This window comes from Henckelia pumila, chromosome 2 (genome assembly GCF_033568475.1).
Source record: "Henckelia pumila isolate YLH828 chromosome 2, ASM3356847v2, whole genome shotgun sequence".
NCBI classification, from domain to species: Eukaryota; Viridiplantae; Streptophyta; class Magnoliopsida; order Lamiales; family Gesneriaceae; genus Henckelia; species Henckelia pumila.
In genome coordinates, this window is record NC_133121.1 from 11096037 (window position 1) to 11168125 (window position 72089).

General features: G+C 33.2%; 2 protein-coding genes and 1 long non-coding RNA gene across 4 annotated transcripts; all 3 read left to right on the plus strand.

Moving 5' to 3' along the window:
* Positions 1 to 11429: 11429 nt before the first annotated feature.
* LOC140880547 (uncharacterized) lies at positions 11430 to 21027 on the plus strand. Its single transcript, XR_012149675.1, has 3 exons — positions 11430 to 11535; positions 11741 to 12020; positions 20053 to 21027. It is a non-coding gene; the product is annotated as an uncharacterized lncRNA (long non-coding RNA).
* An 8904-nt stretch (positions 21028 to 29931) lies between these two features.
* Positions 29932 to 40578, plus strand: LOC140882216 (uncharacterized). The gene is made up of 4 exons (XM_073288063.1): positions 29932 to 30009; positions 30211 to 30494; positions 38332 to 40062; positions 40143 to 40578. The coding sequence occupies exons 3-4, from the start codon at positions 38373 to 38375 to the stop codon at positions 40433 to 40435; spliced, it is 1983 nt and encodes a 660-aa protein (XP_073144164.1). The 5' UTR covers positions 29932 to 30009; positions 30211 to 30494; positions 38332 to 38372; the 3' UTR covers positions 40436 to 40578.
* Positions 40579 to 46967: 6389 nt separating this feature from the next.
* Positions 46968 to 51093, plus strand: LOC140884157 (thymidylate kinase-like). 2 transcript variants are annotated; one of them, XR_012150569.1, is made up of 7 exons: positions 46968 to 47089; positions 47491 to 47826; positions 47998 to 48109; positions 48189 to 48248; positions 48616 to 48720; positions 48947 to 49153; positions 50716 to 51093. XR_012150569.1 is itself a non-coding variant. In XM_073290828.1 (6 exons), exons 2-6 carry the CDS (start codon positions 47573 to 47575, stop codon positions 49061 to 49063), a joined length of 648 nt encoding a protein of 215 aa, XP_073146929.1. In that variant the 5' UTR covers positions 46968 to 47089; positions 47491 to 47572; the 3' UTR covers positions 49064 to 49245. The 2 variants fall into 2 exon arrangements, 1 of the variants encoding a protein (XP_073146929.1); XM_073290828.1 differs by lacking the exon at positions 50716 to 51093 and having other exon boundaries at positions 48947 to 49245.
* The last annotated feature ends 20996 nt before the right edge of the window (positions 51094 to 72089 follow it).

Below are 72089 nucleotides of genomic sequence, written 5' to 3' on the forward strand. Positions count from 1 at the left end.
GCGAATTTAGCTTCATTAAAAATTGTTTATAGTGTTAACCATTAACTTTTTTCCCATAAGTCATTTATGAACCAAATTTAATTATATATATATAATAAAATAAAATTTATTTTTGTTTTTATTAGTAAAATTTTGTTGGGATTTTTTTTGAAAGGATTTTGACGAAATTTTACTGTAAATAACAACAACTTTAATTATATATATATATATATATATTATATACATATATACACACATATATGATAAAATATCAAAATATATTGTTATTATATTGAATTTATATATGTATCTATATCATTTACTTAACATTTATCATATATATTATATTATATAGTAAATGTATCAAAATAAATGAAATTTTACCGTGAATAATGCTCCACTGAAAATGTCTCACAATATTAATTATTATCCTTTTTTCATTTATAACATTAGTCTTTTTAAGCAAATTCAACAGCCTCGATTATGCAAATTTTCTAAATTTTGATTCTAAAATAGGTAAATTATATAATTTATCGAATATTTTATATGTAATAATAATAATAATTGGGAATCTTCAAAATTCATTTTTTTAGTATATATAATATACTATATATATATATATATATATAATTTATCGAAGATTATGGATATATATTTAATTTTTTTCAAAATTTGATTTGAAACAAATTTTTATACGAATTTAGCTCCATTAAAAATTGTTTATAGTGTTAATCATTAATTTTTTCCCTTCTTAGCATAAGTTATGAAACAAATTTAATTGTATATATATATATAATAAAATAAATTTTATTTTTTTTATCAATAAAATTTTGACAGGATTTTACTGTAAATGATATGAAACAAATTTAATTGTATATATATGTAATAAAATAAATTTTATTTTTGTTTTTAGCAATAAGATTTTGACCAGATTTTACTATAAATGATAAAAACTTCATTTTTATATATACAGATATTTATATTATTATAATATAATTAAATTATATTATATCAAAACTTTTGATGCATTGTGTTTATTGCACACAATGGTCAAAATGGTCAGGGAAGAAATCATGTGTTTCTCTTGTGCCAAAGAAGGGTAGTTAGGTAATTTTCTCGATTTGAGTACTTGAAACTATGAGGGGGGTTTGTGAGGGATTGAACCCAAATATTATTTAAATGGGGACTGATTTATAAGGAAACATGTGTTTTGGGTATTTTAGTGTAATTCACCCATATATAAATATAAACATATAAATATTATATGTATATATAATATATGTATAATTTTGATCTCCATATTTTACTAGTTTACACCATAGTTTATAGAAAATCCGTGGACGACTGATAACACAGTAGTTTAGCAATCTCTATAAAAAGGGTGAATCCAAGATTATATATTTGGCGGGTCGGCCTGTCCACACATACAATCAAAAAAATAATTATTATATGTTTGATATAAATTTCAATAAAAAGAATAAAATAATTTTAAAAATAAATGGAATACTTAAAGACAATATTTGTATATTACTAGAAAAGAGAAGCCAAAAGTTCCTTGAAATATATACTCAATTAAGTATCAATTAACATTTTCTAACTCAACGAAATTCGACGTTCTTTCAAATTTTCAAAATTTTCAATGATAGCTTAAATGCTCACATTTCTAGCAATTTCTTTCTCAATGTATACCATTAATGTGTTCGAGAGAAAATCATCATCCATTTTAGTTCTGAACCTTGTTTTCACAATATTCATCGCATAAAATGATCTTTCTATGGTAGCAATAGAAACTGAAAGAATAAGCACAAGTACGATCACTTTAAAAAACGAGGTCATATGTGATTGACTCATTAATCTTCACCAACCATTGTCATAACTCTGAATTGGTCAAAATACATGCGCATATATGGTAAAATTTTCAAAATTATATTGGTGAAATCGGTTATATTATATACATATATATAGGGGTGTGCAACGATCGGTCTGGTTCGGTTTTACATAATTACGGTTTAGTTTTTTTGGTCTACTGTTTTTTAAATGTCTAATCCGAAAACAAACCATTTAATTATGATCTGGTTCGATTTTATAGTACTACGGTCGGTTTTGCGGTTTTAGAAACAAATTCAATTGATCAATGATGTATCATTCTCCAAGTTATAAATTGGTAATTTAAATTCAGTTTATATAATTTTTCGGGGACAATTCCTAAATATATCCCTGTATATTTTCTATTTTCCGTATTATATCTCTTTCACTTTTCATGTTCCAAATATATCCCTGATTCATTAAATAGTTTCTTGAATTTGTCCTTAAAACTAAATAATGCTAATTCTACCCTTTATTTCCCTATTTAAAATTTAAAGGCTTAATCCCATCATGCTTCCGTCAGTAAATTAAAGCAGAATACCTCTTTGACCACACTGTTGTCGGGCTATGTCCACCGGGTTTTACAAGTTGTTCCTCACAACCAAACCACGCGATCGCAACCGATGGTTCCTGACACAGACTCCTTCAGCAGCAGCTAGCACAGCCCTATTTCGTTTCCTACCTTAGGGCGTATAGTAAAAGCTTAATATTTTAAATAAAATAAAATGATAGAGAAGAGCTTTGAAAATTTATTCAGACAACATATTATTACATAAATCAACCTCCTTTGAAGAGGAGGAGATAACTTGTTTAGCTACTCATAGTAGCCTTGTTCTTGAAATACATAAAAGTAAAACTTAATACAATAGAAAGAGAAATATTACAATGTTTTATTTGTAAGAAAACTGAAGGAAATGATCGATATCTTCAGCTTTCTTAAAATCCTGTATTTATAGCCGAAGTTCCACTCGTTTCACCGAGAAACTTCAGGGAATCTTACAGCTGTCTTGAATTCTTTATGCCATTATTGATGACATCTTTTGCCAGTGGGAGTCACATGCCCGATGGCATCTTTTACTAGTGGAGGAGTCACATGCTTGACTTTTTATTTTGGATTTATTCTCCTCACATGCCTTCTTTATTGTTGTCGGGGCATCTTTTGCTTTTGCAGTGGGCCCCTGGGAAAACGCGGTTTTGGTGGTCCCTATCCACCTTTGCTTGTCTCGAAAAAATCTTTTCGATCCGTTTGGGGTTTGAAGGTTTTTTCGAATTCTGGCTCCTTCTGTTTTGGACATTCTGGGCAGATATTCTCTGACCATCTTCCGATATGAGTCATGTTACAAAATTTTTGGCGAGTTTCTTTACTCCCCGGCAGCTTGTTGTTCCACAAAAAGTTCCTATTATTTTCGAAGAGTTCTTCCGCAAAAGCCGTAGTTTTTTCTGTCATTGTGTTTAACAGGAATGATCCGTTCACAGAATTTTGATAAAATTTGACCTTATCCATCTCGGTGAGACAAACCCAAATACCCCATGCCCTTCTGGTTGAAATTTCATTTTCTCCAAAGGTGGACACCAATGGTATTTCTTCACATATAGGATCCTTGATAAATCTTTGATTATTCATGTCAGGTCTCCTTAGCTTGATGAAATGAAAGGGCTCGTGTGATCCTTTCCCTGTTGGTTATGGAGCAGCACTAAAGAAGTATAACTCGAGCACATCTCCTCTGGACAAATGATCATTATTTGTCCATGTTTCTTGGACTGCTTCCTGAATCCATTTTGGTAGTTGTGATATTTCTTGGAAGCCTGGTGAAGTTGTATAAACTGAGGCTAGAGCCCCAAATTCATACCATAGTTTTACATCCTTAGGATTGACATTGTTTTTTAGCCAAACCCTTGGATATATTCCTGCAACATCAACCCTGCAAGTGATCGGGTTGATTTCACTTTTTGTACTTAATTTCTCCCATCTTTGTTGATAAACCTGAAATGGAGAAATTACAGCTGGGTTAGTATCAATCTTAGATTTGCCCTTGTCAGTGTGGGGCCTAAGATTGATCTCTTCCTCTTTTACCCCAGAGGCGGAGGGTTGACTTGATGAGTTATCCTCATCAATTGTTGCTTTATCTAGATCATCAAAAGCTGATGATAGATTAGCGCTTGTTTCTTGAGTATTAGAATCCTCAACATATTGTTTTACAACTGGTGGCTGTATTTCTTATTTTTGAGAGACCAGTGGTTTTTCTATGGCACGCATAATAGGCCCTTGAATAGTAGCCCATAGTTAAGTTTGAGCTTGCATACATCCTGTGATTCGATTGAATACTTTGATCCGATCAGCTTGTTGTAACATGCCCGCCATATCGGCACTTATGACAAGCTGGTTGAACTCGGTTTGAAGCAACCCAAGGTGTTCCCTGAGATGCCTCTGCATTTTCATGATGGAATCTACGTCACTGTCTTCCATCTCTTGTTAATAAATCTGCAAGAATATTTTCATGAGATTTAATAATAACAATATCAAAAATATAATTTTGACATAAAGCTTGCCATCTTAATAACCTAGCCTTCTCAGGTTTAGATTCAATCTTATTCCTTAGGAAAGCTTTTACCTGAGTGTTATCAACCTTCAAAGTGAATTTTTTAGCAAGTAAAAATAATGGTCATTTTTCGAAAGCCCTTTTAACTGCATAAAATTCCTTTTCGTTGATATGCCATCTGATAGCCTCAGATTCTGAAAAAAGACCGCTACAGTATCTGCATGGTATTTCTCCATCCGGAGTGATCTTAGTAAGAACTGATGTCCACCATTCGTCACTGGCATCTGTAAATAACACCAGATCATCTTCATCCACGGGTATAGCCATTTTTGGGAGATTCTTACATATCTCCTTTAATTGGTTCACCCCTTTAGTATGTTCATCAGTCCATATAAACTTTACATCATTTTTTAACAAAGGACTAAACACCTTTCTATACATTGCCAGATTGTTTATGAACATCCCTGCAAAATTAACTACTCCTAAAAAACTTTTGAGTTGTTTTACATCTTTGAGTTTATCTGGAAAATTCTTTACCTTTTCCACAATATGAGGTTGTAGAATTATTTCAGTCTCATCAATCTCAATTCCAAGGAATTCAATTTTCCTTGTTGCTATGACTGCTTTCTTTTCAGATAAAATCAGTCCTTCTTGTGTACAAATTTTAGAGAAAATCTCTAAATGTTTAATATGTTCATCTATGTTTTTTGATACTATAAGAATATCATCAATATAAACAAACATGAAGTTGAAATAATCTTTAAAATGATTATCCATCTTTCTTTGAAATATTTGGGGTGCATTAGCCAATTCCATAGGCATAACTTCCCAGATATAATGTCCTTGTGGTGTAGAGAAAGCTGTGAATTTCTTACTGCCTTCTTCCATTCGAATCTGGTAAAATCCAGACTTACAATAAAATTTTAAGAACACTCTAGCATTTCGTACATAGCTAATTAGATGTTCTCGACTGGGTATGAAGTACCCATCAAATTTCAGGATTTTATTAATACCTTGGTAGTTAATAACTAACATGGGTTTTCCTCTTTTTATTTCACCATGATTTCTGACCAGAAAACCTGGGCTGCTATATGGTGAAACTTCTTCTTTGATTAGACCAAGGTCCAAATGTTCCTTGATAATCATTCTCATATCCCTTTGATCTGTTATGTTCATTGGGATAGACTTATATCTGACGAATTCATACTTTTTGCCTTCCTTTAGAGTAAGACTGGCTTTGAGTTGATTTAGAGTTACTTTGAGAAGCTCCATATCCTCTGTTTGGAGTTCTTGTTCTGTTGTTATTTTCAACATGGTTTCTCCAAACCTTCTTGGATCTTTCATTTTTGGGTGAAAAAGTTGTCCTTTATCACCATGCTGGCTGCGAAATATTATCGGTATTTGTCGATAAAAAGCAACCTTGAGTCGTTGAACGATAATTTTATGATCACAAATTGTAGTGAACATAAGTCTTCTTGACTCATTGTCTTGTGTGTACTTCTTAAACATTTGTAAGAAGTTATTTCCTAACAAGATATCAGCTCCTGTATCATGAAAATAGATTGGTGGTGTCTTCACCTTGTACCAAGGTGTTTGACCTGCTCCTCCTATAAGGATCTCTGCTTGTTTTATTCCTTTGCAAAGAATTAAAATTCTTCGAGAAAAATCTCGTTCAGCAATTTTTGGCAATTCTTCTACACATTCTTCAGGGAAGACTCCTCTTTTTGCTGTACAAATTCCTGCTCCCGAGTCAATATAAGCTGCAAAATATTCAGCCTTATATTGTTCATACAACATCCCTATTGGAATGTATATGGAGAAATGACTTGTTGTCAATTTTTAAAGGGATTACTAAATGGCCCCGCCATTTTTAACAGACTGTGTTGTAACTCAGTAATCCGATTAAGACTATTTACCTTTAGTTTTCCTAAGGCCTCAGAAGGTAGAGTATGGTTACTCATTTCTACTTCTTCAATGCGTTCTAGTAAATCATGTTCATGACTTACTAATTTCAATAATTGCTTCTTCCTCTGTTTGTAAACAGAGTATTCGAATCTGATTAAGGGATTGTTCCTTATACAATTCTCTTGGTTTTTCATATCGTAGAATTCTTATTGAATCCTCCAAGTCTTTTCTTTTGCCATAAACTCTATTCCTTTTTCAAGGCGTTTTCATGGTTTATGGTCCTCCAGAAACTCTAGGCCAAGAATGAGCTGATCCACTTCTTTTCCTGGAATTCCACAGATTTGAACTTTCAATTCTCCAATATTTATTAATCCTTGGTAAGTTCCTGTTACCTGCTGCTCTAAATAGTAAATCGAGTTACAAGGAAATTGGTTCCTGTGATTTGTAATTTTGAATACTATTTTGACTTCTTTCCATCCTTCTGGAGATCTAAGTTTTCCTATTATTGAAAACTCCTTTTCTTCTGGTGGAATTTCCTGAATAGGAGATTTTTTCCACCTTCGAATTGTCATTTGGTCACCTTGGAAAGATAACCTTCGGGGTTCTATTTTTAGATCTCTGTATAGAACCGGTTTATCTTGTATTTGAATGTCTGTTTCTTGAATTAAAGGAAACTCGATTCTTTCCGGGTATATTGCTTGAGCAACTTTTCCAAAGATTTCTGGAATTTCAATAAACTCATTTCTAATAAATAATTCAGAATGGTGCGTATTAGAAAGAGCATATGAAATTTGATAAGTAATAGAATATGGTCTATTACCTTCCTTCATTAATCTTTTTTCCTTGAAGTTTTGATGCAACGTCAAGGCTCGACTAAAGTATCTGTCAGCTAAATTGTAGGCTATTCTTGGATAAATAACTCCTACAATTTTTTCTGCACATAGATTTCCTGAGATCGTACCCAGAACAGCATCTTGGATATTCCCTATTCTTTTATCACATACTACGATATCTATGGGTGAATCTATTCCTTCTTTAAAAGTTGCCTTGATCATTATTTGGATTGCTCCAATATGAATCCAAGACATCGTTCTTGCTACCTCACTTTTCAGCTTTTGCAATTCCTCTCTTACTTCTTCAAAAGGAATTAACTGCATCTCTATTTGATTACTTGTTAACTCCATCGGGATTGCCATTTCCCTTCTGGATACTTTGTAAATCAAATGATGTCTTCTTTTTCTTAGCCCTAGGTTGCCTAAGACCCTCTCTACTTATCCTGCCAAAAATCCTTGGTACTTATGTAATGTTGGATTTTCTCTCATAATCCTTTGGACCATATTATGAGATATCGTGGTTTGACTAAAAAATCCAGCCAAACTCTCTTGTGTTTCGTGTCGAAACACTTTTTCTTTATTCTGATTCTGATTCTGATTCATCTTCAGATTCATCTTGGCTAAACAATATCTCTTCTTCGTATATACTTTCATCTGAGGGGATATCTTCAAATTGATATACTTGGACTAGATCTTGAAAGAATACCGCATCATCCATATCTGGTGTTTCTTCAAAGAGTTTAACTCCTTTTTTCTTGTTTTTTGGACAGTTTGTAGATATATGTCCTCTTACTCCACATGTCCAGCAGTTGCAATCCTTGAAACTTTCACTTGCTCTCGTATGAGTTCTTCTAAAAGTTCTTCTAGATGGTGTTCTTCCCCTGCCTTGTGATGAGTTTGTTGCTGGGGATGTTCTTGTAGGTCCACTTCTTCTACCTGATCTGTAAGATCTGGCCTTTTGTTTGGACCAAAATATTTTTGGTTTCCAAGAACTTTTCATTCTTTTATTGTAGGGTTTATTTTTGAATTTCTTCCTTTTAAATCCTTGTGATTTATTCCCTATAACCGTAGGGAGATCATTTTCTCTACAACATAGAGGAGTATGCTTGTTAATACCCCTTATTTTCTTGTAGTTCTTCTGTAATGCTGTCATATGACACCATTCCGCCAATTTTTCTTTCAAAAAAGAGGCGCGTCTTGCCAAAGTATCAAGATTACCTGGAACATATTCTTTTATCAGCATTTCTCTCCAGGGGCTTGGCATTTTTGCGAAAAATAGCTGAATGGCTACATTTTCTTCAACTCCCGAATTCCATCTGTATTTGGTGAATAACATAATATATTCATCAACTAAATAGATATCATGTAATTCGAGGCTATACAGAGCTTGAGTATATCTTTTCTTTTTCTCTGTATCTTGATTATTGAAATAGTCTACTCCTATGAATTGTGCTTTAAAAAGGGTGGCCATTCTTCCTCCAATCTCGCTAAGTGATTCTCCTGCTAATATTGATTTTTTGGTTTCTGGCATGGTCATTTCCCAAGCTATCTTGACAGATCCCATTAGACTCATTTTCAGAAGTTTGATAAATCCTTCTTTATTGAGATCTAAAGTTCCTGCTGCTATTCTCATGGCTGATGTCCAATCATCTATGAGATCTTCTCTGTTTTTGAAGTCCAGAACATCCAGGTTTAACATAACCCCATAAGGATGTATCGGGTCTAAAATGGTTTTTCCATAAGGAGTTTGATGTATTGGTATATTACTCCTTCTTGATCTGGTTCCTGCTGGATGTGAATTTTCTCCAACATGGAACTCACTATGTGGTTCTTCTATTTTAACCACATATCTCGGGGGATTCCCTATGGGTTGTTCACCCTCAGGAGAATTCATTTTTAGATCTACTACTTTAAGATTCGAAAAAGAATCCGCAAGATCTTGTAGATCCTCGAAATATTTGTGTTTATTGTACACACAAATATAGATGGAGCTAATTTAATCCAAATTAAATTAAATTAAAAATTTAAAACGTATTATTAAATTTAAAAATATGAATAAAAATAAAATATTATTATTAAATTTAAAAATATGAATAAAAATTAAAAGAATTTTTTTTAATTCAACACGTGTCACAGTGTCAGCATGCTGCCTGCTCACACTCTATGACCACGGCTTCCGTGGCGGCGGAGGAGAAGTGATCTTTTCACATTCCTGTCTTGTTTCAAATTTTCAATGATAGCTTCTATGCTCACATTTCTAGCAATTTCTTTCCCAATGTATACCATTAATGTGTTCGAGAGAAAATCATTCTTCATTTTAGTTTTGAACCTTGTTTTCACAATATTCATTGCAGAAATGATCTTTCTATGGTAGCAATAGAAACCGGAAGAATAAGCACAAAGTACGATCACTTTAAAAACGAGGTCGTATGTGACTGACTTGTTAATCTTCACCAACCATTGTCATAACTCTGAAATGGTTGAAATACATGCGCATATATGGTAATTTTGTCAAAATTATATTGGTGAAATCGGTTATATTATATACATATATTATATATACATGCATATATGGTAAAATATCAAAATAGATTGTTATTATATTGAATTTTATATGTGTAACTATAATCTATATCATTTACTTAACATTTATCATATTTATATGTAGAGTTTCGATCACATGGGCAACCATCGTGGGCAACTACGTGAGCAACAGCTGACGTGGCTATCACTCATTGGATGTACAAGGTGCCACGTCAGTTGTTGCTCACGTAGTTGCCCATGGTGGTTGCCCATGTGATCGAAACTCTAACAGCTGACGTGGTAATAACTCATTGGATGTACAAAGTGTCACGTCAGCTGTTGCTCAAAATAAATCAAATTTTGCCGTGAATAATTCTCCACTGAAAATGTCTCACGATATTAATTATTATCTTTTTTTCCATTTATAACATTAGTTTTTTTAAGCAAATTCAACCGCCTCGATTATGCAAATTTTCTAAATTTTAATTCTAAAATAGGTAAATTATATAATTTATCGAACATAATTGGGAATCTTCAAAATTCGTTGTTTTAGTATATATAATATATATATATAATTTATCGAAGATTTTGTATATATATGTATATTTTTTCAAATTTTGATTTGAAGCAAGTTTTTAGGCGAATTTAGCTTCATTAAAATTTTTTTATAGTGTTAACCATTAACTTTTTTCCTTCTTAGCATAAGTCATTTATGAAGAAAATTTAATTATATAAATATAATAAAATAAATTTTATTGTTGTTTTTAGTAGTAAAAGTTTGACGGGAATTTTTTTGAAATGATTTTAACGGAATTTTACTGTAAATGATAACAACTTCAATTATATATATATATAGATATATTATATACATATATATACACACATATATAATAAAATATCAAAATAGATTGTTATTATATTGAATTTTATATATGTATCTATATCATTTACTAATTAACATTTATCATATATAATATATTATATAGTAAATATATCAAAATAAATCAAATTTTACCGTGAATAATGCTCCACTGAAAATGTCTCACAATATTAATTATTATCCTTTTTCCATTTATAACATTAGTCTTTTTAAGCAAATTCAACAGCCTCGATTATGCAAATTTTCTAAATTTTGATTCTAAAATAGGTAAATTATATAATTTATCGAATATTTTATATGTAATAATAATTGAAAATCTTTAAAATTCGTTATTTTAGTATATATACTATATATATATATATATATATATATATATATATCATTTTTCGAAGATTATGGATATATATTTAATTTTTTTCAAAAATTGATTTGAAACAAGTTTTTATATGAATTTAGCTCCATTAAAAATTGTTTATAGTGTTAATCATTAATTTTTTCCCTTCTTAGCATAAGTTATGAAACAAATATAATTGTATATATATAATAAAATAAATTTTATTTTTGTTTTTAGCAATAAGATTTTGACAGGATTTTATAATATGAAACAAATTTAATTGTATATATATAATAAAATAATTTTTTTTAGCAATAAAATTTTGATAGGATTTTACTGTAAATGACAAAAACTTCACTTTTATATATACAGGTATTATTATTATTATTATTATTATTATATCAAAACTTTTGATACATTGTGTTTATTGTACACACAGATATAGATGGAGCTAATTTAATCCAAATCCAAATTAAATTAAAAATTTAAAACGTATTATTATTAATTATTAAATTTAAAAATATGAATAAAAATTAAAAGAATCTTTTTTTAATTCAACACGTGTCACAGTGTCGGCATGCAAGCGTTCTTACAAAAGAGTAGCCCTAGGTGGCGTAAGATGGCAGTTGCTTCCTCACACTCTATGACCATGGCTTCCGCGGCGGCGGCGGAGAGGTTATCTTTTTACATTTCTTTCTTGTTTTTGCCTCTGTTGATTGCTAATAATAATAATTTTAAGAAAGCTCGTGATTTTGAGAAGATTATGTTTTTGTTTTAATAAAAAAATTATTGCTTCGAAATAGAGACAAGGATGAATGAAGTGGAATCAAATCTGAAAATTTTCGTGTATTTAATTAGTTTTGGTTTCTGGGCTTTGCAGCATATGATCCCAGCTATTGGTTTTGCCCTAATTTAGTTCTCGCGATGGGTACGATCGCCGATTTTCGACCGTCCGCCGTTCGCGCTCTTCGGAATTTAATGATGGGTGTGATTGAGAGATGGAAGTTAAAAGATGAGGTTGATTTTTTAGAAAAATTACACATAAAATTTCAAAATTTATATCCAAGGGTATGGCCCCTTCCCCCGTTTAGGTCGCTCTACTTGCAGAAAATAATAAAGAGGGCGCCTAGGCAAATCGCTGGTTGCTTTATTTTGAAGAGGTTGGTTTTCGCAGCTATTATTACTTCTTTAACCCTTCAATGTGTCTGATCATCAGAGCTTTTTTTCCCCTGATCAGTATATTTATGTTATGTGCCCATTTCAATTATCTTATTGTTTGTTTTAAATCTGCAAAGCTGTTTATGTTAAGACTCACCACATCGGCTTAACTACGATTTTATGTTGGGAGTGGCACGCCCACGCCCACGCCCACGCCCGACATACAATTCTCACGCCTTAGCTAGCTTTCCGGGTGATGATAAATCCAAGTCCATGATCTTAACAAGTTATTAGAGTTCAGATTCACCATTTCGCAAGGCTGAAAAAATTTTCCGAAATCCCGAATCCTTTTCATTTTTGTCCTGAAAAAATCTTGATCCAAAATTTTTCCAACCCAAATTTTCGAGATCATTTCCGTACATATGAGAGGGTTCCGGAATCAATCTTTTCTCGAAGGAATTCTGGACCCGAAATAATATTATAATATATTTTTATTAATAATTTTATTAGCATATTGGGCCAAATGTTATTGGGATTCAGCCTATATAACAATTAATTGTGGATTTATTTCAGATAACTGTATTATTTTTTAAATTATCGAATAGTAGAATTCCGAAATAATCCAAAATAACATTTTATTATTGGCTATCTTAAAAAATTAATTAATTAATAATTTATTTAATTCATATTTATAATTATTTAATTAATTAATTAGAATTAGAACAAAATATATAGAATAAGTTATGCAATTTGCTCACCTATTTAACAAATTTATCCATTAATTTGTATCCCAAACATTTTATTAATAATTATCCGATCTCTTGACAAAACTTTGAAGCATTGTTCAAAATATTTTAATATTATTATTATGCTTTTAGTCGGTGTTTTCAAAACCGGACCGGTCGGTTCGACCGAAAACCAGTCATTGGTCTGGTCCGGAACACTTCCAAAAACTGTTTTAACGATTGAATTGCTCAGAACCGTTCAAAACCGGTCGAACCAGTCGAGAACCGGTTCCCCGATATTTTGAATTTTTTTTTAATTTTAAAACCTTAATTTAATATTTTATTATATACATACATGATTATTTGTAATTTGTACATCGTTAAAAATATTATTTTAGTATTATTAGAGTTTTTTTAATTAATTAATTTATTAATTAATTTGCAAAAATATGTAACTATAATTAATATTTTGTATATATTTATATCGTTATTTATTTTTCAAACTAGGATGATAAATTTTTTTGTCTATTTATATACATCTTTTAGGTTTTTAAAATTAAAATTTAAAATATATTATTAATTATATTATATTATATAAACGTTTTTTCGGTTCGACTGTTCGGTTAAAACGGTCCGAGCGGTTGAACAGTTTTTTCAAGATAGATCAGTTCGATCACCTGTCCGGTTATGAAAACATTGCTTTTAGTTGAAGAATTTTTTAGGAATATAAGTTTCTAAATAGTAATTTTTTTAAAAAAAAATTGATTTTTTGAATAAAACCTTGAACATGAAAAAACATCGTGATATCCTCTACCTAGTTGACGGGATCCCAGAACATTCGGGGTCCGAAAGTATATCGGATACGGGAACGGGAGAAAAAAATCTCCCGATTCTTTTCGGGACGGGAAATGGGTAGGAGGGTCACGAGACAAGTTCCGATCCGATCTTATCCCTACCATTATGTGTTGGGTTGTCCATTAGGCCACCCAATAATTTCTTGTAAACTTGACGTTTGTTCAGTCCTGCGCTTGAGGTGGTTCGTTACATTAGTCTTATATGTAGATTGAGCTAACTTTGGGATGAAATTAGTCGAAAGTCCATAATCTTGATATTTATTATATGATAGACAAGATGATTGTCCTAAATTTCTAGTAGGCATTCGAAAGCAGAACAGTGATTTTTGTTTGTGCACGTACTACATTTGACGCAAATGCCTTCATAAACTTCAAAGAGTTACAAAATTTAGCTTGTGTTCGTTGAATGCCGAGAATAGAAATATAAAGGATTTCATTAAACTTGACTATGTGGGAATATTTCATGCTACCTGTTTGGGCATTGCCTTAATTATACATTTAAGGTTGAACATTCATCAATAAATGTGGGGTCCACTGAAAAAATAATCGACTCGACTTGTATTGATAAATATCCGCCCTTATATGTACATTAGGACAGTGCTCTTACAGGTGACATCAATTGTTGATTTGTTGTTGTGAATCTTTCATTGCCCAAGATAGCCTTGATGTACTCATCTTACTATATTATTAGCTTCTAACTCGTAATAGAGACAGATGTGTAATGGTCTGGTTTTTGTTTTGTCCCTGTTTTTTTTTGTTTTCCAAAAAAATCATCTTTTTAAATTACAGTTTAATCCATTTGTCTTTTTACTTATTTTTAATTAGATTATTTCAAATTGCAGTTTAGTCCCTTATTAATTTGACAACTTGGATTGATTTATTACTTCCAAACTTCCGCTGCCCATATTCCATGATGTAGGATGATTATTTAAGTCTGTTTCAAACTGCAACTAGCACTTCTTATCTACTCCTCATCATCATAAATATTGACAGCACTCTGACGAGTTGAAATCAGTAGGTGTTGATAAAAATGTACATTATTGAAATTCTTATTCATTCAGAGTTTCTTTTTTCAAATTTTATGATAACTGGAGTTATATATCCTTCTGGTATCCATCCATGCCTTTCAGTTCGATATCCCCGTGTTATCAATCTATTATTTCATCCGACGGGCCAAGCTGTGCCCAATACTTTATCCACAAACAAGAGTTTCTTTTTCAGTCCAAACCTAATCAAAACCGAGTTCCGTTCCCTCAAATTTTATATCCAATGACGTTCAATATTACTAAAGAAAAAGGTATGATTTCTCAATTCGTAGCAAGCTCTAAATGCACATACCCGTTAGGTCTTAGATCTTGTAATTTTTTTTTGGTTAGTTCTACGATGTTCGAATAAGTCAAGTCTGCGATTGTATTAGTTTCATGATTCTTTTCTTTCTATTTTGATTTCTCTTATTTCTCGTGGAATGGTTGAGCAAAAGAGAAGGACCCTAAGATCTCATGTTATTTAATATGTTTAAAACAAATGCCTTCATAAACTTTGAAGAGATACAAAAATTAACTTGGGATCATTGAAATACGGGAATAGAAAATGCCTTCATTAACTTGGGATCATTGTGGATCCTTCTTTGTTCGAAACTAGTCTTTTATAACTGGATCACCGGGTAACCTTGTCTTCATTTTATGCCTGATATTTCTTCCTTAATGCTCTACATGTGCGTTACGGTAATTTGTCAAGAAATATCCATTTTCCATCATAACGAGGCTTTTTTAACTCGTGGTCCTATCTTTCCAACTGAAGTAATTAATTGTGAATCAATAACGGGTTAATCAGATAATTTCTGGGTAATTTCTCCTTCAATGGACTTCTGTAAATAACTGTGTTTTCTCAAATTTTATGGAATTTTTTGGGAGACGTTGGAGAAGCCTATAATTTTAGAAGCAAACAAATTCATACCAAGTATTCTTTTTATTTAGTGGTTAAGTCCAATGAAATTATTCTCTAATGAGAAATCAATGTCTTCCATTTGAAAGGAAAGAGTTTATTCGTTGAAAAAAATTGTGATGTAGGAGAAATAGATATTTACGACAAATGGAGTGGATTTTCAAGAAGCCATACCCGTCTCTCCCCTGATACTTCATACAGTTTTGAGTGCTGTGATGAGTATTATAAACTCTATTTTTTCCTTATACAGAGTTCCTTTGAGTAACTGCTCCACGTTTAAAGATTCTTAAGACACATCAGCATTATCATTAAGTCTGGCAAACTTAGAAACATTTTTGGTCTGCATCAAAGAAAGGTGTTAGGACTTAGGAAACCGGCAAACACTGTCCCATCCCACACTCTATTTGCTACAATAGGAGTGTTTTCTTGAGCAGCCATACCCGTCTATCCTGTAATACTTCATACAGTTGAGAGTTCTCTAATGATGTAATACAAATTCTATTTCTTCCTTGTGCAAAGTACTGTTTGAGTAACCGCCTCTCCACCTTTGAACATTCTTAAATACTTCAGCATTATCGTTAACTCCAAGTGCTCTCGTGGATAGCAAATATGGTGAAATTTCCAACTCGTGAGATGTTGTAAAGAAGATGACCCGCAGGCTCTCTGTGTCTGAGTTCGTGTGTGTTATGCCGGCAAGAGGTGGAGACACATTTTTATTCATTGTCCTTTTACGAGCTATCTTTGGATCAAGGCACCGGAGGAGTTGGGCCTCGTTTGGGTGATTCCGAGAACGACGAAGGATTTATTTGGAGCGGACAAGGGGTAGAATTTTATGGACGGTTGTTGTTCATTGTATTGGTGCGTCCGTTTGGTTGGAGAGGAAAATGACGATTTTTGACAATTTAGAAGAGTCTTCAGAAGATTGCCGGGACAAGATATAATTTAGGGTCTCTAGCTGGATCAAGGAGCATATGGAGCTAACGATTTTTTCCTTTTGAAATTTATCTGGGAATTGATGTTTTCATACGTTGAGGGTTTTGCGTTAGTCGCACGGACCACTTGTCCATTTTTTGTAATTATTATTTTATTAGTATACTATAATATAATATATTTTCCTATCAAAAATAAAATAAAACACTGCTCCATACCACACGCCCACCCTCAAATGCATCCTCCTTAAATTTGTTTTTGTGTCTTTCCTAATTACTTGAGAAATTGGGTTTTAAAATACTGCTCTCTTTCTATACACAAGACTCCTAAGTCCTAACCTCCAAAGAATTCTTATTATGTCCTATTATCACCTTATGATCGTGAAATTTCTTAGTTTGTAAAAAATCGCATGATGTAAAATCATACGTAGTGATTACGTATGATTTTAAAATACTGCTTTCTATCTATACACAAGACTCCTAAGTCCTAACCTCCAAAGAATTTTTATTATGTCCTATTATCACCTTGTGATCTCGTGAAATTTCTTAGATTGTAAAAAATCGCATGATGTAAAATCATACGTAGTGATTACCACCTAGAACATACGTTGCTATTTTTCAAATTCTATAATCTTTTTTATTCTATTGTTATCGCAGAGTTGCTTTATTTTTAACCTCTGCATTCAGGTTTCACCATAAGCTCCATTTATATCACAACTTCAGTCATGCTAGTGACAGGCAACTCTTGAGAAATTTTCAGTGACTAGGGATACTTGAAAACTAGTTAAAGATGAACTGGGGGATTGGATTGAGTCTTTTAGAGTAACTGGCTCCTGATACATGAATTGAGGTTTTTATTCACATTTAAAATTATATATAAAATATTAGATAATAGATTAAGTTAATTGATGGTATTCATCATTGAGTTAAAATTCTCTAAGGCTGTTTAGATGAAGCCATGAAATAAAAAGGGCAGGAAATGCCTGAAGCTCAATGTAATTGTGTAACGTGTGCATTTGTTGTACGACCTCAAGTGTGTTACTTTGTTATTGATGACATTACTATATTTATAATATACAGTAAGCCTATAATGAATTATATGCAGTTTTTCAAATTTATATGTATTTTATTATATCTTTTATAGGAAGTTTCAACACTGTCAATGCACACTCGTGCTAATAAACATATGCTTGTGTAAGACATTTTTGTCCAATTGTTCAAGCAATGTTTTCCGAGACTTCTGATTTGACAAAATCTTACCTTAGTTGAGTGAGAGTGTGTTTTATCAAACTTGGTTATATTTTTTGTTGTGGTCTAAGACGTAAGAAATGTTTGCAAATTATGAATTGGAAATGATTAAATAATTTCCAATACAAAGATATTGGAAAAATTGTCATTTCCGTAGAAAATTATTGGTGCATTACTCGCTCCGAGTTGATTCCAATCATTTTCTGTCATAAAGATATGACCATTGGTATGGTGAAGCAAGATAGGTAATGAAATTGGAAAGTTAAATTCGGTCGTCAAACTTTTAATTGTTTATGTTTCTTTGCCTCTTCGATTGTCTAAAATTACTATATTTCCAATTTCTATTTTAAGTATATTTTTAGATTGAAAAAATGGCACTCTCCATTAAGGAATATAATCAAATTAATGATTTTTGTACATAATTTTATTTCTCGTCTTCAGTATTCCAAAGACATTGTGGTCCTTTTTATTAAAAAGTTTTTTTAATGATCGTTTCTTGTTTGGGGACAGGGAGGGGAGTGGACTGTTTAATGCCCAAAATCCAAATCCAAATCCTAATCTTGCCTGTAAATTAATGATGAAGTGGCAATGAATAGGAACAATTTTCTATGCAATGCTGACATGTATGATAATCAGTGGACGTCCAGATTTACGTTCTGTTGTAATCAGTGCACTATTCATTACCATATCACTTTCCCATTGTACTCTTATCTGGCTGAATTCTCTACCCCTTCATCTATGGCACATACGAAAAAATAAATTTTTAATCTTTAGATTTTGATCCACATTTGGAGCTCGTGATTGAACTTAAACTTTTTGCCAATAAATTCATCGTTTCTTATTTTTGATTCTCTATTTAAAATTTTTAATGAACTTGATTGCATTTTGTTCTTGTTTGTACTTGCGCCTATTTGTTTGTTTATGTTACTGAAACTGTTTTTTTCGGCATCAAATTGCATAGAGGTTATTGAAGGTTTTTGCTTTTATCCCTTTTCCCCTCTTCAAGAGATCAAGGGCAATCTATGAGAATTTATTATTACATAAGGTTATAGATCTGGAAGAAAGTTTATGGCTCTGACCGAAACTTGAAAGTCTTGATAAAAGGAATTTTTTTATAAAAAAATTTGTGATTTGAACAATCATGAGTTAGAGATACAGATTGCTGTTTGTATCTTATTGAAATCATGTAATCCTCACCATCAAAGTGAGCTGACAGTTTTCGCTTTTCTTTGTGTTACTTATTTATGCGGAATAACGACTGTGGATGCAACCACCCGATTGATTATTGGTTTTAAACAGTTATTAGGATACTAAATTTGGAAATCCATTGGTCACTTGATATAATCTGTTATTTTGATGGTATTTAAAGGTCTATGTTAGTAATTTTTTTATGTAAGAATTTATACAGTGACTTATTTTCTTGTCTGGCACGTAAAAGATACGATTAGACCAAGAAAAGGCAAAGTTAGGTTGAGAATTTTGATGGAGTTAGTGTTGATTTGTCTGAATTGTTTTTAGTTTATTACAGTTCTCGACAAGTTTTAGGTTCCCCACTTCTTAGACCATGTCCTTGAGAAATATTTGGATAAAATGCATTGTTTGCGAAACATCGTGAACCTTGTTGGTGGCAAACCAATAACATGTCTTTTTTGTTGTTAATGCTGTCGTAGGTGGTAAAGGTTTTGCGTATGTGGGTGACAATAATCTGTCAAAGTCTAATGTTCTACTTGTGGAAGTTCCCTGATTATGCATCCATTTTTCAAACAAGGGAAGAGTTGTGTGTTTGTATCGCATTTTCTGTCTTGCTTAGCCTAGGTGTCAAAAGTTGGTATCAAGAGTGTCGGTGGCCTTCCTGTCTGCTAGTAACTTTGCTTCTTTGATAGTTCTTTTTATCAATGTGTAACAGAAGCGCAAAAGCTGTTTTTTCTCTATCATCGTTTCATGTTCCTGCATATCTGCGTCGTTTGTAATTTTGTTTGCTGACAAGACTGCCATCTGCTTGGCAAGATCCTAAATTGCCATGGCCATCTGAAGTAAGAGGTTAGTGTGACTAACATGGTGTTCCTTCGATCTAGTCAACCGGTGATGTTTTTGAGTTTTGCAATTATCATATGCTAGAACTGCCATACTTTGTTGATGATCCTCACTGATGATTTACTCTGTTATTACGTTTCCTCTAATTACTGAAAAAGTTGGCTGGGATCAGCAAAGAAAATATTTACCATCTAACTTGTGCTTGATGATTTGCAGTGACGATTCATTTTTTGGTGCATGCTATTTTTTCCCTTTCTGAGAATACATTTTGACGGCATTATTTTATTTCTTGGCATGTAGGTGGGCGTTGCAGCTGCAAAAATTAGTGACATCTTCAAAGATGGCATCCAACGATATAATAAATGTTTGTGATCATGGCATTCAGATTGATCCACTAAAGAAGAATGTCAAATGTAACCACTGTGGCAAAATAGTAAGCGGTTTCCATCGCCTTAAATGCCATTTAGGAGCAGTTGGAAAAGATGTAAAGCCTTGCTTAAAGGTTCCAGTCGATGTGAAAGAAGTATTTGAGGCAGTCTTGCTTGAAAAGAAAATGAATAATTTGAAGAGAAATTTGAGCCCTCCAAAGGGTAATGTCAACATCAATATAGCAGACACTGAATCGGATAAATCTGAAGGGGACTGTCTATTAGAAAACTCGGTGGTTAAAAGTGGGCTTCTTTGTCCAATAAAAGAATGTGTTCCGAAGTTGGCACCAGTAGTCCTGAAGATTCATCGGAGAGGGAGGTAAAAAAAAGGTGTAGGTAGGTTCTTCTATGGATCAGGCCATCAAAATATGCAACTATGTGTCGAGGAAATGGGAAAAACATGAAAAACTACTGGTTGCAGCATCTTGTTAGATGGTTGGATTGATTCAGGTGGTCGAAATCTCTACAATCATAGGATATTTCATCTTTAGTGAACAATGTTGATGCCATGCAATTATTCCTTGATGAAGTTCTTTCGGAGTTTCCAAAAAAAAGCTGAGAAGTGCTTCCTAAAAACAATCACAAACACTACTTAGGTAGTGTTTGCAACCTCTAAAAATAAGTGATTATGTATTCAATTTTTGCTTATATGAAAATAGTTGACAAGCGACTCATGGAGATGTACAAGTTTATGTCTAAAATGTATTAGCTAAGGGAGGATTATCTTAGAATTTGTTAGGAATCATGTTTGTGCTTTGAAACATTTCAAATTTTCTGTTTCCTTCAGAATCCTTGTAAACCATCCAAATGTAAAGTTTTTTCGATTCTATAATTTATCTACATTTAACTGTTTGTATTGATTATATCATTTTATTTAATTTCCGCTATGATTTTGAATTTAAAATAAATTTAATGGTATGTTTTAAAAAAATTTAGAGAAAAATGTCATCAAGAATTTTTCGTACGTGTCCTATTAATCAAAACTTTAATATAAATATTTTTAATATGTTATATTTGCTTCTATGAAATTAGTTGGCAAACGACTAGTGGAGAAGTACAAACATGTGTTTTGGACTGTAAGTGCATCCGCTTGCATGAGTTGCAATGAAAATGCATTGGCTAAGGCTAGGATTATCATAGATTTTGTGCGGAATTTATTTATGTGCTTTAAAACATTTCAAAACTTGTGCTTGCATTTTAAAACATTTTGTATCAGATTTAACACTGGACAGTATGGTTTTAAAAAAGTAAATGTTAAAAACATTGTTTGATTTCTAGTGATCGAAAAACCTCGGGAATGTTAACTTTAACTGAAGACAAACAACTTGTTGGCTTGGTTAAAAGCTCTCTTCTGGAAAGAGGCGACGATGACTTTGAAGGAATCTATGATGCCTCTTGTCCGTGCATTAGACTTTCTGTATGAGAACAATAAACCGCAAACTAGTTTCGTCTCCAAAATAATATCTTAGGTCAAGGGAAAAATCAAAGAGGGATGTAACTATATGGAGTCTAATTACATGATTTTTTGAGAGTAATTGACGAGATTGGGAAGAACCACCTCCACATTTTCCTTCATTCTGCTGGCTGCTTTTTCAACCCGAGATACATGGAGTCAAGTAGTTGTGATCCAAACATGGTCGAGGATATGAAGGTAAATTAAATCTTACGTATATATGCACTGATCCTCTGGGTTCAATATTTTTTCAGTGAACTCCACATATATTGATAAATTTTTATCATTAGATGCATTATTAAAGCAGTATCTGTACAGGTAGAGTTAAATTTTTCGGATATGAACCATTGCATAATGCATATGTGTGGAGATTCCTGCAATCAAGATTTGTTAAAGCTACAAGTTGAAAAATACTGAACAACATTGAAGCTCCAAATCGAAAAAGATAATAGATTTCTGGTGAAAGTACCAGCAATCCCCTCTTTTATATTCTTCGAGGTCAGTTATATAATAATTACGTATGAAAATATATAATGACATTATTCTTTGAGAAAAACTCTCAGATTTACCACTTTTTCTTCAATTCTTTGGGAAGCATGTGTTCGGCGTTCCAAAAAAATGAAAAAGTTTATTGGTAAATAATAATTATTATAATTATAAACGGATAAATATCATATATAGGTTAATGTTGTTTAGTACAAAATGTGAAAAATCATATTTTGTACTTGGTCAATGTTTCTCTTATTTTTTTGTTTAACTTAATTTCATTGCATAGCCCCGTGATTACATTTTATATGGGTTGGATGAGATCACTGGATTTTCCAAAATTGTTTGCAATTGACAAGACATTCAAAACATTATATAATAATAATAAACATAATAGTTCTACAAATTTAAAAACATACAAAACAACATATTATTCATTTCTATATGTTACTCATCTATATCTTATCATATTGAATTTGATGTTTTGAAAATATAAACTACATTTAAGTGTATATATTGATTATATCATTTTATTTAATTTGGGTTATAATTTTAAGTTTTATGTTACTTTTATATATTTAGATAGATTGATAGATTTAGTTCTCCCAACTATCTAAAAATTAAATAATATGTAAATTTTAAATAAATACGTTTTCAAAATTTTCAATAAAAAAATCGTCGTTAAATTTTGGTATTTTGATCGTTGATAAATTGATATTATTTTTATGTATCTTAATCAAAATTTTGATATAATTTTTTTTAACATGTTACAAAATTTTTGAAATTCATTCATTTAGATGAATGACAAAATATTTCGACAAAACTTTAATATAAGTTTTTAAACAAAATCACAAATTTTGATTTTTTTGAGTATTTATTTTTTTGTAAAATTTTTTTATAGATAAACTAATATATGATTTTTAAATTATTTTTTTAATAATAATTCCATTTAGTCAAGATATAAAATTCAACAATAAACACGTTAGTTTAAAAAGAATTGACCTCGAAGGGTACCTCTTCGCATGAGTCAGCCTATTAACTTATGCGAAATTTAAATCTAGAGATGTGTACGAGTAAGAAGAGATCCGAAAAAAATACGTTAATTTAACAAAAAAAGATTGTTTTTTTAATTTGAATGTTATCTCAAAAAGATTAATATAATTTTTTGTATAAAAAAAAATACATACACTGCACAAGCAAGATGCTAGGTGGTGTTATAGGGCAGTTGTCAATTAAATTAAACAATAAAAAATAACGAATTCTTAAACTAAGACATTAAAAAATAATTTAATTTTCACAATAATCTTTAAAATTCATTATTTTTTCCACTTTATATACACCCCATCAGCTTATTTAATTTGAAATCAATAGAAAATTTTGAAAATTGTTACAAGGTATTTTTTATTTGTTTTGAAAATTGTTACAAGGTATTAAGTAATATTAATTATTATAAAATATAAAAATGTATTAACTGTTGAAAAATATTATTATTATTAATATTATGTTGAATATTGAATGTTGAATGTTGAATATTGAGTTGTAAAATGTGAAAAATTAGTGTGTGATGATGTAGATGATGATGTATTTATTTTTGGACTAATCTCAAATGTGGATCTATAAATAGGTCTTTATTTGTGATGAAAAATACAATTGAATTGAGAAAAAAATATTTGTGAAGTGTAGAGTTTGATATATTTTGAGTTTTGGAGTTTTTACTTTTTACCATAAATTTTTACTTTTTCACAACACGTTATCAGCACGATCGCTCGAAGGTTCTCTATATTTTCCGACGCTCCAAAATACAAGAAGAAGTCAAAAATATTCAACAAGTAAGAATTTTTATTTTACTGTTTATATATTTTTATTGTGTATATATTAATATATAATATCATGTTATGAAAAAAATAAGTTTTTTTTTCAAAACTTGTTATAAATTCTGGGAGGATGTTAAGACGACATCCCACACTCCCGGTAAGGGATACGACAAGTATAAAAGCCTCTAAGGTTTTTAAACAATAACATGATATATATTTATTATGTATATATATTAACTATATTAATATATAATTTAATGTTATTATATAAAAGGTTGTCTACGACACCGATCTTATAATAATGTGATATGATATACTATACCTGACTTTATACTAACTATATTGGTATAATTTCACAATATTATATAAAAGGCTGTCTACGACACCGATCTTATAATAATGTGATATGATATACATAATTATTTAATTATGATTATCATTATATGCATTGTATCATTATCACAAATTTTTATTCGACACATACTCGATTTTTCTTTACCCCCAACGGTCACAAACGGCTAGTTTTTGGCCTATAAATATTTTCACTCAAACTCATTTTCAATCACACCAAAATTCATTATTCATCTCAAAACATTTTCTCCTCGGTTTTTTTCGAAAAAGAAGAAGATGGAGTTTTTGGCTTTTCTAAGGATATTTTTCATAACGATTATGATCATCATGCTCACGAGTTTTGTACTCACCAGCAATTTTTCACCACATGCTTTTTCTCTATTTGTACACTTACTTGTACTCATCGTTTATCCATTATTTTGTATTGTCATATTAATGGAAATTAACTAATAAAATGCATTGTTATTTTTCTAGTACCACCATGTCAAACTTGGCAAAGCTTGAATTCGTTGCACTCGATATCACTGGAAAAAATTATATGTCATGGACTCTTGATGTTGAGATGCATCTTGAGTCATTGGGTCTAAGTGAAAGCATCAAAGAAAATAATATATCAACCTCACAAGATAAAGCAAAAACTATGATTTTCTTGCGCCGACATCTTGATGAAGGGTTGAAATGTGAGTATCTCACAGAAAAAGACCCAATGACTTTATGGAAAGGGCTGAAAGAAAGATTTGAGCATATAAGGGAAGTGATACTTCCGACCGCCCATGATGAATGGAATACGTTGAGATTCCAAGACTTTAAAAAAGTCAGTGATTATAATTCTGCGATGTATCGAATAGTCTCGCAATTAAAATTATGTGGACTTTGAAGTCACAGAGATGGAAATGCTTGAGAAAACATTTTCCACTTTTCACGCATCGAATATAACTCTACAACAACAGTATAGAGTGCGTGGATTTTCGAGATATTCCGAACTAATCGCATGTCTTCTTGTGGTGGAAAAGAACAACGAATTGTTAGTAAGAAATCATCAATCCCGACCCACTGGATCAACGGCATTTCATGAAGCAAATGTCGTAATGAAAAATGAAAACCAAAATCAAAGGAATTGACCAGATTTTGGTCGTGGACGAGGTCGAGAACGTGGGCGTGGACGTGGACGTAGAAATGACCGTGGTCGTGGATGCGGTCGTGGATATGAAAATAATCGAGATAGTTATTTCAGTAACTCATCTCAAAAGAGCGTCACGCACCACCCACTAAAAAGGCAGCATGAAAACATGAGTGAAAATAAAAATCACTCAAAAAGAACCGAGAGTGTTTGTTATAGATGTGGCACTCCGGAACATTGGTCACGAACTTGTCGAGCCCCCGAGCACCTTTGTAAGCTCTATAAAGAATCGATAAAGGGGAAAGGAAAAGAGACCAATTTTGTTGAAAATAGTGACCATTTAATTGGTTCAACTAGTTTCAGTGCTGCAGATTTTTTGAATGATTTCGAAGACATTGATTAAAAGATTGGTGGGACTAGATTATAACAAATTTGTATTTTTCATGCATTTTTGTATTATAAAGCATGTTATATTTTACATTTGTATTGTACTTAATTTTTCTTTATTACATTTTTGTGAAGTTTGATATGAAAAATACTATGAGCAAACATGGAAATAATATCATGGAAATTTGCATACCGGATAATGGTACAACGCACACTATTCTGCGAGATGAAAGATATTTCTTGGAACTAAAACCAACAAAAACAATGGTGAATACAATATCAGGTCCTGTAGACTTGATTGAAGGTTTTGGTAAAGCGAAATTTTTGTTACCTAATGGTACAAAATTTTTGATAAATGATGCTTTATATTCACCACGATCGAAAAGAAATTTGTTGAGTTTTAATGACATATATTCTCATGGGTATGATACTGAGACAATGACTGATGGAAATCAGAAATATATGTGTCTTACCACATATAAGTCAGGAAATAAATTTGTAGTTGAGAAACTACCAATGCTCCCTACTGGATTGCATTATACACATATAAGTCCAATTGAATCAAATATGGTGATGGATAATTCATCAATATTAACAAATTGGAATGATCGATTGGGACATCCTGGTTCAACAATGATGCGAAGAATTATTGAAAATACACATGGTCATCCACTGAAAGACCAGAAGATCTTTCAGAATAATAAGTTTTAATATAAAGCATGTTCACTTGGAAAACTTATTATAAGACCATCACCAGCTAAAATCCAAACTGAATCACCCATATTTCTTGAACGTATTCAGGGTGATATCTGTGGGCCAATTCATCCACCATGTGGACCATTTCGATACTTTATGATATTGATCGATGTCTCTAGCAGATGGTCACATGTATGCTTATTGTCAACTCGGAATGTGGCATTTGCAAGATTGATGGCTCAAATAATAAAATTGCGAAATCAATTTCCCGATTATACAATCAAGAAAATAAGACTTGATAATGCTGGAGAATTTACATCCCAGACTTTCAATGATTATTGTATGTCAATGGGAATCACTGTTGAACATCCTGTAGCTCATGTTCATACGCAAAATGGATTAGCTGAATTATTGATTAAACGTCTACAACTGATTGCTAGACCAATGATTATGAAAACAAAACTCCCTATTTTTATATGGGGACATGCAATTTTACATGCTGCGGCATTAATTCGCATCAGACCAAGTGCATATCATAAATTCTCCCCATTGCAACTTGCATTTGGTAAAGAACCAAATATCTCTCATCTAAGAATTTTTGGATGTATGGTGTATGTGCCTATTGCACCACCTCAACGATCAAAAATGGGTCCTCAAAGAAAAATCGGTATTTATATCGGTTACGATAGTCCATCAATCATTCGATATCTTGAGCCTCAGACAGGCGATGTGTTTACAGCACGCTTTGCTGATTGTCATTTTAATGAAGAAATATTCCCAATGTTAGGGGGAGAAAAAAAACACATCGAAAAAGAAATCACATGGTATGTACCATCATTGTTACATTTGGATCCAATGACCAAACAATGTGAAAAAGATGTACAGCAAATTGTACATTTGCAAAGAATAGCAAATCAAATGCCAGATGCATTTGTAGACACAAAAGGGGTGACAAAATCATATATACATTATGTAAATGCCCCAGCTCGAATTGAAATTTCAAAGAAACAGATTGAAGACACTCATGATGTCATTAAACGCCTGAAGCGTGGAAGGCCAGTCGGTTCCAAGGATAAAAATCCTCGAAAAAGAAAAGGCATAGAGAAGCACGATGATCATAAAATAGAAAATGGTGTTCCAGAAGAAACACTTGATGATGAAAATGTTCTGTCAGAACCACAAACTGACGAGAATCGTGAAATCTCTATCAATTATATTAATACTGGAAAAATATGGAACCGAAAAGACATAGAAGATATTGATGAGATATTTTCTTATAATGTGGCTTGTGACATCATAAATGAAAATGAGGATCATGAACCAAAATATTTTGGTGAATGTAAAACTCGTCATGATTGGGCCAAATGGAAAGATGCTATCCAGGTTGAATTGGATTCGTTGAATAAACGTAATGTTTTTGGACCTATAGTCCTCACACCTGAAGGTGTAAAACCTGTTGGATACAAATGAGTTTTTATTCGAAAGCGAAATGAGAAAAATGAAATAGTCAGATATAAAGCTAGACTTGTTGCACGAGGTTTTTCTCAAAGGCCTGGAATTGATTATGAAGAAACGTATTCTCCTGTTATGGATGCAATTACGTTTCGATATTTGATTAGTTTGGCAGTGTCTGAAAATTTGGAAATGTGTCTTATGGATGTTGTTACAGCTTACTTATACGGATCACTTGATAGTGATATATACATGAAAATCTCTGAAGGATTTAAGATGCCTGAAGCACAAAGTTCAAAACCCAGAGAATTTTATTCTGTAAAATTGCAAAGATCATTATATGGGTTGAAACAATCAGGCCAAATGTGGTATAATCGGCTAAGTGATCACTTGATGAAAAAGGGATATGTAAATGATCCAATATGCCCTTGTGTTTTCATCAAGAAAACAACATCCGGATGTGTAATTATTGCTGTATATGTTGATGATTTAAACATCATTGGAACGAATAAAGAAATTCAAGAGGTTATGATGTACTTGAAGGAAGAATTCGAAATGAAGGATCTTGAAAAAACCAAGTACTGTCTAGATTTGCAAATCGAAAAAAAAGAATGTGGAATTTTTGTTCACCAGGCAAATTATACAGAAAAGATCCTTAAACGTTTTAATATGGATAAATCAAATCCATTAAGTACTCCAATGGTTGTAAGATCATTAAACATAGAAAGGATCCATTCCGTCCATGTGAGGATGATGAAGTTATTCTTGGTCCAGAAGTACCATATCTAAGTGCCATTGGTGCCCTTATGTATCTTGCAAATTGCACTAGACCTGATATATCTTTTGCTGTAAATTTATTGGCAAGATTCAGTTCATATCCAACAAAGAGGCACTGGAACGAAATTAAACATATATTTCGTTATCTACGAGGAACAACAGATTTGAGACTTTTGTACTCAAAAGACACCAATCAAAGTATCATTGGTTATGCTGATGCTGGATATTTATCTGATTCACATAAGACACGTTCTCAAACCGGATATGTATTTACTCGTGGAGGCACCGCAATTTCTTGGTGTTCACAGAAACAAACACTTGTAACAACTTCATCAAATCACGCTGAGATTATTGCGCTACATGAAGCAAGCCGTGAATGTGTTTGGCTAAAATCAATGACACAACATATCCAAACTTCTTGTGGATTATCAGTAGACAAGAAGCCTGTGACGTTGTATGAAGACAATGCTGCATGTATTGCTCAAATGAAAGAAGGATACATCAAAAGTGACAGAACAAAACATATACCCCCAAAGTTCTTTGCCTACACTCAAGAGCTTGAGAAGAATAAAGATATTGATATCTGTTATATTCAATCAAGTGAGAACTCATCAGATCTCTTCACAAAGGCACTTTCCACGACGATATTCAGAAAGCATATATACAACATTGGGATGCGCAATCTGCGGAATATGTGAAGAATCACTCATGTTAACATGAGGGGGAGTTTACGTGGCTGCACTTTTTTTCCCTTACTATGATTTTTATCCCACTGGGTTTTTCCTAGTAAGGTTTTTAACGAGGCAGTATAAAACACGTAATGAAGACAATCATCATATCACGATCATCATCACAAGGGGGAGTGTTGAAAAATATTATTATTATTAATATTATGTTGAATATTGAATGTTGAATATTGAGTTGTAAAATGTGGAAAATTAGTGTGTGATGATGTAGATGATGATGTATTTATTTTTGAACTAATCTCAAATGTGGATCTATAAATATATCTTCATTTGTAATGAAAAATACAATTGAATTGAGAGAAAAATATTTGTGAAGTGTAGAGTTTGATATATTTTGAGTTTTGAAATTTTTACTTTTTACCATAAATTTTTACTTTTTCACAACATTAACAAAATTTAAAATAATAATTACCTCAAAAAAAAAATTAAAATAATAATTTTCCCATTTAACATGTGTCAGCATGCAAGCGTTTACAAAGTGTAGCCCTAGGTGTTGTTAGAGGGCAGTTGTTTCCTCATACGCGATGGCCAAGGCGGCGGCGTGGAGGTGTTTTTTTAACGTTCTTTTCACTCTCTCTTTTTTTGCCCCATTTGATTGTTTTTAATTTTAAGAAAGCTTGTGATTTTGTGAAGATTTTTTTCCCCTTTCATTGCCTCGAAAGAGGAATGAGGATGAATGAATTTGAGTCAATTATGAAGTTTTTTTGTTATATCTATAATTCGTTTTGGTTTCTGGGTTTTGCTGCAGATGATCCCGGAAGAAGCAAATGATTTGCCATAATTAGTTTTCGCGATGTGTTCAACTATGGCTGGTTTTCGACCGTCCGCCGTTCGCGCTCTTCGGAATTTAATGATGGGTGTGATCGAGAGATGGAAGTTAAAAGATCATGTTGAATTTTGTGAAAAATTACACATAAAATTTCAAAATTTATATCCAAGGGGATGGCCCCTTCCCCGGCTTAGGTCACTCTACATGCAGAAAATAATAAAGAGGGTGCCTGGGCAAATCGCTGGTTGCTTTATTTTGAAGAGGTTGGTTTTCGCAGCTATTATTACTTCTTTAAACCTATAATGTATCTGATTATCTGCGAGTTTTTCTTTTCCTGATATATTTCTGTTACGTGCCTATCTCATTATCGTTTTGTTTGTTGTAGATCCCCAAAATTAATAGTCTTTGGTAATTATATGTTAGATGTACCGCATTGGCTAATCTAGATTTTGGGGGTTTTATATATGAACTATTGGACTTGCATTATATTGTATTTAATTTTGCGGTACGGAATGGACTTCATAAAGGTCTAGAGAAATTCCACTGTGTCATAGTTGAAGCACATGGGAAATTAATATGCATAGGTATCATAGATCCTATGTTCTAGGTGTAATGCAAGGACCAGATTTTATTCTAGTTAAAGCTCCTGAAGGGGTTATGTGTTAGAACCTAAGTATTTGAAGAAATTTTCATCACATATGTACTCTACAACCTATTAAATGACTCATTAAAACTAAAAATCATTAGTTTATTAGTGTAAATTCACGACAATATTATTGCACTTCCTTTTCTATTTTCTATCCTTACTTTCAAAGCTCACTTGAAAAGCCACCTTGATACTTGATGCGCTCAAGCAATGGGCTTCATAGTCAAGACATGTTTTCCGTCTGACCGCTGGTGCTTAGCTTGTGTTGAGGCGTGACAATCGAGCCTTGCTGAACGTTGAGCCTGAGCCAACACCTTGTGGCTTTTAGTAACTATGCACTATGTGCCATCAAATTTATGATGATTATATAACCATAGTGCTTGGCTGTAAATTCACAGAGTTAAAGCAACTGCACAATCCCTTGGATCTGGAATGGTGTATGATGAAGGATAGCTAAAGCTTTTTTGTAGGGGTGATTGGAAGAGACATCTTTTATTAATAGTTGACGCCTGAGGGTGAACATGCCGTAAAGGTGTAAATTACAATTTCGACCATGTCGAGAAATCATTGTGGAACCATGCCTTAATTACTCGAGAGTTGGCCAGGATGAGCTCATTATGCAAAGATGAGCTAGTAGAGATCTGTGGTGATTTTGATCGTATGCTAATGAGGGTTTATTAAGGACTTGATGACTATAATTTATTCAAAAAATTATTGCCAACTAAATCAAATTACTAGCCTTAAACCTTGCCATTTCAATTTTCCCATTTGGTGATTTACCGGTATTATTTCTCTCCTGCAATCTTTTGGTTAGGATAGATAGACAACCAAAACTGATGTGTACTAATTGCATGAGATTATTTTCCTCGTTGCGTGGGTCCACAAAGATGGAGATGTGAAAACATCAAAATTTGTTGAAATTTATTTTAATTAACGTGTAGAGGATATTTTTAATGTTTTGCCAAAAGTGCTAACGATGATATTTCATGTGACCACATGATATTATCTCCTTGTTTTTATATGAAACGAGATCATATTATATATATATATATATATAAAAGATCGTTTGATAATTACAAAAAACGGGTAAGATATCCACAGACGGAACCCTTAGTACCCACTAAATATCAACAAAATATATAATTTTCTGACTAAATCTAGAATTGAGAACGTAGCAAACTCTTTATGATTCCTAATCTACTTAGAGGCCTTCAGTCTGATCTTTTCCCAACACATAACTCCCGATTCGGCTATATCTTCAAAAAATCTCTTGTTACTCTCCAGCTAAACGTGCCAGCAAATACAATGAATCGCCACCGTCCAAAGTAGTCTCCCCCTTCTACCAAGTTCGCGCCCTAGATCACCCGCAAATAAATCACAGAATATTATCTCTTAATCTAACGAATATTGAAATGAACATTGATTATTTGGTGAGTGCTTGACATTGCTATCTAGTTAGTGTGCATAATTGTGGGATTTGATTACCACTTGCATATTTCCCGAAAAGTAACATATTACATTTGTTAAATTTAAAAGAAAATTAAGTACATATAATCAATAAACTTCAAATTGATTCGCTAAAGATTTTATCCTACTGAAATGGTTCTTAGACAGTTTTGTGGTAAATTTGTGTAATGTGGCTTGGAAAATTTGTTGGATATCAGAGGAAAGAATATGTTATTGATTTATTAAAATATCTCACCAAAGTTTAGAGACCAATGAAAGAAGCCTTGGTAGTGGAATCGAGTTTGAAAATTGTTTATTTTAAAACCAAACCATTTTAATTAAATTTGACCAAGTTGAATGATTAGATTTGATCTAATGTTGCTATTGACCAAGTTATTGCTATTGAACGGTGCTAGTCGCATATGGAAAATAATATTTTGTTGTAATTAGTCGACTTCTAACTCTATTTGTAGTATTTGCTGGTAAAATAGATTTAGAATAATACTAGACCGGTTATGGATGGTATTATATTTGACAACTCGGATTGTTTGAATTATTACTTCCAAAATTGCTCCGCCAATATTCCATGATGTAGGATTATTATTTAAGTCTGTTTTTAAAACTGCAACTAGTACTTCCGGCCTACTCCTCATCTTAATAAGTATTAGCACTCTGTTGAGTTGAAATTCGTAGGTATTGATAAAAATGTACATATTGATTGTGGAAGAAATATCATATCACTATACATAATTCACTTGGTTACCGTTTAGTGTGAATGATAAAACATTAATCGTTTCAACATCCTTATTTCATTCAGAGTTTGACTTAAATTTATGATAATTGGAGTTATATATACTTCTCGTATCCATCCGTTTCTTTCAATTTGTTACCCCCATATTATTCAATCTATTATTCCATCCCCCGAACCTAGCTGTCCCCAGACTTGTAAACACAAACAAAAGTTTCTTTTTCAGTCCAAACCTAGTCAAACTGAGTTCTCTCAAATTTTATATCAAATGATTTTCGATATTACCAAAGAAAGTAATATGATTTCTCAATTCGTAGCAACCTCTAAATGCACATACCAATTAGGTCTTAGATCTTGCAATATTTTTTAGTTAGTTCTACGAAGTTCGAGTATGTAAGTCAAGTCTTAGACGTATATTAGTTGCATGTTTCTTTTCTTTAATTTTGTTTTCTCTGGAACAGTTGAGCAAAACAGGACTGTAAGATCTCATGTTATTTATTATGTATGATGCAAATGCCTTTATAAACCTTAAAGAATAACAAAAATTAACTCGAGATCATTGAATGATGGGAATAGAAACATATGGATTTCATTCAAGTGAAAGATTTTCTAGACTGATCAATGAGCTAAATTTGGATTGGGAAATTTGAAAGAAATTGATGATACGCTAGAAACTAGCAATGATTAATTGTTGATTTGTTGTGTCGAGGATCTTTCATTGCTCGAAACTTTGTCTTTTATATCTGGATCACCGGGTAACCTTGTCTTCCTATCATGCCTGATATTTCTTTCTTAATGATCCACATGTGCTTTACTGTATGAGATCCCTTGAAATCTGACCAAATTTGGAAAGATTTCGTTTAGTTAAATGAAATCTCATGAAATCCCATCAAATATCAATTTCATTTTGAAATTCCGTTTTGCCAAACACTAAAACAGTATTTGCAATTCCAAATCCCAACAAATGCCGTCCAAATCCATTCCACCAAAGATAGTGTTTGGGTTTTCTTAGTAATTTTATTGATTTTTTTATGAAAAGTTGTCAAAGCCTTTACTTTAAAAGCAAACAAATTCATAGTAAAGTATTCTTTTTATTTAGTGGTTAAGTCCAATGAAATTATTGTCTCTAATGAGAAATCAATGTCATCCACATGAAATGAGAGAGTTTATTAGTTGAAAAAAATTGTGATGCAGGCGAAATAGATATTTACGAGAAATGGAGTCGATTTTCAAGAAGCCAAACCCGTTTATCCCCTGATACTTCATACAGTTTAGAGTGCTATGATGATGTATTACTAACTCTATTTTTTCCTTATACAAAGTTCCTTTGAGTAACTCCTCTCCACATATAAAGATTCTTAGATACTTCTGCATTATCATTAAGTCTGGCAAACATAGAAACATTGTTAGTCTGCATTGAAGATAATTGAAAGGTATTAGGAGACCGGATAAAAACACTGCCCCATCCCACACACCATTTGCAACAAAAGCATTGGTTTCTCGAGCAGCCATACCCATCTATCCCTTAATACTTATGATTCATACAGTTGAGAGTGCTCTAGTGATTTAATACGAATTCTATTTCTTCCTTATGCAAAGTGATGTTGAGTGACTGCGTCTCCACCTTTGAAAATTCTTAGATTAGATAATTCATCAGTATTGTTAGCTCTAGAAAACTTGAAAACGTTGCTAGTATGCATTGAAGATGATTGAAAGGTGTCAGGAGACTGGCTAAAACAACTGCTCCATCCTGCGCACCCACCCTCAAGTGCATCCTCCTTAAGTTTGTTTTTGTGTCTCACCCTCGTAATTAATTGAGAAATTGGATTTTAATATATGTCTTTTTTGCTGTGCAAAGGACTCCAGGCCTTTAAAAGAATTCCTATCATGTCCCAATATCGCTTTATGATCTCGTTAAATTTCCTAGATAATAAAAAATCTCATGATTGAAAATCATACGTAGTGATTACCAGCCTGAGCATGCGTTGATATTTTCCAAAATTAATAAATTTTTTTTACTCTACTGTTTTACCTCCTTTAGTTCAATGGATAAAAATTAAAAATATATAGTAGACCGAGCAAGCACAAAAGGAGGAGCTTTTAGCGAGCTAGCGTTATAGAGATGGTTTATTTATAACCTCTGCATTCAGGTTTGACCATAAGCTACATTTACATCACAACTTCAGTAATCCTAGTGATAGGCAACTCGTGAGAAATTTTCTGGGATACTTGAAAACTAGTTAAAGATGCATTAGGGGATAAGATCAAGTCTTTTCGAATAACTGGCTCCTGATGCATGAATTGAGATTTTTCTTCATATTTTAAATCATATATAAATCATTAGATATTAGATTAAGCTAATTGATGATGTTTCTCATCGAGTTGAAATTCTGCTGTTTAAATGAAGTGATGAAATAAAAAGGGCATGAAATGCCCGAAGCTCAATGAAATTGTGTAGCCTGTGCTTTCGTTGTATTACCTCATGTGATAACGTTACCATATTTATTATATACAGTGAATCGATGACGAATTTATATGCAGTTTTTCAATTTTAGATGTATTTTACCATATCTTTTGTAGGACACTTCAATACTGGCAATGCACACTCGTGCTCAAAACGTATGTGTGTTTTAGAGATTTTTGTCGGACTGTTCAAGAAATGATTTCCAAAACTTCTGATTTGACAAAATCTTACATTAGTTTAGTGAGAGTGGTGTTTTACCAGATTTGGTTATATTTTTTGTTGTGATCTATGAAATGTTTACAAATTATGAATTGGAAATGATTAATAATTTCCGATACATATATATTGGAAAAATTGTCTTTACTGGAGAAAATTGTGTGCGTTACTTACTCTGAGTTAATATGCATGAGTTTCCTATTATAAAGATATACCTATTGCTATGGTAAAGCAAGTTAGAGAATGGAATTGGAATGCTTTTTTCGTTGTCCAACCTTTAATTGTATATGGAACTTTGCCACTTCGATTGCGTAAAATTACGATATTTCCAATTTCTATTTTAAGTATATTGCTAAATTGAATAAATGGCAAACTTCATTAAGAAATATAAATAAAAATGATTTTTGTGTATCAGTAATTCAGTATATTTTCTCATCTTTAGCGTTACAAGGATATTGTGGTGTTTTTTTTATTTGTAAAAATGCTCTTTTTAATGATTTTTTGTTGTTTGGGGGCAGAGAGGGGAGTAGACCAAACACAATTTTTTAATTCATTTCTTAGCCCATTTATTTTTTTATGGCCCAAAAATCCAAATCCTAAACTTGTCTGTAGGCTTTAGACATGTGAAATAATGTTGAAGTGGGAATAAAAGGCAACAATTTTATGCAATGCTTCGACACGTGTATGATAAGCAATGGGCGCCCATATTTACGTTACTATTCACTTCTCTGTTGTAACCAGTGCAATATTCATTACCGTATTACTTTCACATTGAAGTCTTATCTGGCCGAATTCTCTTCCCCTTCTTCATCTAGGGCACAAACGAAAAATTAAAGATTTAATCTTGAGATTTCGATCCGCATTTGGAGGTGGTAATTAAAGTTAAACTTGGTGCAATGAATTCTTCGATTCTTATTTCTGATACTCAATTTAAACGAACTGGACTGCATCTTGTTCTTGTTTTTTAATTACGATTTACGCCTATTTGTTTTTTATATATATTTCTGAACAGTTTTTTTTGGGCATCAAATTGCATAGAGGCTACTAGTGGTTTTGCTTTTATCCATTTTCTCCTCTTGAATAGATCAAGGGCAATCTATAAGAATTTATTATTATTATTATAATTATTTTGATCTACATTTCTGAACTGTTTTCTTTGGGCATCAAATTGCATAGAGCATGATTGGAGGTTTTGCTTTTATCCCTTTTCGCCTCTTGAGGAGATCAAGGGCGATCTATGAGAATTTGTTATTACAGGCAAGAAGGTTTGTAGATCTCGAAGAAAGCTTACGGATCTGACCAAAATTTGAAAATCTAAATAAAAATATTTTCTAAAATTTTTTATGATTTGAACGACCATGAGCTAGAGATACAGAATGCCATTTGTATCTGATTGAAATCATGAAATCCACACCATCAAATTAATGCTGACAGTTTTCGCTTTTGTTTGTGTTACTAATGTATGCGGAACAGCAATTGTGGATACGACCACCCAATTGATTACTGGTTTCAAATGGTTATTAGGATACTATATTTTGAAATCCACAGGCCACTACATAAATCTGTTATTTTAATTGTACTGATAGGTCTATTTAATTAATTTTTTTATGTAAGAACTTATACAGCTATTTATTTTCTTGTATAGCACTTATAAATACGACTAGACAAAAAAAAGCTCTGTTAGGTTGAGAATTATGATGGAGTAACGTTGGTTTGTCCGAATTTGTTTTTAGTTTATTACAGTTCTAGACAATGCTTAGTTTCCCCAAATTCTTAGACTATGTCCTTGAGTAATATTTCGATAAAAGACATTGTTGCCAAACATCGCGTACCTTGTTGGTGGCAATCCAATAGCATGCCTTTTTTGTTGTTAATTTTGTCTTAGGTGCTAAAGGTTTTGTGCATGGGGTTGACAATAATCTGTCAAAGTCTGTAATGTTTCTACTGGTAGAGTTTCAACTGGTAGAAGATCCCTAAATTTGCATCCATTTTCCTCACCAGGGAAGAGTTGTGTGTTTGCATCACATTTTCTCTTGTCTATATTCTTGCTTAGCCTAGATGTCAGAAGTGGGTGTCAAGATAGCCTCTATCTTGAGGCCTTCCTGTTTGCCAGTAATTTTGCTTCTTTGACGGTTTTTTTAGTCAATGTGCAACAGAAGCCCAATTTTATTTTTTTTTTCATATCATCACTTCATGTTCCTGCGTATCTGTTTTATTTTTAATTTGCTTTATTAAATTCACTGACAAAACTGCATCTGCGTGGCAAGAGCCTAAATTGCCATGGCCATCTGATGGTTTTTTTGAGTTTTCAGTTAATATAGTTCTAGAACTCCCATACTTTGTTGAAAATCCTCACCGATGATTTACGATTTACTCTTTTAAGTTTCATCACATTTCCTCTTATTTACTGAAAGAGCTTCCTGGATCACCGAAAAAAATATTTACCATCTAACTTGTGATTGGTGATTCACTGATTTGCAATGGAGATATATCATTGGTGTACAATAGCTAGCATGCATGCTGTTTATTTATCTTCTGAGAATACGTTTTGATGGCGTTATTTTATTTCTTGGCATGTAGGTGGACGTCGCAGCTGCAAACATTAGTGAACTTCTTCAAAGATGGCATCCAACGATATAATAAATGTTCATGATCATGGCATTCTGATTGATCCACTAAAGAAGAATGTCAAATGTAACCACTGTGGCAAAATAGTAAGCGGTTTTCATCGCCTTAAATGCCATTTAGGAGCAGTTGGAAAAGATGTAAAGCCTTGCTTAAAGGTTCCAGTCGATGTGAAAGAAGTATTTGAGGCAGTCTTGCTTGAAAAGAAAATGAATAATTTGAAGAGAAATTTGAGCCCTCCAAAGGGTAATGTCAACATCAATATAGCAGACACTGAATCTGATAAATCTGAAGGGGACTGTCTATCAGAAAACTCGGTGGTTAAAAGGGCTTCTTTGTCCAATAAAAGAATGTGTTCCGAAGTTGGCACCAGTAGTCCTGAAGATTCATCTGAGAGGGAGGTAAAAAAAAGTGTAGGTAGGTTCTTCTATGGATCAGGCCATCAATTTAAAGACGTGGAAGAGACTTTCTTCCTGGAGATGGTCAGTTGCTTTTTTGGGCATGGGCCTATTATGAATAGTATTCCCAGTCTTACGGAGTTGAAAGGATGGATTTTGGAGGACTCGCTACAAAATATGCAACTATATGTCGAGGAAATGAGAAAAACATGGAAAACTACTGGTTGCAGCATCTTGTTAGATGGTTGGATTGATTCAGGTGGTCGAAATCTGGTTAATATTTTAGTCCATTGTCCGCGAGGTGTGATTTATCTAAAATCATCGGATATATCATATTTTGTGGACAATGCTGATGACATGCAATTATTCCTTGATGAAGTTCTTTCGGATGTAGGAGTGGAGAATATTGTTCAAATTATTACAAATTCGACTTCTGCTTCTATGAAATTAGTTGGCAAGCGACTGGTGGAGAAGTACAAGCATGTGTTTTGGACTGTAAGTGCATCCACTTGCATCGAGCTGATGCTAGAGAAGTTCAGAACGATGAGTTGCGTTGAAAATGCATTGGCGAAGGCTAGGATTATCATAGATTTTGTTCGGAATCATGTCTCTGCTTTAAAACATTTCAAAACTTCTGCTTGCATTCAGAATCTAGTCAGACCATCCAAAATAAAGTCCATTGTACCATATTTAACACTGGACAGTATGGTTTCAGAGAAGGAAATGTTGAAAACATTGTTTGCTTCTAGTGACTGGAAAACCTCGGGAATGTCGACTTTAACCGTAGGCAAACAAGTTGCTGGCTTGGTTAAAAGCTCTATCTTCTGGAAAGAGGCGACAATGGCTTTGAAGGCATCTATGCCTCTTGTACGTGCATTAGACTTTCTGTATGAGAACAATAAGCCGCAAACTGGTTTCGTCTCCAAAATAATATCTCAGGCCAAAGGAAAAATCAAAGAGGGGTTTAACCATATGGAATCTCAGTACATGCCATTTTGGCGAGTAATCGACGAGATTTGGAAGAACCACCTACACATTTTTCTTCATTCTGCTGGCTGCTTTTTCAACCCGAGATACATGGAGTCAAATAGCTGTGATCCAAACATTGTCGAGGATATGAACCATTGCATAATGCATATGGTTGGAGATCCCTGCGTTCAAGATTTGTTAAAGCTCCAAGTTAAGAAATACCAAGCAACACTAAAGCTCCAAATCGAAAAGCACGGGAAAAGACAACATATTTCTGGTGAAAGTACCAGCAACAATCCCCTCTTTTATATTCTTCCAGGTCTGTGATTACATTCTGTGTACTGATACTAATTTTTCCATTTAAATTCAATCTGCCTAACCTTAAAAAATTTTCTGCAGAAACTTGGTGGTCAATTTATGGTGAAGAATATCCCGAACTGCAGAGACACGCCATTCGCATTCTTAGCCAAAGTTGTGATGGTGCCTCAAAGTTCAACCTCACGAGGAGCTTTGCTGAGCTGATGCTAACGAATGGAGATGAACAGATAGAGATAAAAGCGTTGACAGATTTGACGTATGTTCATTACAACATGCGACTACAAAATTTTGATGACAGTAGAGATAAAGGAATCAGAATTGATGAGATTGATCCGCAGAGTGGTTGGAAGTATGATATGGAGGGCGATAAATGATACTAAAGATTCATAATATAATATATTATCTTGATTCATATTTTACCTTCTATTGTGCTATGTCGTGTAAGAAATTCAATTATATCTAGATTTTGTTAGATATCATCTGTCTCCTTGATATAATAATGGAAGATTCATAATAATTCCATGTCTTTGGATAGGAAGAATGATTGATGATGTATTTTTTTTGTAAAATTTCATTGAAGTATTGGATGAAACGAAGATGAATATCAAATCCCGAAGGCCCTATTGATGTAATCAATAAATGGCTACATATTAAAATATCCAAGTTGGTGCCATATGTTTCGGTGTTAACATATAGTACATCTAGCATTCACGCTTCTATCATAGAAGTAGACAAATAGTTACGTATGAAAACACATAACGACATTATTTATATCTATATTTATTTATTTATTCTTTCAGTTTCAATTATATATTATTGGTTTTTTATATAGATTCTTTTCGTTTCAATTATATATTGTTGGTTTTTTTATAAAGATTATGAAAATCATTGAAAAAGTAAATTATATGCAAACATCTCATTTTAATGCATTCAAAAAAATGATTGTACGATTTTCAAGATTTAGTTAAGAGTGAATTTGCTTTAAATTACTATACTTAGTCATATTTGTAATTTGCATTAGTCTCTCTTAGATACAATATGTGTTTGCATTCCTTGTTCTACAAAAAAATGTGTTCACACTCCCTGCCCACACATGTTTTTTATGCATGAAAATCGGTACAAAACATTGAAAATATTATACTAATATACGATATTTGAGTACTAACTTGTTTAGATCGGGTACAAAATATGAGATTTTAAGTGTAAAATTTGAACAATTTTATTAGTATCAACACTTACATCACATCTTTGGGTACTCAAAAATCATATATTAGTATCAAATCTAAAACAGTTAATACTCAAATATCATATATCATTATATTTCCAATTTTTTAATTATTTCAATCCAAAAAAAGCAAATGTGTCATTAATACAAATGCTTGAACAATTAGTATTCAAATATCATATATTAGTACTATATTTTCAATGTTTTGTATCCAATTTATCCAAAAAAAACATGTGGGCCCAGAGAGTGTCGAAACATTTTTTTTGGATCAGAGATTTTAAACACAAATTTTTTCTGACAGGGACTGAAGAGAAAATTAAGTTTGAATGTAGGGATTTAAAATCAATTTACAATAAGGATATTTTAGTAAAAGAGTATAAAATATATAACTAAATATAGTATGAGACTGTATATTTGGGACAAATAAAAAAGAAAATGTGACATTTATAAAAGAACAGTGCGAGTATATAAAAAATAAGAGCTTTTGCCCAAGTAGTAGTTTTTTGCCAAATTATGTATTCTGTAAAAAGAAATAGTTTTTAGTAATTATATATACTCACCTACCACATTTAATTAATTTCAAGACTTTTTTATTCTTATTAAAATTCAAATTTTAATTTAAAGACCCTTGAAAAAAAAATTTAATGTCACTGGTTTCGATTTTTCTACTTAATGTCATATAATTATATCGAGTTCTTATTTATTATTTAACTAGTATTGTACCCCTACGATGCACGAAATATAATTTTATATAATTTACCATTAAAATTAATAAGCATTGTTTATTTGAATAAATAGCTAAAATATAAATTAATGAACTATATATCATACAATTATAAAACAAGGAAGAAATTCTACAAATTTTGAAAAACTTTATTAAATACAACGTTTGTCGTTGCATTTTTCTGGTTATCATTATCGTATATCAAAACTCTTAGACCCCCAGGATTTGTAACTTCAGATACAAGACATATTAGCTAAACGTATTTCACTAAACTTATTAAAAACAGTTTATAAACTCCTAGAGCTTAAAAGTTGTTTTAGGAGCTTATAAGTTATCAGGTCTTATTTTAAAAATAAAATATTTAAGTATTTGTATGAAATTATTTTTAACAACTTAAAGATATTGATGTGTTTTGTACTATAATATCTTTTTATTTTCAAAATTACCAAAAATGGTATAATACTATTAAAGTAATGTAAATAGTTATAATTATTAAAAAAATTATTTTAGAATTTTATCATAAATTTTAAACATATATTAAAAAATAAATCTATTTTATATTTTAATTTTTAAAAAATTGTTAAATTATGTAAAATGATGGGTAGGGGTAGTGGTGAGCAAAACATCGGTTTAACCGAAATAACCGAACAAACCGAATTAAATCGAAAATTCAGTTCGGTTTAGTCGGTCAATAGTTTTTTTTTCAAAAATTATTGTCAATTGGTTTATTCGGTTTGGTTTCAGTTTTGAATTTTAAAAAATCGGTTAAACCGATTTAACCGATATAATATATACATATCTAAAAAATTATTACTTGACCTGATTTTACCTTTGATTCAGATTATATTGGTGTTAGGCTTTAAACACATGTCCAAAACCCAACAAGAAAACATTATTTACTTTTGCCCTAGCCCATCTTCAGCTTGACATCGTCTCCTTCCATGAATCTGACTTTTCTTCCTCGGCTGTTGTCTGTGCATCTTCGAACCACGCCTACCCTTATGTCACTCAACTTATTCATCTTCGAACCAATGGACTAGAAAAGTTAGAGGTAAATCTTCTTTTTATTCTCAAAAAGAGTAAATTTCGAACCAGGATATTTTCTATCAGTGACATTACTGATGTGAAGTGCTTTCTTAATTGTGACAAAGTTAAACCATAATAGAATTTTTCAGAAGGACGATGGATCTGAGAATTACTTTGATAATCTTTTTTTTTTTTTGAAAAAACATCAGTTATTTCGGTCGGTAACCAAAATAACCGATGTTTACTCGGTTCGGTTTAGTCGATTTCTATGCTAAAAATCGGTCGGTTCGGTTATTCGAAAAAAAAATTTGGTTTGTTCGATTTTGCTAATTTTGGTTCGGTTCTAATATTTTTCACACCCCTAGGTAGGGACATGGTGGGTATTTAATAAAATATATAAGGATAATATTAAAAAGTAAAATATCAAAAAAAAAAAAAAATTCTAAAAAGGTAAGAGTGACCTTACTTTTTTAAAAACAATTTATAAGATGTCAAACAACTTGACGAAATTTTTACCAAACAGATTTGAAGAACTTATAAGCTCAACTAAACACCCTTTAAAAACATATTTTTTTAAAAGAAGTTCTACGTAAGACATTGATTGACAATGGTTTATAGGCAAAAAAAAATTAACTGACTAAAAACTAGTGAGAATATCTTATCAAATTTTGAATTTTGATTTAAAAAAAGTATATTATCATATGTATGATGTATTTCTACTATTTAATAATAGTTGAGAGGCTCTTAAAAACTGCTCTCAAGACGACACCAATTTTTGTTCCGATTTTACCCTCTACTCTCTTTCCTATCCATTATCCCATTAATCTCCTACCAACTTTCCCTACAAAAAAAAATACATATAAAAATAACATATATTGTAAGGTCCAAAAAGTTAATTAGTTTAATCACGGTAAATTAATTTAATAATATGATTTAATGCATGTTATCTAAAAAATTTAATTGTTATGTGAATTCATGTGATTTATTTGAATGCCTGAAATTTTATGTGATATGTATGATTTTAAAGTTTTCAGGTTGGTATTTAATTCTGAATCGTAAGGACGAGTCTAGCCTTCGAGCGAATTAAAAAAATGTTTTATTTAAGTTTAAGTTGATGCAGTGTATTTTTATTAATTGGGAGAATAAAATTTAAAGATTTTTAATTGTAACTAATGGGCCGTGTTGGGAGCCCATTAGTCACAAATTAAATTAAGCGTTCAATTCTTCTTTTCTTTCTTTTGAAACGCTTTCTTCCCCAATTTCTTTCTTCTCGTTCAAATGTTGCATCCAATGCTAGGGTTCTTCGCTTTTCGAGGCTAGATCATCCTTTCGTCCAGGTTAATTTCAATCAAACTTATCAGACAAGTGCAAGTTTTTACTATTTTGAAACTCATTCAACTATATCTATTTTAAATTGTTTAACCCTAGGTGGTTTTATGATGATCGATGCATGTTTCTTGTAAAACTCAAGAATATGATGTTTAAACGTGAAGCGTGAGGTGTTCTTGATATCTTTGGTGTAAATGTATTGAAGTTTTTATGGATTTTGAAGCATAGTTGCAGAATTTTGATGTTGGCAGTTTTTGGGACAAATCTTTTCAAGTTTTGAAGTTTTTTTCTTGTCCAAGAATAATTTCTTTTCAAGTATAAAATATTTGATGGTGAAAGAGAGTCGTTTAGTGCAGGAAAATAAAAAAGAAAGGGTGTAAGGGCGTCTGTGCGTCGCTGCCTAGGAATCCCGATAGCGAGCCTCTCGCTCGAGCGCATCTTTTTGCCGCTCGAGCGAGAAGGGCTATGTCTCAAATTTTAGTTTTCGCGTGTTCAGTCCAAAATTCAGTTTTTTTTGACTTGTAAAGCTATTTTAAGTGTTTTTAAGATGTTACATGGAAAAAGTTTCAAATTTGAATGTCCAGGACGGACGGAACGACTCACGTGGATCTATTATGCTAAGTATTGCATGTTTATGTGATTTTTTTCCCATGAAAGCTATTTTATCATGAATTGTTTTAAATAATTTATGCATGATGTTTATCACGAAGTTTAAGAGCATGGAATGTTGAAGTATGGAACGTATGAAAGTATGATAATATGGAGGATGCACGAAAATATTTTGATGTCGTAGGTGAATTTGTGGTGACAAGACAAGACGGATAATGCAGGATTTTTGACTTCCGAGTTGAGTTCCGGAAGTGCCTTCCCAAAATATGTGCTCAAGAATGCAGGGTTTCGGATTTTCGGGAAGAGCTCCGAAAGTGTCTTCCCAAACTACGTGCTCAAACGACGGTTGTCACAAATGCATGACTCCATTACCTAAGATATTAAGTTTTCACTATATGTTCATGTTATGTCATAAATTAAAATCTCAAGCTTTTTCTGAAAAGTTTTATATGCATTTTTTTTGTTGAGTTTAGACTCACTATACTTGAATGACGCATGTAACGATGATATCGATGTCTTCATCGATGACTTTGATGGTGGACATGAAGAGGAGCAGGAGGTCGGCCCAGCGGGCGATGCATGAGTGCGAGGCATAAGGATGAGAATTTATTAAACAATGATTTTATTTTGATGGTTGTCGTTGAGGGAAAAAATAAGTTTTATTACTTCTTTTGATGTCCATGTTTGACAAAGTTTGAAGAATTATTATTTCATTATTTATGTTACACTTTTTAATACTCTTATTTAATAAAAAAGATGATACTTCCGCAAAATTTGAAAATTTCCCAAATTTTTAAGTACGAATGTTTGAGTGACGTTTTGACAGAAATATTGGGACATTACATATATTTTACACAAGCATGAGCGTGTGCATTTGTTGCTAGTCATTCATGGAAATTTTCATGGACAAAAAAAAATAATTGATATTAAAAAATAGTAATAATATCCTATCAGATTTCAATTTTTTTTACCTAATATTTTTATATTATCATATATACAATCTATGAAAATATTCAAAATAACACAAAAATATTAATTGAAGTTAAAAATTAGTGATAAATCCGATCAAATTTCAAATTTTGAATCGAACATTAGTACATTATCACATATATCATATATGAAAAATTTCACATATATGCACACCAAAAAATTGTTCGAAACTTTAAAATTATGATAATATCCTATCAAATTTCAAACTTTAAAACGAAAATTAGTACCTTATAATACATTGCTTTCATAAAAATTTTCACATATATTTGGACCAATGTTCTAAAAAACGGTGTGCAGTAGGCCGACGGTCACCCAACATTCAAACTTCTATTAGTGTAATAATATTTACGTTTGAAAATATATAATGACATTGTTCCTCAGAAAAATCACAAGTTACCACTTTCTCATTATTTCTTTGGGCAAAATGCCTTAAAAAACATTTATCTGGTTAATATGGGAAAAATGCCTTAAAAAAACATTTATTTTGTTAACGATTTATGATAGATAATTATCAAATATAGTCGATCTTCTCAATATATTAAAACACAAAATTCAACATAAGTCAAGACCCAATGACGAAAAACTAAAAAGTCAGTAAACCATCCACTCGATCTTATATTATTTGTGAAATTAAAAGGAATGCACTTAAATAAGATCGATGAATTCGATTCCCGTCAATCAAATCCAATTTCTTTCACACATTAAATATACTTCAATATTTCTCGACGACTTACAAGCTCATCTGACAAAGATGTTCAAAGTTAAACAACATATTGATTTCGAAATCCGATTGTAACAAAAATCTTCCGAGCACAATAAAATATTCAACTTCCCCAAATCGGATTAACAATTTTTTTTTTTTTTTATGGTTGATTAACAAATTTAAAATATACTCCAAATCCCAATCACTAAACTGGGCCCAAAAGTCGAAGGCCCATATGATAATGAAACGGCCCTATAGTGAAAAATAATTAGGCGCCATACTATTTAATTTCAAGGCAAACCCGCCAAAGACCAAATCCAAAACACTCTCCGCTCCATTCACCTTTTTCTCTGTGAATTGGATTTGTAATCAAGTAATACCTTTTCTATGCTGTGAGCATATGCGTCGCTTCACGATAAGAGGTGAGTTCGTTCATCGAGTTTATTGCTTGATTCATTTGTTTTTTTTTTTTGGCAAAATTCTGATAAACTATTTGTTCATAGGATTCTCGATCAGGGCATGTAAAATACTTGCCATTTCACCCTTTTTAAGGCTTTCTAGGTTCCATCGTGTTCATATTTTGCTTAGTACTTGATGCTTTGTTGTTGAGCTTGTATATTAAGCTGATTTTCTGCACCAAAGCGGTATTTTTGCTAGCTGTTCGGCTAAATGTCTATGGTTATGGGTTTCGACTCATATGTGGCTTCTGATTTTTGTTGGTAATTTGCTTAGGTTGTGAATCTTTCTGGGCTTTGTTTACATGTTTGGCTTGTCGGTGACCTAAGTTCATTCTGATTTGATTGTTGTTTTTGCGGTCTTTCAGAAAATTTTCAACTGTAAGATCGTTGCCATATCCTCTGGAAAGTTTTAATTTTGCATTGAAGTGCTCATTGAGAAAAATTCATATGGAAAACAAGCACAAAAGTGATTCTAGGGGCGCGTTAATCATTCTAGAAGGATTAGATCGTTGCGGCAAGACATCTCAATGTGGTAGATTGATTTCATACCTACAAGAGTTAGGACATCCAGTTGAGTCATGGAGATTCCCTGATAGAGATACTGGTGTTGGACAAATGATTTCTTCCTACCTTGCCAACAAATCTCATCTGGATGATCGTGCGATTCATCTCCTCTTCAGTGCGAATCGCTGGGAGAAGAGGTTAGTTTGCTTATTTTTGATATCGATCCTTATAACTTACTGTGAATTTGTATTCTTGATTGGTATGCTCTTAATGCCTGCTGTTTTATTTCCGTTGATGTTCATTTTGTTGTTTCTGTTTAACTTACTCTTTGTTGGCATTTGTGCTGGATCATTGACTTTATCTCTTAGATCATTAATGGAGTCAAAACTGAGAAGCGGAACCACGCTTGTAGTTGACCGTTATTCTTTTTCTGGAGTTGCTTTCTCATCTGCCAAAGGACTTGATATGGAGTGGTGTAAGGTCGGGTGCTTCTTGATGTATTACTTTTTATTTTGTCTACATTGAACTTAGATCCGAGGGCAGGCTCATTCTTTTGCAGGCTCCAGAGGCAGGATTGCTGGCCCCAGATCTAGTGGTATACCTTGACATATCACCAGAGGTATATCTTGTTTACTGGAGACATATTTTCTGAAATTATCTTCTTATTTTTATCTCAAACATTCATTCATGGTAATCTGTTGATTTGCATGGGATAATGTTCAAGATTGGATGGTTGTATGGTTGTTTTTTTTTTTTTGAAAGGGGTTGTATGGTTGTTTTCATTGTGGAGCAGTCATTTAAAATGAGTAGAATTTATATTGTTGTTTTTAACTCATTAGCCTTTCAGATGAGGCTAACAAACTGGGGAATATATATACTCGTGAAGTTTATGTATTTCACTGCATCAATCGTGTTTACTTTTCAATGGCACTCGAGTATTCTTTTCCCCGTTAAATTCAGCTGACAAAACATGTCATAAATTTTAGAATGCAGCCAAGAGAGGAGGTTATGGAGGTGAGAAATATGAGCAGCTTGAATTTCAAAAGAGAGTAGCTCAATCATATCAAACACTTCAGGATACCACATGGAAGGTAATTTATTTTGATCACTTTTTAATTTTAAACTTTCATTGTGCTCCAGTAAACTTTAAACGAACCGGGGTTTTGCATATACTGTAATTATGCTTTTGGGTAAGACAAGCCATCAAGTAATAACTTGTTGATTCCATTGCTTAACAGTAAATAGACAGGCTTGGATGTTAATCCAATGCTTAACTTGTTCTATCCCCCCACCCACCCCTCCCTCCCTCTATTATAGGTTATAGATGCAACCCTTCCCGTGGAAGAGGTCCAGAAACAGCTGAGGCAAATGGCTATGGAATCTGTGACTGTTTGCCAAGAAGGGAAGCCTCTTTCGGAGCTGTGGGCATTCTAGGTGCTCGTGCTCTTGGTTGATTTGCTGTTACTTTGGCCCCAACTCACACAATTATCCTCTCAACTTCATTCTCCGGTGCTACCTCACAGGGTGTGTGTATATATGCTATTGTTGGTTTAAACACAACTCTCATATGATACAACTGCAATTCACGTATTGGCTCAATATAAACTGTTTAGTTGTGTTCGTTAGTCTTAAAGGGTGAAGTTTGATTCACAGCTATTTCCAGATGCAATAGGATTGACACATTTGGGATGCACTTAACTATGTCCCTGTGACTTAGATAGGATTAATGTCAGAGCCCTACATTTCTAAATCCAATTTAAAGAATCCTTTTCATAACTTTGATCTCAAATCCAATTGAAAAGTCAATAATTCACATATAAAAGATGAATATATTAAATTAATGATATAAAAATATACATTGATGGATGATCAATCTATTTTGAAATGGTAGGAAGATGTTCAACGTGATATCAAATAGTGGTTGGATAAAAGCTTTGAGTTGCTACTTGTAATTCCAAAAAGGTTTTTGACGAAGTTTTTTGTTTTTTGTTTTTAATGTAATATTGATGTGACTTAGTTGATACCACAGAAACCTAACTACGGCCTTTACCATTGGAAACACCTTTAGTAGTGCAACCCTTAAAAGACCAGAGCTCTATGACCCTTGTCCCAACAAAGATTATGTTGAAAATTTGGGTTGTGTATCCATTTAAAATCGATAAAATATTTGTAATAAATTATTTCTCGATTATCAATTTGGGTAATAAGAAATTAATAAAGTGTTCATAAATAATTGTTCGGATTTTATCGAGTAAAAATATTGAATAGAAAAAGATTATATATTATATAATATATAATTAAGTGGAAAGAAATGAAAAGAAAAGGCAAAAGCTTTGTGGCAGTTTAAATTTAGAATTGTGAATTGGTGGTTGAATGACGGAAAAAGATCCTCTGCTGTGGAGAGAAAAACAGCACATGATACTGTGCATTGAAATGAGCATGATTTCAATATTTCATGTGTGTAATTAATTAATTATTTAATCATGTGATATGAATTACATAATACTATTTAAAGCACAGTATTTTGTTTTGTTTCTCTCTCCACAGCAGAAGATCCGGATCCTTGAATGACACCTCTTCAATGCATGTCATGTGTACCTCTTTGTGACAATTAAGAATTGACAATTTGAATATGAATTTGAATTCGGTGATTCAAATTGGAAAATCCATTCAGCCGAATGGTTATATGTGAGGGGTAGTTATGCTTGACATCTTTTGATGAAGAATTTCATGTGAAGTGATGCACCTTTTCATTTAAGGCTTTAATTCTCTATAAATATAACTCATATGTTTGAATGAATTTTTTTTTGATCTACACAGTATGGAATTCCAAAATACATACATTTTCGTGCAAATCATTTTGCTGCATCGAAATTTCTGTTCTACATTCCAAAAAGTTCAAAAAGCATTTTCAAAGTTCGCCGGATTTTGTAATTTGGAGTGCTCTTATTACAAAACGAAAGTCGTCGTATCATGGGAGACGATTGCCATATTTCATAAGCACCGTGTGTGTGGCAAATTTGTCTTAAGGACATAGAGTCTAACTCTAGCCTCGACTTTAACTTTCTGTTGTTGTCGTGTTCCAGGACGTGTTGCAACATCTGTCAAGACACAAGACGACCAGTTTCAGTTTTGCACAGGATCCAAACCTAACAATCTTAAGATGAATTTTACTGTGCATTATGAAATGTCATCCTCATCTACTGTCCATGTTCCTGCCCCGTTCCAGCGACACATGTTGAGAAATCGGAGAAGTTTGGAGGCCCCAACTTCGAAAAGATGATGTTCCATCATACTAAATTGCATATGGTGAAGTTTCTAAATGAGAGGGCTCCAACAATATCTGAGAAGAAAATTGACAGCGAAAAAATAATGGCTTATGAAGTATGAAACTGAAATTTGTAAGTTTTGAATTTCAAATTGGTTGATTTCAAATTTGTGATAAGCCAAGTGCAGGAACCGCAAGTGTTATGGAATAATTTGCATGTCGAGGGTATGAAAATAAGTGAACTATTTCAAATTGCTTCAATAATTGAGAAATTCTGTCTTCGTGAATGGATTTCAAAAATTATTCAAGGCATAAACGAAAGAAAATGGGTCTCGAGTGTCTGATTGTTTGACTGCGTATTGAATATGACAATCGCAAGCAATCTGAATCAAAAGACAAATTATCCATATATTGGAAGGGGTAATTTGTTGAACCAAGTGATTGCAAAGGGATGTTATATCATGACAAGAGCAACGTCAAAAGATTCTAAAGGAACTGTTATAACTGTGATAAGCCAAATCACATGGCCAATGACTGTATACGTCCAAAGAAAGGCAAATGAAGTTAAGTTAACATGACTATTGCAGATCTTGTCGCAACAGGTCATGAGACAGACTGTGAGACATACTTTATTATTGATGATTTCTGATTAAAACTTGTTGGATAACCACGTGGAATGGTGTGTCAGCTATATACGGGGTGTTGTATTGTTTTGACAAGTTGTTGTGATACTTGTCGTTTCATTCAAAATGAATTTTGTAAGCTTTGTACGCTTAAAACTTGTATTTACAAGAAATAAAATCTTGAATCAAGTTTTATAAGCCTTTTGCGCTTAAAATTCATGTTGTGAATGAAACTCGAGATTTCAAGTTCAAATTTGATAAACCATCACGCTTAATCTAAATTTGTAAGAAATAAAATCTTGAATTTAGAGTTTTAAAGCTATAATGCTTAAAATTTGGATAACTTGGAAGTTTGAACACCAATCCAATAACAAGTGAAGTGATAAATTGGAGAATACAATATTGTCAAATTTGATGACAATCTATGATATTTAAATTCTTTACGCAATCATGCTTAAATCCAAATTTAACAAGATATAAAATCTCGAGTTTGGATTTCTAAGTTTTAATGCTTATACTTCGAAAAACTATGATTACCCAAAATGTGAGAGAAGCGATTGAATTTACAAATTGTATTCATAATTTAAACTACACAAGAAAATGGATAAGACCCTTATGAATTGTCGAATTGTGGAAAGGCCACAAGTCTGCCTACAAATATCTAAAAGTATGAGGGTGCTTAGCTAAGGTGCTAGTTCCTAAGCCGCAACAAGTGAAAATTGGACCAAAGACAATCGATTGCATTTTATTGGTTGTGCCAACAATACTGCATATCGATTTTTAGTGCACAAATCAGACATTCCCGATGTTCACAAAAGAACTACAATTGATTCATAGAATATTGTGTTTTTGGAGGAAGCGTTCCTTACAAATAAGAGAAAAATGAATTGTGTCCCAAAGCATGTCGCAACATGTATCAAGATAAGAATGAGACAGAATGTTGTCACGACAAATACGTGGACGAAAATGTCTGTGCAACTCATCCTAGAGAAAATATGGATGATTGGACTACCTTTTCTTGAATATAATCAAGAAACTACTACTTGAGAGAATCGTAGCAACAAAAGAGGAAATGAAACTGCGAAAAATCATGAAAATGATAACGAATTGAGACGCAGTAAAAGGTCTAGAAAAGGAAAGACTTTTGGTCCTGACTTTCTGACTTATGTATTGGAAAATGAACCTCGAACAATAATGGAAGTATTATCGAGTCTCGAGGCTCTATTATGTAAAGAAGCTATTAATAGCGAAATAGACTTCATCATATAAATCCATAAGTGAGAATTGATAGATCTTCCACCAGAAACAAATCCTTTAGGATGCAAGTGAATCCTAAAATAGAAATACAAGGTTGATGGATCTATAGACAAATATAAGGCCCGTTTGGTGGCTAAAGACTTCAACAAAAAAGAAGGCCTGGAATTCTTTGATACCTATTCACCAGTGACTAAGATTACTTCCATTCGAGTTCTCATCGCCATTTCCACGTTGCATGACCTTGAGATATATCAAATGGATGTGAAAACTGTGTTTCTAAGTGATGAATTGGATGAAGAAATATGCATAACACAACCTGAAGAGTTTGTGGCTCTCGGACAAAAGCATAAGGTGTGAAAACTCGTTAAGTCGTACGGATTGATACAAGTGTCAAAACAGTGGCACGAGAAATTTGACAAAACTATGTTGTCAAATGGTTTCAAGATAAACAAGTGTGAAAAATGTGTTTATATCAAAGGCACACCTGAATCGTTCGTCATAGTATGTTTATACATAGACTATATGCTTATTATGAGAAGTGATCATAATGTGATTATGATCAAAAGGGGTGTTTGACAAATGAAAGGTTCTCATTCAAGAACAAATGAATGGATACACCAATATTGGTGGATTGTCTTATATTGAATATGTCAATAATTGCGGTGACAATCGAAATTGGTGAACCATTGAAACATTGCAAAGAAATATTAATGTTGTGAAGCATGTTGCGACAACTGTCATGACATGACTAAGACAGAATGTTCGTCGTAATAAATGACGATGAAGTTATAATTGGAACTCGTCCTAAGTGAAATAGAGTCGAATTTGAAGTTCGCTACAACAGAAAATATGCAATGAATTCTTGACAGAGTAAAAGTTGTTGCAAAAATTGTCGCAACATGAGAAAAAGTAAAAAAAGTGCAAACAATCATAGAATGGATGATTGAATGAAATGTTCACCTACAATGATTATAAACATGAAAGTTGTTGACCGATGACTTTTTCATGAGAAATATGGGTACAAAGAATGTGATATTGGAATTAAGATCATTAAAACATGTTAAATAATTGTCCTCAAACATTCTCATTACATTGAGATGGTGCTAATAAGAGTCGATGATTATGATCTTATTCATATCGAAACTCCAGTAGATGCAAATCTATATTTGGATAAGAAAAATGGAGAATCCATATTATGATTACAATATTCAAGTATAATTGAAAGTTTGATGTACGTCACAAACTGTACACTTTTAGATATTGGTTAAAGGTCAACAAACTTAAATATGTATATGAGATATGTAATATCATTAGAAGGCTATTGTCATGCAAAATGCATATTGGACACAAAAGACTGGTTGAGGAACCATTGTATATAACTCGATATGTTATAGAATCCAAGTTTATAGCCTTGAATAAAGCCATCAAAGATCCTGCATGATTGATAAATATGTTGGAGAATATCTCATAATGATTAAAGCTAGTGTTTTCCATGTTATACATTGTAATGGCCAAATGATCATTGGAAAGACACGAAGCTATGAGTACAATGGTATGTCACGACATGTTGATCGTAGACATACTATCATTAAGCAATTGATCTCTAGTGAAGTTATCTTAGTTGACAATGTAGAACTAAAAGATAACTTGATGAATTCATGCTCAAAGTTTTGGAAAGATATGATATGAATCTTATGTATGAAAGACAACACGATTTCAACGAATCGCACCTCAATTCGATAACAAAAAAATTCAAAGATTTTTGTTCCGACTTTGAAACAAGTAACAGATTTTGGAATCTCCACCTGTAGTTGAACCTGTAACTAGCAACAGAGAATTCACGATAGAAAACAATCGAAGATTCAAATTAGACCTTCAAAGGAACCTGTCTTTGACAACCCAATTGAAAATCGATTGACAAACGCCACAAAGCTATGAAACTTTGATAAGTTTGATTTTGGGTAAAGCAAAAGCTTTGATAAAATTCTAGAGAGAATTTTGTATTGAATAATCAATAATCTGAAAATCTTAGTTATCATTAAAATAATGAATGTTGTAGTATTTATATTACAACCCAAAATATTGAAACATAACGCAAAATAAATCAAAAAGATATCAAAGATATCTCCTAAAGTTTCCTAGTAGGAATAAAAGACCTAAAATAAACAAAGTAAATCCAAAATATTAAAAATCCCGAACACATACACAAACACCTTCGGTGCATATAAAAGGGCATGGCGCGGGCGCGCTAGAGAGAGGTGCGGGCGCGCCGAAGTTGCACAGACAATGGCGCGGGCGCGCGATAAGGTAGCGCGGGCGCGCCGAGAGTTCGCAAAAACTTCGTCAATTTGGCATCCGTAAGCGCGGGCGCGCGATCATGAGGCGCGGGCGCGCTTCTTCTTCGCAAAATAATGGCGCGGGGGCGCGGGGGCGCCTTGGCTTCGAGCAGGGTCTTCAATTTCTTCACTTTCGTGACCTCCTTTGACCTCAATAAGATTATAACTTCCTCCAAATTGAATATCAAGAAATCCAACGCCCTCTTGTGTCTTCAACAACAAAGATTGAAGTGCTTCCTTAAACTTCTGAGCTCGGCCTCTCGTAACCGGTCTTCGTGGTATCTCCAACGGATCCTTAGTCACTTGATCAGCATGCGAGCCATCCATGATCGCATCATCCTTCCCTTCTTGAAAAGGATTTCTCCTCAAATCTTGATCATCACCTACATCAAACGGAGATAAATCAGAAACATTAAAAGTAGCACTGACATTATACTCACCTGACAAATCTAATTTGTAAGCGTTGTCGTTGATGTGCTTCAATACTTGAAACAGTCCATCGCCTCTAGGTAGAAGCTTTGAGCGCCGTTTTTCAGGAAATCGCTCTTTCCTCAAATGTAACCACACCCAATCTCCTGGTTCAAACACAACTCTCTTCTTTCCCTTATTTGCTTGCTTTGTATACTGCAAATTCTTTTTCTCAATGTTCGCCTTCACTTTTTCATGTAAATTTCTCACAAATTCCGCCTTTTTCTTACCATCCATGTTAACCCTTTCACTCATAGGTAAAGACATCAAATCCAACGGGGTTAAAGGATTAAAACCATACACAATTTCAAAGGGTGAAAAATTTATAGTAGAATGCACACTATGATTATATGCAAACTCAACAAATGACAAACATTCTTCCCAACTCTTCAAATTCTTTTTAATTATAGTACGCAACAAAGTTTCTAACATTCTATTAATAACTTCAGTTTGACCATCCGTTTGAGGATGACAAGTAGTCGAAAACAGTAATTTAGTACCAAGTTTGCACCATAATGTTTTCCAAAAGTAGCTCAAAAAATGAGTATCTCTATCAGATACAATACTCCTAGGCATGTCATGCAATCTAACAATTTCATTAAAGAACAAGTCCGCAACATAAGATGCATCATCAGATTTATGACACGCAATAAAATGAGCCATCTTAGAAAATCTATCAACCACAACAAAAATTGAATCCCTTCCCTTCTTAGATCTCGGTAGTCCTAAAACAAAGTCCATAGAGATATCTACCCACTGTTCACTAAGAACAGGAAGTGGAGTATACAAACCATGTGGTTGTTGTCTAGACTTTGCTTTTCTACAAGTCACACATCTTTCGCAAATTTTCTCAACATCATGCTTCATATGTGGTCAATAAAAATGTTCATGCAAAGTTTCATAAGTTTTAGTCACTCCAAAATGCCCCATTAAACCACCCCCATGTGATTCCTTAACAAGTAATTCACGAATAGATGACTTAGGAACACACAACTTATCCTCCTTCAACAAATACCCATCATGCATGAAGAATTTATCTTTTAGACCATGCAAACATGACGCATACATCTCACCAAAATCAAGATCACTAGGATATAACTCTTTCACATACTCAAATCCTAAGAATTTAGAATCTAGAGTAGATAAAAGTACATACCTTCGTGATAGAGCATCCGCTACCACATTTTCCTTCCCTTTCTTGTATTTGATAACGTAGGGAAAAGTTTTCACAAACGCCACCCACTTGACATGTCTCTTGTTCAGCTTTTGTTGTCCTTTGAGATGCTTCAAAGACTCATGATCTGTATGAATAACAAATTCTTTTGGTCTCAAATAGTGTTGCCATGTTTCAAGTACCCTTACCAACGCATAAAACTCCTTGTCGTAGGTAGGATAATTCAAGGACGCCCCACTTAGCTTCTCACTGAAGTATGCAATCGGTCTCCCACCTTGCATCAAGACACCTCCAATCCCTACACCTGACGCATCACATTCAATTTCAAAGTTATTAGAAAAATCAGGTAAAACAAGTAAATGAGCATTAATTAATTTATGCTTGACAATATTAAAAGACTTCTCTTGCTCCTCGCCCCAATGGAATGGAACGTTATTTTTTATTACCGCAGTCATAGGTGCCGCCAAAGTACTGAAATCTTTCACAAATCTCCTATAGAAACTTGCAAGGCCATGAAAACTTCGAACTTGACCAATAGAAGTAGGCGTTGGCCAATCTCGAATTGCACTTACCTTGTCCTCATCAACTCTGACACCTTGGGAACTCACAACAAAGCCAAGAAACACAAGTTTTTTTGTACAAAACACACATTTTTTCAAGTTAGCATACAAATGTTCAGCTTTTAGTGTGATTAGCACAATTCTCAAGTGTTCGACATGCTCATCCAAATTTTTGCTATACACCAAGATATCATCAAAATATACCACAACAAATTTTCCAATATAAGCACGCAACACATGATTCATCAATCTCATAAAAGTTTTAGGTGCATTAGTTAGTCCAAAGGGCATAACTAACCACTCATACAAGCCATATTTAGTTTTAAAAGCAGTTTTCCACTCATCACCTTCTCTCATCCTAATTTGATGGTAACCACTTTTTAAATCAATTTTACTAAAGATGCTAGAACCATGCAACTCATCCAACATATCATCTAGTCTAGGAATAGGATGCCTATACTTGATGGTAATGTTATTAATGGCTCTACAATCCACACACATTCTCCATGAACCGTCTTTCTTAGGAACCAACAAAACAGGCACTGCACAAGGAGACATAGACTCACGTACAAACCCCTTATCAAGAAGTTCACTTACCTGCCTTTGTAGTTCTTTTGTTTCCTCCGGGTTGCTCCTATACGCTGGACGGTTTGGCAACGCACTTCCGGGCACAAAATCAATTTGATGCTCAATCCCCCTCAAAGGTGGTAATCCTTGAGGCAAATCCTCCGAAAATAAATCTTCAAATTTCTGCAAAATAGAAACAACATTGCTCGGAAGATTTCAGGCTATATCACTTGTGTTAAGGAGAAACTCCTTATAGAAAATCAACACAAGTGGAGTATGCTCATGTAAAATCTCTCGCAACTCACTCTTTTGGGCCATAAATATTTTTTTATCGGCCTCTTTCCTCTCAATTTCTTTTTCATCTTTTTTTCTCTCAATATTTTTTTCTAAGGCCATCTCACTTTTTTGTTCACTCTTTTTTTCGGCCTCTTCTTTCTTTTTATTTTTCAAATGGTCCTCCAACACTTGCTTTGGAATCATCGGTAACAATACAATAGGCACCTTTTTCAAGGTAAAAGAATAACGATTTTTAAAACCGTCATGTATCACCTTCCTATCAAATTGCCACGGCCTACCCAACAAAATATGACAAGCTTGCATAGGCACCACATCACACAACACTTCATCTACATACTTACCAATGGAAAACGGTACTACCACCTGCTTATGCACTCTCACCTCCGAGCTATCATTAAACCACTGCAATTTATAAGGTTGAGGATGCTTTATAACAGGCAAACTCAACTTTTCCACCAGCTCATAACTCGCTACATTAGTGCAACTCCCACTATCAATAATAACACTACATACTTTGTTATTCACAAAGCATCTAGTATGGAATAAATTCTCCCTTTGAGTTTCTTCCTCCTCCTTTTGTTGTACATTCAACACTCTCCTGGTCATTAACAATTCTCCAACCACCGCATCATATCCCTCTTCATCAAGATCCTCCAACGCAGGCATACTATCATATTTCTCATCCTCACTCTCCAACTCAATCTCACCACCAGCATTCATAAGCATAATTTTTTTATTAGGACACTGACTGACAATATGACCAAGTCCTTGACATCTAAAACATTTAATATCCCTAGAACGAGTATTAGTAGTTTCAGGTGTACCTTTATCCACTTGTTTTGGTGCCTCCAATTTGGTGTCAAATTTTGGCTTGGACACCGACTTGTTGTCCTCCCGTTTTGCAACGCTTGGATGCCAAGAAGTTGACGATCCTCCATCGGTAGGAAGTCGACCAGCTCCTCTCCTCTTGAGCTGCTGCTCCACCTTCATGGCTGTCTGCACCATCTCATTCAAATCAAAACAGTGGCGAAGCTCCACTTGATCTTGGATTTCTCTATTCAAACCGCACAAAAATCTGGCTATTATAGCTTCATTATCCTCCTCAATGTTGGTCCGGATCATCGTGGTTTCCAACTCCTTGTAGTAATCCTCCACACTTCTTGATGTGCCGATGGAGGATTCCCTGGCTGATGATCCTTCACTACCTTGTCCACTTGAGCCATGTCCTGTGCCAAACACCTACACCTCTGCTACACCACCCCCGAACCCGCCACCTATCACGACCGAACCTTCACATCCACCCAACCAAACGGCAGTCCCCTACCCAACCATCCAGCACCCATCCTATGGTTACTCGCTCCAGAAACAATATCTTCAAACCCAACCCTCGTTTTGGCCTCACCGTTGTCCCTGACTTCACTACATCTGAACCAACCACACATACTTCCGCTCTCAAGGACCCTCGCTGGCGTGCAGCCATGTCTGAGGAGTTTGATGCTCTTCTTCGTAATCACACATGGGATCTTGTTCCCTCTGACGTATCTCAGAATGTGGTTGGCTGCAAATGGGTGTTTCGGCTTAAACAGAAACCGGATGGCTCTGTTGATCGCTACAAGGCTCGCCTTGTTGTGAAGGGATTTCATCAGTGTCCAGGTTTTGATTACTCTGATACTTTCAGTCCTGTGGCGAAGCCCACTACTGTTCGCATTTTGTTGTCTCTGGCTGTCTCTAATGGGTGGTCTCTTCATCAAATGGATGTGAATAATGCTTTCCTGCAAGGTCAATTGGATGACTGTGTCTATATGGCTCAACCGCCTGGTTTTGTTGATGATTCGCTACCCTCCTATGTTTGTAAACTGAACAAGGCAATCTATGGTCTCAAGCAGGCACCGCGCGCTTGGTACACTGCGCTTCGTCAGTTTGTCATCAGTGTTGGCTTTACTTGATCTCTCGCTGACACGTCTCTATTTATTTATCGTTCTGGCGATATTACTATGTATCTCCTTGTCTATGTTGATGATCTCATTCTCACAGGAAATAATTCTGGTGCCCTCCAGGGCTTCATCGATCTCCTAAGCCGTCGTTTTTCTGTCAAAGATCTGGGTTCCTTATCGTATTTTTTAGGTGTGGAGGTTGCTTCATATGCAGGGGGCCTTTGTCTATCGCAGAAAAAATATCTTCTTGATGTACTCACCCGGACGAACATGACTGACTCCAAACCAGTTCAAACTCCGCTTGCCACGACTGCAGCCCTGCACCTGCAGGATGTCTCTTCCCCTGCTGATGCCACCCTGTATCGTCAAACGGTTGGGAGTCTGCAATATCTGTCTTTTACTCGGCCTGACATTGCCTTTGTTGTTAACAAATTATCTCAGTTCATGCACTCTCCTTCTTCTCTGCACTGGGGTGCAGTCAAACGTCTCCTGCGCTACTTAAATGGTACACGCTCCTATGGTCTTCTTCTTCAAAGGCATTTTTCTCCGACCTTGCATGCCTAATGTGATGCGGATTGGGCTGGTGATCCTGATGATCGCACCTCCACTGGTGCCTATATTGTGTTCTTAGGTTCAACTCTCATTTCGTGGAGCTCCAAAAAGCAGGGGACTGTTGCTCGCTCGTCTACTGAGGCAGAATATCGTGCCATTGCATCTACAGCTGCTGAAATACAATGGGTTCGATAACTTCTTGTCGAACTTGGGTTTGCTGATGGCCTCTCTCCAGTCTCCAATCCATCTACTGTGACAACATTGGGGCCACTTATCTCTGTGCTAATCCTGTTTTTTATTTTCGCATGAAACATATTGCCCTGGATTATCACTTTGTTCGCGAGCTGGATCAGAGTAAACAAATTCGAGTTTCTCATGTATCGTCATCTGATCAGCTGGCTGATGCTCTGACAAAGCCGCTTCCTAGTGCTCGTCTGCGTCTCCTATGTTCCAAGATTGGTGTCTCTATGAGCTCACCATCTTGAGGGGGCCTATTGGAATATATTCTATATTATCTTCTGTATATTTTGTATTTTCTTTTTATTTCTTACGTTTTCTAGTTGTATATAAACTAGTCTTGTATTCATTCTTGGGAATATATCAAAACAATATTATTCCATCAGTTTCTACAGGTTTTAGGTAGTGATGTGGGCTTGAGTCTGAAAGACAAATTTTTCATGGGTCTGTGTTTTAAAAAAAATTCATTTTTTTCTTTTGCAATTTGCATGTAATTATAATTTTTATATAAGGGTAATTTAGTCAATATATTAATTTGCCCATATGATCAAAACTATATATATATATATATATATATATATATATATATATATATATATAAATTTTCAAATGTCCAACTAATGATGCTCAACTCGTCCCCGACCACTAAAATCCAGTATCATGTTTTAGTGATGCGAAAAATAAAAATAAAAACGTCGGAGACGAGGTGGGCATGAATTGTTGGGCAGCTTAAAAATTCTATATAAAAATAAAAACATCGGAGACGAGGTGAGTAGGAATTGTTGGGCAGCTTAAAACTTATATATATATATATGTGGAGTGTTACTTACACTACAAATTATGTTAAATACACTCCATTTTTAATTTTATATTAAATATTGACAATTCTAACCTTTGATTGGTTTTATTTTTAGCAAATTCATTCTTAATTTCAAACCTTCTATTATTAAAATATGTTATCTATAACATTATTACTCAAAATAATATACTTAAATTTGTTAATGAAAACACACAAAAATATCAAAAAATAATTATTAATTTTACTTTCATCTAAATTTATATTTCTTTTATTTTTTCGAAACAAATTATAGTTCATTTTTATGTTTTAGTTTTTTATTGAGTATAACCTATCTCCTAATTTTTTTTAATTATAAATTAAAATTTTAAAATTTAAAATAATTATAATATTTTATAAAAGATATATAACTTAATCAAAAAATTTATTTTAAAATAAAACATTTTTATAAATTTATAGTTAATATATTTGTATATTAGAACAGACCAAAATAAACACAAATTAATTTTAATATTTAGTTTTATTTACATTATAAGAATTGAGTTTAAACAATTTTTTTATATTATAAAAATTATGTTTTTAATCACGATAAAATTTATTACAAAATAAAAAGTATAAAATATCATAGAAATTTAAATTTTAGTCTTAAATTTTAAAATATTTTGTTTTTTATATTAAATTTTAATAAAATTTTGGTAAATCAAAATTTAATAAACTTTTGGTAAATCAAATTTTTTACATCCAACATATTATATATTTCGTTTTGAAAAACTCTAATAACCATTCGTATATCATTCTAAAATTTAGGATAAAATAAAAATAATATTAAATTTTAACATTAAATAAATTTTTTATTTTTTTATATTTTAATAATATCCGATAAAGTATGCAAAAAAATTTCTAAAACATTAATATTGTAGTAGTTAAAACAAAAGTGTGTATGATTTTTTAAGGTAAATCAAAATTTTATTATATTAGGAAATATATGATAAGGATAATTTTGTCTAATATTAAATTGATTAAGCAAGGTGGATTGTTATTAACACTTTTTTGAGTGTAAATAACACTCTCCTATATATATATATATATACACTTGAATTGTAACCTTACTGTTGGTTTTGACTTTCAAGAAGTGAGCCCTTAATTTGTTGGAAATCATGTATACACATTAATTTGATTTTAGTGTTTCATACTAGTAGCCACGTAAAATAACGGAGTATTTACAAAAGATTATGTTTTTGTAAAAGTGATTAAATTTATAAATTATAAAAAAAGTTGAGAAAGATCAAAAGTTGATAATATTTAGAAACAAATGTGAAAAATCTAATCTAAAAATCAAAGTTGAGTATTAATCTACGCGTACCCGTGTTTATATGGGACGAAGTTAAAGAGGAAAATATGGGAATATATCCCCATTTCCAAATATGAGATGCATAATTGAATCGGAATCCGATATTTTTTTAAAGTCAACTTACTAGTTACTAGAAACGAAAACTACTAAAAATTGAAGAAGCGTGACTTTGGAGGCATAAATTATGGAATTTACCCGAAAAAGGGTGCAAACCGTGGTGAAGCAATGAATTTTATTTGTTGCCTCGTTCGATCCAGAAGATATAAATTATTATTCTAAATCCAACATCGACAAAAAAATTATAAAATGAATGATTTGTCTTATAAGAAGCACAAAGAAAAAAAATAAAAAAAGGAGTTGAGTACACTACTACGTACATCATCCTTTTAAAAATTAATCTACCCTTGTTTAAAATGACAAAATTAGCTAGTTCTGTTGGGTCATACCATTCGTCATATAAAATAGGAAGGTTGAGTTAGCAATTTCTCAATCAGTCAGATTATACACAAAATTGGCTACGTCCATCGAGTTGTCTATCCGTCACTTAAAATAGGGGGATTGAGGATATATTCACTCAAATGTGGACCGACCCATCTCGTCTAGTTAGCCCGTTTTGTCATATCTGTTATTGACATACATATGTTTCAAATTTCATTTTTACTACGTAAACCCATGTTTTCAAAATCGGACGAGCTAGTTCGATCGAGAACATGTCATACGTCCGGTCCAAAACATCCAAAAAAATTGTTTTAACGGTCAAACCGACCAGCACTGGTCAAAACCGATCAAGAACCGAAAACAGGTGTCGGTTCAACCGGTTGAACAATTTTTTCGAAATTTTAATTTTATTTTTTAGAAAAAAATACTTTTTTATTTTTAAAACTTTAAATTTAATATTTTGTTATATATACATGATTATTTAGAATTTGTACTTCATTAAAAATATTATTTTAGTAATACTAGATTAAAATTATCAATTTATTATTTAAAAAAATTATAATTATAATTGATATTTTGAATATATTTGTTTAATTTTCAAGCGAATATATATATTGTCTAATTATATACATTTTTTGGGTTTTTAAAAATTAAAATATATTATTTATTATATTATATTATATAAACAATTTTCTAGTTCGATCGTCCGGTTAAAACGATCCGACTGATTGAACAGTTTTCTTAAAGTAGGCCGGTTCGATCACTAATCCGGTTATGATAACATTGACGTAAACAATTGAATTTTATACAATATTCATGATATATATAATCTATCTACCAAAGATATTGATAGAAGTGTCAAAACGAGTTAGCGGAGTGGACCGACCTACAAGTCGTCGCAATCCACCATTAAGAGAGGTGGGGTGACTCACTTTTTTGACAGGTTGAGAAAACAAGAACCCAACCCAACTCATCTATTGTAGGTGATTGGACGGTATAGGCTAACTCAACGAACTTACGTGCAAATTGATGGTTTGGAACAGACCGACCCATAACCCGCAACAACCCATCATTATTCATTACAAATGATGGGACGAGCCAACCCACTGATCATGATGCATTTGGACACATCCAAATATTCATGTAGGGAAAATTGGATATATATTTGGTCTTATTTTTAATTCAATAAATAGATTTTTGAGTAAAAAGACTATATTATCCATTATTTAAAATATTAGATAGAGTCTAAATATGTGTTTTTTCTCTTTCTCCCCCCTCTTCTTCTTCCTCATATTTCTGTATTTTTTCTTACCATGCATTGTTCTGCGCATTTTCAGTTTTTTGTTCAATATTTTTTAAGCGAAATCGTGAGGAGACCGATCATCATTGATTTTCAGTTCATATAGAATTATTTCTAATTCATATGAACTGATTTTGTAATTTTTTTGGTACACAGAGACTGATTTTCAACCGGTTTCAACCGATTTTAATGTATATCGACTAATCTCGACCGAGTATCTTTAGTTTGACTGCTTTTGAATAAATCTCGACAGGTGATGACTGCTTTTCGAATTTTTATGGTTCACATAGACTGATTTTCGACCAGTTTCGACCGATTTTCAATTTATATCGACTGATCTCGATCGAGTATTTGAGTTTGACTGATTTTGAAGAAATCTCGACTGGTGTCGATTGTTTTTCAATGCTTTTCGACTCGTCTCGACTGCATTATAATTGTGGACTCGTCTCGACTGCCTTGTGGACTCGTCTCGACTGCATTATCACATCCAATAGAATAGTGCCACATCATTGGTGGGCATGGTGGTGGGCATAGTAGGTGGGCACTTGAAAGAAACTCTATATATATATTAGTAATAATAAATAAAAGTGTTCGTGGTGTAGTGGTCAAAACCTGGGAGGAGAGAGGAGAGGAGAGAATAACAGAGTTTGAAACCCGAGGATGAGAGAAGGGATGTGATTTATTGAGTTGATTGTTATTTTTTTTTTTCCAAAAAAAAATATCCATTATGAAAAGATCAAACTAATCTTAAATTGAGAGTTGCGACCCTTTGATTGATTGAAAAGTCAAGAGTTTCTTCTTCTGAATTAAAACCAATATCAGACCTATATATTTAATTTTCAAAAAAAAGTATCAATTATGAAAAGACCAAACTACCATTAAATTGAGACCCTTTGACTGAATTAAAAGAGTTCAAAACTCAAGGAGCGGAGAGGGGATTAGATTTATTGAGCTGATTGCTATTTTTTTCAAAAAAATTATTCATTATGAAAAGATCAAACTAATCTTAAATTGAGACTTTTTGACTGAATTAAAAAGCCAAGAGTCTCTTCTCTTGAATTAAAACCAATTAAAACCAGGACCAGACCTATATATTTAATTTAAAAAAAAATATCAGTTATGAAAAACCAAATTACCCTTAAATTGAGACCTTTTGACTGTGTTAGAACCTAATGGGGGGGGGGGGGGGGTTAGGTTCTTTGGCAACTTTAGCAATTTAAAGTGATTATACTAAACGCAAGCGGAAGACTAGTAAAGCAATCAAATATAAAGCGGGAAATAAATGCGTAAAGTAAATAAAGCAATAAAAGAGAGATAGGAATTGTTTATGAAAGTTCGACAATAAATCGTCTACGTCTCCCCTTCTTGGTTAAGTACGATTAACCAAGGATCCACTAGCACTCGAACACTTGGCCTTGATGGCTCCAAGGATAGCCTTTACAACTCAACACGATCACCGCGCCGATACAACTCGAACACTTGGCCTTAATGGCTCCAAGGATAGCCTCAACAAAAACACTTGGCTTCACACTCAAGTGTTTACAACAATCTCACAATACACTTGGCTTCACACTAAGTGTTTACAACAATAGCACAACCAACTCACAAACTATTTTCACAAATAACTCTCAAATATTGATTGAGCACTTTGGTAGAGAGAATATTGCTTGCAAATGAGAGAAGAAATGAGTTGGGATGTCTCTAAATGGTCTTGGCAAGCCTCTATTTATAGTTGGAAAAGATTTGAATTTGAATTTGTGTGCTTGAAGCGTTTATTGGGAAGCCAAGGAGTAGAGACAAAGTGTAGGCGCCACTGCCTTCTTTTTCCAGCACTGAGCAGATTTTGTGGAAAAATCATATCTCTCAATCTAACCGTTGGATTGAGCTCAAATTTGGACAGTCGCTTGAAAACATCTCAATCTTCAATCTGAACGGTGGAGATTGAATTTGAAAGAATCAAACACGTCCCGTAAATCTCGGAAGTCGCAAAATCACGTTCTCGCTTTTGTTCTGAGCATTACTTTTCAAAAAATCGAATCTCACAATCCATCCGTTGGATTGGCCTGAAATTAACACAAAATCTTTGTAACATCCTGATATTGATAGTGATTGGTGCAGATTGGATTTGGATTCCTCCATCGATTCCAGTAGTCTTCTGAATCCGATACTTCAGCAGTTAGCTCCTTGCAGAAATAACTACTGTTCAACATATTTGCAAAAATCATAACTCTATATCCAGCCGTTGGATTGATTTAAAATTTGGATACAGACTTTAAAACATCATGGAAATCCATGTGATCGGTGGAGATCGGATTTTCATAACCGAAGCATTCCCAGGTATTTTCTGAAGTTGAGTCTTCATAGTTCATTCGTTGCAGAAGTAAGTACTGTGCAGCTTTGTTAAACAAATCATATCTCCATATCCAGCCGTTGGATTGCTATGAAATTTGGAGAGAATCTTGAGAACATCCTGATCTTGATTTTCACTGTTGGAGATCTGATTTGGATGACTGGAAAGTGCCCGGTGAATTTTGCAAGTTTCTGCTTTATAATATTGGCTTGTCCTTGTCCATTTCTTTTACAACTTCAAAGTAACTTCCAAGAATTTGATTGTTAATATGATCTAATCTGCAAAGTCTCACTTTAAATGGTTAGTAACAATTAACCGAGTTTTGTAATCATCAAAACATAATATTATGAGACTTGTTAATGCATTAAAAACATTAATCTCATAACATGAGATTTGTATGCGTTTAAGGCGTAACAATCTCCCCCTTTTTGATGATCACAAAACTTGGTTAAATAGGAAAAATAAATGTACAATATTAAATAAATAATTTAAATTTGCACAATATAATTGCATGAATAAAACTCCCCCTAAATTAAACAATTAGCTAAGAAGAAAATGTTTATCAAATAACCAATTTTATTCTTCATGCATTTAACCATACTAACTCTCCCCTTTAGTTAAAGTATTTAACCAAACTAATTCTCCCCCTTTTGTGATAATCAAAAAAACTGGAAAAGTATGCAAAAACATGAGAATTGAAATATGATTTCTAAAATGCAACACATAACTTTCACATAAATAACAAAATATGAGCGTATAATATTGAATAAATACAATTAATTTGTATTATCCAAAATTAAGTTGCTCGAATTTTATATTAAGCTCCCCCTTAATATGTCATTATCTTTAGAATATGTCAACAAGTGATTACAACTCAATCATGCCAAGTTCACCACGCAAACGAATAAAAGTATTTTCATCTAGTGGTTTTGTAAAAATATCGGCAATTTGATTTGTCGTGTCAACATATTGAAGTTCAACTTCATTTCGTTCGATGTGGTCACGAATAAAATGATGACGAATGTCAATATGTTTGGTGCGCGAATGTTGAATCGGATTCTTTGTAAGACATATGGCGCTAGTGTTGTCACAGAAAATAGGGATTTTTGAAAAAGAGACGCCATAGTCGAGCAATTGATGCTTCATCCAAAGAATTTGCGCACAACAACTACCGGCAGCCATATATTCGACTTCGATCGTTGATAACGCAACACAGTTTTGCTTTTTGGAAAACCAAGAAAACAAACAGTTTTCTAAAAAGAAACAGGTTCCACTAGTGCTTTTCCGGTCCACCTTATATCCACCAAAGTCGGCATCACAATATGCTTTTAAATCAAAGAAAGAATTTTTCGAATACCACAAGCCGAGATTTGGAGTATTTGAAAGATATTTAAAAATGCGTTTTAAGGCGAACAAATGTGATTCCTTTGGACATGATTGAAATCGTGCACACAGGCATACACTAAACATAATGTCTGGCCTACTTGCAGTAGCATATAGTAAGGAGCCAATCATACTACGAAAGGAAGATTGATCTACAGGTTTACCATTTTCATCTTTGTCGAGTCTGATTGTTGTGCTCATCGGTGTGGATGATGATTTTGTGTTTTCCATCCCGAATTTCTTTAGAATCTCCTTTATGTATTTGCTTTGGTTCACAAAGAACCCATCCTTGCACTGCTTGATTTGCAATCCGAGGAAATAGTTAAGTTCCCCCATCATGCTCATCTCAAAGTGATCTTGCATAAGCTTAGAAAATTCTTGGCAAAGATCTTCGTTAGTAGAACCGAAAATGATATCGTCCACATAAATTTGCACAATAAGCAAATCATTATCTCTAGATAAAGTAAACAATGTAATATCAACAATTCCTCTAGTAAAGCCATTGGTAATAAGGAAAGAAGAGAGTTTTTCATACCAAGCTCGAGGAGCTTGTTTCAATCCATACAAAGCTTTGTTGAGTCTATATACGTGATCAGATAACAAATTATCAACAAAACCATCAGGTTGTTTAATATAGACCTCTTCTTTCAAATCACCATTCAAGAAAGCACTTTTAACATCCATCTGAAATAATTTAAAATTTCTAGAGCATGCAAAAGCAAGTAACATACGAATGGATTCAAGACGGGCAACAGGAGCATAAGTCTCATCATAATCAATGCCTTCTTCTTGACTATATCCTTTAGCTACGAGCCTAGCCTTGTTTCTAGTGATGGTGCCATGCTCATCAAGTTTATTTCTAAACACCCATTTAGTACCTATCACAGGTCTATCATGCGGCCTAGAAACAAGATCCCAAACATTATTGCGTTTAAATTCATTTAACTCATCTTGCATAGCAATAATCCAGGAATCATCAAGTAAAGCATCATCAACACATTTTGGCTCAACATGAGAAACAAAAGCAAGATTATTACAAATATTATTGAGAGAAGAGCGAGTAGATACTCCCTTTGATGGGCTTCCAATTATCAGATCTTTAGGATGATCTTTGTGATGTGTCCATTCCTTAGGAAGTGGTGTTTCCTCAACTGTAGCATCTATATCATTTAAGCTTGAGGAAACCATCTCTTCTTCAAGTATTTTTGAGGTAGAATATCCGAGAAAGATACCTTTGTCGGATTTGGCATCAAATTTGCCAAGGTTGACCTTACCATTGTTATGTATGTAGCACTTAGATCCAAAAGCCCGAAAGAATGAAATGTTAGGCTTTCTCTCCCTCCATAACTCGTATGGAGTTTTCTTGAGAATTGGCCTTATTGATACGCGATTGATGATGTAACAGGCAGTGTTCATTGCTTCAGCCCAAAAATATTTTGGTAGAGAATGCTCACATAACATGGTCCTTGCAATCTCTACTAGTGTCCTATTTTTCCTCTCAACGACCCCGTTTTGTTGAGGAGTCCTAGGACAAGAAAAATTGTGACCGATGCCTTTTTCTATACAAAAGTTTGAAAAATTCTCATTTTGAAATTCAGTTCCGTGGTCACTACGGATCTGTTTTATTGAAAGATTTTTCTCATTCTCAACTCGTTTAGCAAAAGTTTTAAAATACTCAAAGGCATTATTTTTGTGAGCTAAAAACAATGTCCACGTGTAACGTGAAAAATCATCTACAATGACAAACGCATAAAGCTTTCCTCCTAAACTAGCGTTCCTCGAGGGACCACATAGATCTAGGTGGAGAAGTTCAAGGGGCATAGAAGTGGATACAAAATTTTTGCTTTTAAAAGATTCCCTTGTATGTTTGCCAAATTGACACGCATCACAGACAGAATCAAGTTTCAAATCAAGTTTTGGCATACCAACGACTAAGTCAAGTTTTAAAAGTTTTTCGATGGTACTAGGACCAACATGACCCAATCGTCTATGCCAAAGAATGTTGTCATCAATATTCACGGATACAAGGCTTTTTATATTTGATAAAGATAAATTATTTAAAGATACCTTGTAAACGTTCTCACTTCTATATCCTTTGAAATTTATGGATTTGTCACTAATAAATGATACAGTGCAGTGTTGGGGAGTGAATTTGACTTCATAACCTCTATCGCACAATTGACTTATGCTTAGTAGATTATGCTTAAGTCCTTTCACTAGGAGTACATCATCAATTAGACAAGAATTAGATATACCTATTGAGCCGATACCTTCAATTACTCCTTTGCTGTTGTCTCCAAAGGTGACAGTCCCCTTCTCCTTTGGTTTGATTGATTGAAGAAGATCCTTGTTCCCCGTCATATGTCTAGAACATCCACTGTCTAGATACCATATGCTAGGGAGAGCATTTTTCTTGTTTCCCTGAAAATAATTGATTTTGGTACCCTTTAGTTCTTTTGGGTCCACAATGTTAGAAAAGAGAGATACAAAATAGACTTCTAAGAGTTCAGTCTCTCATAGCAACATCATCGCCACTTTCCAAGAGTGCTCCCAGTAGTAGGTAGGGCATATGGCCACTTTAAAAACCTATTTCCTTGGACAGAGCAACGTTCAACAGGGAGACCAGCCGCAAGTCAAGGCATTTTTAAGCCGGTCTATATTGAACTCCCTTAGATTGTGATCTCATAATGCCGACTAATGAGTTGTTAAGTACTCTTAGGCCTCCATTTCATATAGCTCTTTTGAACATATTGATATTTCAATGATCTGCATTTATGTCTAACATGACCAGATTTGCAACAATAAGAACAAGTAGGGGGTGATCTCATTTTAGCTTTAGCTATTAGACTAGCAAAGTCTATAGACTTTTTACCATAGCCTATTCCTCCCTTATCAAAGCTACATTTCTGCATGCTAAGTAGGTTGTTCAATTTATTGCTACTCACATTGAATTTATCGAAAGATTTTTCTAAGTGATCTAAGTCATCCTTAAGTCTAAGGTTATCATGCTCCTTAGTTTCTAATTCCTTTTTAAGATTTCTATTCTCTTTTCTAAGAACCTTAACCATATCAAACATATCTTTATAAGCATGTAAGAGTTCATCGTAAGTAGGTACCTCGTCATCGTCGTCAGAGACGATGTCATCACTTTTAGCCATTAAGCAGAGGTTTGCTTCCTCGTCTTCGTCGTCGCTATCACTCCAGGTAGCTAGTAGGGCTTTCTTCTTTCCTTTGTCCACTTTCTTCTTGAGTGGGCATTCATTGGCGTAGTGACCATGTTGTTGACAGTTGTAGCAGGTCACTTCTTTCTCAGGTTTCTTGTCCTTTTTGAATTTGTTTCCTCGCATGAATTTCTTGAATTTTCTTGCGAAGAGAGCCATTTCATCATCGTCATCTTCTTCGACTTGTGTAGTCAAGGCTATCCCTTTGTGCTTGACATCTTCTTTCTTTGATTCTTTTCTTGTGGACACTTCTAACTCATGGGTTTTTAGGGTCCCATGTAGTTGATCAAGATCATAGGCGGCAGTGTCCCCTTTGTTGGATTCGATGATGGCAGTTCTCTTTGCATC

Excerpts from the sequence above, each read along its gene's own strand:
- LOC140884157 (XM_073290828.1), top strand. The coding sequence starts at position 47,573 with ATGGAAAACAAGCACAAAAGTGATTCTAGGGGCGCGTTAATCATTCTA. Across the intron at positions 48,110-48,188 it reads TTGATATGGAGTGGTGTAAG|GCTCCAGAGGCAGGATTGCT; the intron begins GTCGGGTGCTTC and ends ATTCTTTTGCAG. Across the intron at positions 48,249-48,615 it reads ACCTTGACATATCACCAGAG|AATGCAGCCAAGAGAGGAGG; the intron begins GTATATCTTGTT and ends CATAAATTTTAG.
- LOC140882216 (XM_073288063.1), top strand. The coding sequence starts at position 38,373 with ATGGCATCCAACGATATAATAAATGTTCATGATCATGGCATTCTGATT. Across the intron at positions 40,063-40,142 it reads CCTCTTTTATATTCTTCCAG|AAACTTGGTGGTCAATTTAT; the intron begins GTCTGTGATTAC and ends AATTTTCTGCAG.